General features: G+C 38.9%; 5 protein-coding genes and 1 long non-coding RNA gene across 8 annotated transcripts in view; 4 read left to right on the top strand and 2 right to left on the bottom strand.

Moving 5' to 3' along the window:
- Positions 1 to 8,100, bottom strand: part of LOC140933109 (uncharacterized) — an 8,896-nt gene extending 796 nt beyond the window's left edge. Inside the window, exons 1-2 of the mRNA XM_073382627.1 lie at positions 8,013 to 8,100; positions 3,892 to 4,595 (exon numbers count right to left, since the gene is read on the bottom strand). Of these exons, the coding sequence (XP_073238728.1) occupies positions 3,892 to 4,537 (646 nt within the window). The 5' untranslated portion in view covers positions 4,538 to 4,595; positions 8,013 to 8,100. The remainder of the gene's footprint in view (positions 1 to 3,891; positions 4,596 to 8,012) is intronic.
- A 6,745-nt stretch (positions 8,101 to 14,845) lies between these two features.
- On the top strand, positions 14,846 to 16,759 carry LOC140933112 (uncharacterized). The gene is made up of 2 exons (XR_012165024.1): positions 14,846 to 16,030; positions 16,295 to 16,759. It is a non-coding gene; the product is annotated as an uncharacterized lncRNA (long non-coding RNA).
- A 2,004-nt stretch (positions 16,760 to 18,763) lies between these two features.
- LOC140933108 (uncharacterized) lies at positions 18,764 to 37,189 on the top strand. 3 transcript variants are annotated; one of them, XM_073382626.1, is made up of 2 exons: positions 18,764 to 18,922; positions 35,249 to 37,189. In XM_073382626.1, exons 1-2 carry the CDS (start codon positions 18,883 to 18,885, stop codon positions 36,364 to 36,366), a joined length of 1,158 nt encoding a protein of 385 aa, XP_073238727.1. In that variant the 5' UTR covers positions 18,764 to 18,882; the 3' UTR covers positions 36,367 to 37,189. The 3 variants fall into 3 exon arrangements, with proteins under 3 accessions (XP_073238727.1, XP_073238726.1, XP_073238725.1); XM_073382625.1 differs by lacking the exon at positions 18,764 to 18,922 and adding an exon at positions 34,353 to 34,763; XM_073382624.1 differs by lacking the exon at positions 18,764 to 18,922 and adding an exon at positions 34,360 to 34,799.
- Positions 37,190 to 38,842: 1,653 nt separating this feature from the next.
- LOC140933106 (E3 ubiquitin-protein ligase RNF103-like) lies at positions 38,843 to 43,630 on the top strand. Its single transcript, XM_073382622.1, has one exon. The coding sequence runs from the start codon at positions 39,080 to 39,082 to the stop codon at positions 40,979 to 40,981; it is 1,902 nt and encodes a 633-aa protein (XP_073238723.1). The 5' UTR covers positions 38,843 to 39,079; the 3' UTR covers positions 40,982 to 43,630.
- A 2,741-nt stretch (positions 43,631 to 46,371) lies between these two features.
- LOC140933111 (phosphatidylethanolamine-binding protein 1-like) lies at positions 46,372 to 54,876 on the bottom strand. Its single transcript, XM_073382628.1, has 4 exons — positions 54,637 to 54,876; positions 51,037 to 51,141; positions 48,922 to 48,976; positions 46,372 to 47,574 (listed from the first exon to the last, which is right to left on the bottom strand). The coding sequence occupies exons 1-4, from the start codon at positions 54,859 to 54,861 to the stop codon at positions 47,357 to 47,359; spliced, it is 603 nt and encodes a 200-aa protein (XP_073238729.1). The 5' UTR covers positions 54,862 to 54,876; the 3' UTR covers positions 46,372 to 47,356.
- A 9,189-nt stretch (positions 54,877 to 64,065) lies between these two features.
- LOC140934467 (uncharacterized) lies at positions 64,066 to 64,755 on the top strand. Its single transcript, XM_073384086.1, has one exon. It carries the CDS (start codon positions 64,066 to 64,068, stop codon positions 64,753 to 64,755), a length of 690 nt encoding a protein of 229 aa, XP_073240187.1.
- Positions 64,756 to 72,089: the final 7,334 nt, after the last annotated feature.

Consider the following 72,089-nt stretch of genomic DNA (forward strand, 5'->3'; position numbering starts at 1 on the left):
CATGCACACTTCATTTCAAGGGCAGCAAGAGAATACAATGTGTATTGATATTTTAAAAAAAGGAATTAAGGAATAAAGCTTGATTAAGAATACACGGTTGTAATAAATGCAATGTTTTGGACTGCAGCACCCTTTTTTTTACTTGTCATGTGCTCAAAAGACATGGTTCGAGTTATTGAGGGTAAAATGATATAGAAACGATCTGAAGGAGTCTCGTTTCCAAAAAAACATACCATCACTTAACGTCATTCTCAAGTTGATATATCACTGAATCAATTGCTTGCACCTTCCAAATTTGGTCAATGCCAGTTGGTTAGGAAGAATTAGCCAGGGGATTTGAGCCAGTCAAAAATGGTGAAATATTTTGAATGAATAATAACAACTTTTATTGGATGAGGCAGAGAATGATGTGAAAAATAATGTAAGTTGAGGAAGGTGTTAAGACCCTCTCATGTCCGCACAATTCTTCATAAAAACATGCTGATGCCAATAATTGCCGTAACAGTAAATATCAACGATTTATCACCACGAAATGGACAACACGCAGTTCTGCAAACAATTAATAATAACTATAACAATTTTTTTTTAGATATTTTAGCGGACCTCCACACGCGTGGGTGGAGCCCATAGCTTAGAAAATCTACCCATCCCAGAAAATTTGGTAATCACGTGACCGTACACTGACCGACCACCCGCCGACCGTCTGTCCGCACCACAGGACAACCAATGTTTACAATGTTCACACTTTCTAACTTCTTTGGGAACCCAGGAGAAAACTGATTGCACATCAATGTTGCGATCAATTGACAGCTGTCAAAACAAGGTATCCGCTGACCAGTATCACCTGACCGTATCGCGGGCTCAGGTGTCGACCCATCGAGATCGAGTACTTTTTTGAAGTTACCAGCTGACAAGTTACTAGTTTTCAAATTATCGCATGCTCAAGTTTATTTTTTTAAAATTTATATGAAATATGTGGTGTTTATGTCACGATGGCCCCACACTATTAAGATTTTGATTCCAAACTAACCATGGACGCGAAAATTCAGCCAGTTATTTCAAAATACAGGCGGGGAAGACCTTTTCTTACCCAGGTCACGCGTTGGTCATGCTCTACGCCCAATTTTTATGCTCTGATTGGTCAAAATTTGACAGATGAGTTTATGCGGAAAATTTATGCAGCATGTTGAAACTTGTTTACTTTGACAGCTGAAGCTGACAGAGTTTTGTGTCAACTTGTGATGTTTTTAACTGTCTCTTTCCACTGGATGTACAAAATGAAATACAGCTGCTATCAAGAGTCTTCTGTTATTCATAGATAGTTTGTTTATTGGTTTTTTTGGTTGAGAGATCCGTCGCTTGTCAAAGTCAGAAATCTGATTTTGGATGGCATCGTTTTCGTTTTTCGCCTTGCTTGATGCCTAAAGAGGATTCAAAATCCTCAAGCAATTCTTGCGTTACTTGGTAGCTTTCAGGAGCTGCATCTCGAATGGTAAGCTTGAGTAATGATTGTATTTGATGTTTGTTTTTTTATATATCTAATTTCATGTAGTCGAGCACAGTTTATACAGCAAGTTTATGCACGTTTGTAAGATTTGAGATAATGATCTGACCTAGTATCAGGTTTGATATAAACTTGCAGAACTTTAAAAAGCCTTTAGGTATATTTTCTCACCCCAAATAGAAAGAAAACGTTCCGAAGAATATTTAGTTATAAATTTGCTGTAGAAAGAAAACTTTGAGCGATTTTCTTGCCTCGAGTTCAGCTTTGAGAAAAGCAAACACCGGGAGGCCGGCTTAAAACATAAACTTATTAAGCTTTAAGCTTTAAGACTCAGGAGTTTTAGAAACGCTTTAATACTTGTCTTCGTGAATGAAAATTGTTGTCTCTGTGAATGTTTCACCGAATTATATTTCTTTTCGTGATTGTTAGTAGTCTCTCTTGCGATTTTAATCGCTGTGCTGTTCGTTTTCAGTCGTTCATGAACATCGCTTGCAGGATTTACCTCAAAATTGCGTGCGTATCAAACGTTTTTTAAGATTACACATTGTTATAAAACCCTTAAATAAAAAACTAAACATAATAAATTTTTTATTATGTTGAGGCATAACTCTATTAATGTTCACTGCAAATTTGGCGCTCATTAAAAGTGAGAACTGGCTGGCTGTATGGGTGATTTTGGAAATTTTTTGAACGGTTTCGCTAAAAGCTCACAATAATTGTGATCGTCCTGAATGTTGACTGAGTGCAATTTGTCTTGAAAAATTGTGAAATACTGCATTCTATCCGAGGTCTGTATTATAAACAGTACTGTTTCACCTCAGATGTGATGTATAACAAGTGTAAAAGGTTGGTTTACACACCCCCCGGATTTGTTGGCAAGATTTTGTAAAGTAAACTTGTTGAAAGCAAAAACTTTGGCCTGATTTGTTTTCCAAGAATTTGTTTTCCAGGTCTAATCTACTGTGATCAAGAGCCATTATGGCTCTTGAATGTGATCGAAGATGATTGCTATTTTTTTTGGTGTTTTATATGGCTATCAACTTGATGTAAGATGTTTCACTCTAAAATCACTTAGCCTTTCCCTCAAAAGTCGCATGAATTTGCCTTTAAGTTAACTGATTTGTGGATTACAAGTTTATTGTTTCATTTAAATAATAAATTTATTAATGGGAGCTTCGCTTTTAGCCCTGGCTAAATCTATATATTAGGCTTTTACAAAATTCAAAACACAAGAAATGTTGAGAGTTTTTTAGCTAGTAGTAAAAGAAAACATTTAAGTGTGCATGATGGTGTATACATGTACTGTCCAATTACTTAGACATGACACGTACTGTCCTATTACACTGTCCTATTAGTGCTAAAATCAGGACAGTTGATAGCCAATCAGATTTGAGAATTTTGTTATAGTTATGATTAATGGGGACATACAATGTTGCTCTAACCTACAGTTGTATAAGGAAATGGACAGAATCATGTAGTGTCTTTTTAATTGAAACACCTGAGGCCATGCACAAAGTGTCCAATTTTTAGATTTGTATGATGTAATGAAATGAGGTTTTTGTACATTTTTAGACATCAGTAAACCCCAAGTGACTTACCAGCCCTTAGACTGTGCTACTGTGCTTGCACATTAAGTAAAGAGAGAATTTTGATTGGAAATAAAGAGGTTTGCGGGGCTTTCTTGTCTTTTAAATTGATCAAGTAGCAAAGGTGAGGCCTTCCAAGGGGTTTTGGCGACAAGAAACATCGCCCTAAATTTGCAAAAAATGTAGTGACAATCTTGTTCCAGAACACCGTCAGCCGACAGAGACTTACAGAAAAAAGCGACAATTTGCGACAGCGACAATCCATTTCTAATTTTGACAAAGCGACAACTTTTTAATTTGTTATTTTGACAGCGACATGACTGACCAGCCCAGCGTGATTCTAAATCTTCTGTTGGTGTTACTATTTCCTGTACAAATTAAGATATTAAATCATTAAACAAACAATTTAAAACTATTTAAATATTAATCAAAATTAGAGGATGCAAAAATTAAGTACGTTTAGCGAACACTTGTATTCTAGCAAAAAAGTGACAGTGGCAATTGCATTGTAGCGAAAAAACGACAGCGACATTTGTCTCTAGCCAAATAGGTGACAGGAGGGTTGGAAAATGAGCGACAAGGCGACATCAGAACCCCCCTTGGAAGGCCTCAAAGGTGGCTCTCCAGTTTAAGACTGATAATATCAGAGAAGGAATACAACATTAAAACCAATTGATCATTGAAATATTCAAATTGAAGGGCAAAAATCAAAATCCTAATGATCCTAAAATCTATTGCATTAATCTTTTCAGTTCGAAATTCTAATTGGAAGGAAGGAGGTTAACTTGGGATGACACTTACATTTCAGTCTGTCTCTTTGCACTACCAGCAACTTAGCTTCTGCTTCATTCCTGCCAGCCTCAAATTCCAAATTTCTGATCTGCTGTTCACGGGTCTCAACCCTGTCTTCAAAATATTCTTCACGCTGGGCATACCGCCTGTGTTTGATTTCTAAATTTATGACTCTAATGGTGTCAGAATCTGTCTCTTCACTCAACTTGACGATCTTGGACTCAGCTTCGTTTAATCGCGCCAAAAGCTCACTTAGTTCTGCCTTCATACTGCTATGCCTGACTTTGGCTTCAGCAAGTTTTTCCTCTTTTTCATCAGCACTTTTCTTTGTATCTCTACACTTAATCTCTAGCATGACTAAACCATCACCGACTTCCAATTCCTTTGCTTCAAGGGCCTTTCTTGCCTTCTCACTTTCTTCAGCTTCTTCTTCTTTAGCTATGCGATCTTTGTATTTTTCAGCTGTTTCTTTGTTGAGATTCTCCAACTCCTCTTTCTTGTTTTTTATCTTCTCCTTCAGTGAATCTCTTTCCTCATCTGCCAAGTCTGCCCTTTCCTTTGCAAGTCTAAGGTAGCGTAACAGATTCTTTCGCTTTGTTTCTGCCCGCTCAATATCACAAATGGTTTCTTTAGCCTTTATTTTAAGTACATCCATTTTTAAGGTAAAAACCAAGAAAAATCAACACTTGCAAGTAGTTTATCAGCAAACACACCTGTTTGAAAACAACAGATATTAAATTGGACATGAAATTTACATCAAGAAAAAAGGAGGAACTTCTGGTCATGAAGAAAACTATGCATGCATTTGAAACAAAGAAGGCAAAACTTTCAGAAATAATCACATCAATGCAAACCCCCACCCTGGGCAAATATGGGGCATTGGCCAACAAGCAAAAACCAAACAAGGGGCATACAAATTATGTACCTTGTATTCTGGGGACAGTCTAAACTGGCCAAGCCCCCATCAAATGAGGATAATGCAAGACATACATGTGATGTGGAAAGTGAAAAGAAGAGACATTAATAATTTTGTCTCAATCAGGCAGAAAAACTGTCTGTGAATGCAGGTTAATCAAATGGATTGTAAATGGTTACCAAAAGTGTGTAAATGGACTCCATTTCCGTTAAAATGCCTGTTCAAAAGCATTAAATGATAAGGCAGGGTAAAACAAAACAGGTCGACCTTAATGTTTAAGGGGAAAGCTGGAAAGCAGGAAAGTGGGAACCTGAGCAAAATTTTAAAATGATCTTAAATGGACAGCTCAATGTTTTGACAATAATCAGTAGATGGTTTCAAAAGCCCTGCTAGAAACAACATTTTACAGAGAAATGAACATAAATAATTTTGATCAGCTGTTGTCAAATACTGAAAATTATACATTTCTGATAATTTACATCGGTGTAAATATGTATATACAGGGATCTTTTGAATTGAAATTTAAAGTATCTAGTATAGATTTGTTAATTCAGGAAAAATAATTTACGCCTTTACCCCTAAGCTAATTGACTCTAAATGTACTTTATATACATAAATATACTGCTGTCATGTGAACGTGTGTTTTGACCAGTTGTAGTTTATTTGCTCATTGTATGTTATCTTTTTGTTTATTTGTATAAAACATTTTCTCCTTTGTATCTACTTTATTAAGAACCCTTTACATCTTTCCAATTATTGGCAAGGTATTAGTTTTACTTTTTTTGCCCCCTTTCTCTTTATAATTTTTCTTTTCTCTAAACTTGTTCGTTCTGAGTGCATTTAATATTAATCCCCTTGTTGAGGACCAATGGAATTCTTCAGGGAGAAGTTATAAAAATTGAGGATTTCTTATGTTGTAGAGTAAAATAAATGGAATTCTTCAGGGCAGGGCTCGAAATTGTGACTCACTGGTCGGCAATGAACACTGGCGACTCACGTTTTGCCCGATGACTTAAGAAAACCAAGACACAACTATTGTTTTTAAAACTTTACATTAGGAAATCAATCGGATATGGTAGCTAGTATACAACTCACCCTTCCCTCCCCAGTAAAATAATGTCTGAATATTACAAGATAATCGAAAAAATTGAATGTATTTCGACATGTCGATACTGCGTTGATAATGTTTCAGTGGCTTCTTCCGAAACTGGGATCGCAGGCGCACTTCAACACAATGTGCTTTTCATTTGCCGCGAAAATGGTGGCAGATACAAATCAGTTGAAGGAATTACGCGAGTTTTCACGTGCGGGGAATGAAGATTCAGCCAAAAGGTTAATCCAAACTTTGAATCCTTCATCAGTTGTTGATGTAGGGAAAGTGGGTGGTTAATAAATGGATATAACTATCACTAATAGAAAAAGTACCTGAGTGAATAGTTCTTAACAACGTTTCTTTATACTTTAAGGTAAGGAGATAGCGATTCAATTCCAGCGGTACTTCCATAACTCCCGCAATATTTTAGGTTTTATTTTCCTAAAACGTTCTGTCTAAAATGAAACGAAGACCTAAAAACTGCACTAAGCCTATTTTTGTTTCCTCCCGGTCAAAGACTGGTACGAGCAATGTGGTTCTGTAGAGGCATGGGCCAAGCATGGTGTTGTTTGTCGGCAGCGAAAGGCGTTGAGGAAAGCAAGTTGAAAATAAAGAACGGCATTTCGTAGAAGTAGCAAAGGGCAAATACGCAAGGACCCATGTTTGTCTCAGAACGAACACCACACACTTAAAACGTTTTATGCTTCGCTTCATTTAAAATGACTATGGAGACAACCATCAACTTCGGACCAGAGACATATCACCTGAGAACAACGGTAGCTTCATAACTAAGTGTTACTCGTGTTGTTTCTAATTGTTTTCGCTCTTCAAGTGTGACTTTACTTGCATGCAAAGTAACGTATAAAATCATGTTCTTGTGTAAGTTATATTAAAATAAGTTGGCGACCAAAATTTACGATCTGGCGACCAAAATTTTTCTGTTAGTCGCCAGCTGGCTCCCAAACGACAAAGTTAATTTCGAGCCCTGCAGGGGTGAAACTTTAATTCCAAATCAAATCAAATCAATTTTATTTAAGCTTGATAGCGTGAGGAGTGGTTGCCCAATCTCCAGAGCCAGGGGCTCATGTATTAAACGCTCGAGCACTCCGGATCGAATTGGAATTTAGAAAGAGGGGAAAACTGGAGTACCCGGAGAAAAACCTTTCGGAGCAGAGAAGAGAACCAACAACAAACTCAACCCACATATGACGTCAAGTCCGGGAATCGAACCCGGGCCACATAGGTGGAAGGTGAGTGCTCTCACCACTGCGCCATCCCTGCTCCCTCGGGTCTACCCCTGAAGAATTCCCACAAAATTCTTCAGGGGTAGACCCATATTCTTCAGGGGAAAGACCCATATTTTATAGAAGTCTTTAGGGGTTAATGTAATTTCATTAAATTTTGTCTACAAAGGTAAGAAGAAAGGTAAGTCCTCAACCAGGGATACGGATATTAAAATGCAATAGCCTAATAACTACTACTAGTACTACAAATAAAATGAATGGGCATTCATAACAAATAATTCCAGCACACTCTCTGTCAACCTTCCGTTTGTCTATCACTGAAGAGCATTCAAAGAATAATTTTAAAATGCCAGAAGCTGGCAAGGTAACAAAATACAGCTTAAAACAATTTCTTCGCCGAAGTGAGCCTGACATGTAGTTCTTACAAGTCCCGAAATGAGACTTGTGCAGGAAATCTGTCAGCTTTGCTAAGTCTACTCTAGCCTTGGGCTGCGAACGCCTTCCACAAAGGGCCCTTAACACTAATATCACTCCTAGACCTGCTCGATCGTTGTGTCTGAGCGACATTTTAATGCAAATTAAAGCACACATCAGACCAGCTTGAGAACACTTTTGAGGTTACTTCTGGTCGATCTTACTTTGTTTCTACTAACTCAACCTTAAGTGAGGCACGGTACGATGGAATTTGAAAAGAACCTCTTCAAAACACTGCAGTTTAGACGGTCTTTCATGTCAGACAAAACAATATGGCGTCGCGCGCACACATCAGAGAATACAATTTCTGCCTTGAAGACCGACATTTGGAGATCTTGTTAGTTCAACGATACACAAACAACATCACTTACGAATTCTAGACAATAACGACTAGAAAAATTACCTGGAGTGAAGGAGCAGCGTCCAAATTCAGACCAATACAAACCACACCTCGCTTTTCCCAATTGCCAGGGCGTGCAATAGAATGCTTTGGACAGGATACGTCATGTATGCTTTCACAAAGAGTCACATAACAACAAAAAGGCAGGAGGTAACAAAGATATCTGGGGTATAGTCTCATGCTATTTGTGCTATATAGTGGAAGTAACCAGAGAATCAATACTTGTCTTAATGAGTCCAAGAGCAACGCCGCCGGCAGCTTCTGAACTCTAAAAGGTCCAACCATGTTAGCCTGCGTAGAAAGCGAAAGGGGTAGGGGATAGGGGATAGGGAGGAAGGGAAAAAGGGGAGGGGGATTGCGGAGAGTCGAATGACGGTGTCCAACAAGAAAGCTCTTGTGAAAGGTTTGAACCCAGGAGTCATTTCAAAAGGTTGAGTTTGATCGTTCGGGTGAACGTAGTCCTGAATAGGACTGTTGTTGTTGACAGTGACTGACGTTTCGACAACCTGTGCGGTGGTCATCTTCAGAGTCAAAGTGAGTTGTATCACGTCAGGAGCCCATCATTTGATGGGCTCCTGATCACGTCAGTTGATGGTATTATACTCTGGTTATTGATCTGATTGGTCAATTATGTCGCGATGTTATTGTTCGTCTTTCAGTTAAGCCGTGATGTTATTGACTATGAAGACTCGTAATCAGTGATTGGTGCGTTTCGATCCGTCTATTGTCACAGTTAAACAGTGGTCTATTGTTAGTCAAATTGTCAGTTCTCCAGTTGAAAAAATAAAGCTCTTGCTACTTTGGACACTGTACACAAATGAACTTAATGTCTTTCAGTTAATCATTATTTGTCAGCTACTTTATTTTCCTACCTACGTACACTTATGTAAATATCTTATATAGTGTGAAATAAAGAATTGAATTGAATAGAATAAGATCCAGGGTCAGAGGAAGGCTCCTGGCCCCGGTTGTTCAAACGTTGGATAGCGCTATCCACCGGATAAAGCACTATCCAGCGGATAAGTATTAGGGAAACCAATTGTGCTATCCATTGGATAGATTTTTATCCTGTGGATAGCGCTATCCAATGTTTGAACAACCGCGGCCTGGAAGTTACGTCGGGCCAATCACCCCTCATTGTAAAAAGATATAAAGTCGCGGAAACAACAAATAACCTTGCAGTTAGTTGTACTGGATTTAGTACGATGACCTGCCGTACTCCGGACAATAGGGACCTTAAGATCCGACGTCGTCGACGGCAACGAGAACGTCACAAGAGCAGTAGGTTTAATAACCAAAACAACAATTTTGCACGTGCATCACACTTTTTTGTACATTTCTTTGCCGTCACTAAGCTTCACTACACGACTTCGACGTGAAGGTGTCTAATTTAACGTTGTAAAGAGGAAGTATATAAGCGACGACGAAATTTCCTCTCTATCTGAACTTGGATAAGGATCTTAGGAATTCAACTTTAGGGGGGTTCGCCTACATTTGAAAAAGTTAGGCCCTTTTCAAACGTCGTGCTACTGCCGTGCCGAAGTCAATTTATCGAATTAAATTCGACTTTAGCACGGCAGTAGCGCGACGTTTGAAACCAAGTCGTGCTACTGCCGTGCCGAACTTAATACGTAAATTATAAATACATTAGAATGCATTTAAAAGTTTGCTAGACCGTTTCTTTATTTTTGCGTTGTGTTTTCGGCAACGGCCGGTTTATTCGATTGAATTAAATTCGACGTCTGAAACAAAGTCGTGCTAGTATCGTGCTGCAGTCGAGCCAGCTTAGCACGGCAGTAGCACGACGTCTGAAACAGGCATTTTGAAGTAATCGCGATGGAGATTGAAAGAACGCGAATTCACTTTTTCAGCGACGTTTTCTCTGTCGACGCCGCCCTCGGACCGAAAATCCTGTGCCTCGGTCTTTGTTTGCTCCGAAACCAAAAGGAAGCGCTTGCTACGCAGGCTAATGTGATGGTTGGTTAACCCCAGACGGAATTTGAGATACGTTGCTGGAATTGGGGGTGGTTGTGAATCACACACTATACTGAGAGAGAGAAATGACAATGGTGAAAGGTTCGTAGCGTTTTTTTGGAGCAAACAAACTTGCATCAAAATCACAATGTATGCACAGAAAGATATTTAAAATACCGGCACCTGCACATCTTGACACGGGAAGATTCCACAATCAAATTGAGCACACCGTAGTACATTCAAGGTTCAGAATTTCTGTGAGTAGACACCATTTCAGGGTGGCTGTAATCGCCCGCGGTCACTCATGGCTACCGTGACCATAACGGCTGAGACTCAACCGAGGCTGTGAGATATTAGAAAAAGAAGATGTGTTGAGAAAAAAAAAAAGGTAGCCTAGGAAGGGTTCAAGAAAGTACACAACGAATGCGCCAAAATGATTCTTCCAGTAAGAAAAAAGGAAGACCCATAGCTGAATAAATGCTTAAAGAGCTGAGCAGTGGTAATCGAGAAGATTAAGCTGGTTTAAAACTCTTTTAACTATCGCAGGTTTCATTTCAAAGCTGTGGGACTAACTCTCAGCGATACTCGTATACTCTTGTTACCGGGGCCCAGCCGAAGGCTGGCACCGGTCTTAAAATACAGACTGTTTCTGTCTTTTTTTCAACGTTACATTGTTAGGGATATATCGCTGACTGAGATATATCGCTGGCTCACTAAAATCTTATCCGCCATTTTGAAAAGCACGAGGCATGGAGGACAGTCAAGAGAAAGATTATAGCTTTTTGGGGAACGACACGTTCCCCAACCTTTACGATGCACTAGTTTATGAGCGAAAGTTTAAGAGTGAATATTTGGAGAGACAAATTTACGAGCGATCACTTAAGAGTTAATCACTTATCAATGCTATCTACATTGAGTGATCCTTCCATCGTGAAATTTATCGAGAATCAAAGCGAACACTTATCAAAGCTAACTTTCTATCATCTTAAAAAAACGTGCTACAAGGCGATGTAGACGTGCTCGTGAACCGAGCAGAATTCCACTGCTATTTCTTAGAGGTCTCAACAAGAAGATTAGCATGTTGAAGAAATTTGTCTTCAAAAAGATTTGAACGATTGACATACCGAAGTCTTCAAAGCTCCATCGCTATGTTAATAAGGTGGGCATGATATAAATGTAATAACAAATGCGATCCAAAGATAATTAACTTAAATAAAATGGCTATACCCAAGAAAGCTTATTTGTTGTCTTTCTTTAGCAGACATTATCAGAGGATAATGAAAAAATGTAAAGCACGTCGATATTTATCATTGTTTTCTTGCAATTTTGTGAGTCATATGACCAATTATTTGATTTCAAACTAAGTAAAGATGTTGAGAAGAATGCCAGGACCTACTCAATACAACACTGATCATCATGAAGTAATAATTAGACCTTTTATGCAAAATCACAGCTCAACAATGCAGTTGATCTCTCCTATTTCCTCTGAGAATTTGATGCAGTCAAGATTAGGTGAACTTGGTTTACAATCAATAGATGTTGACAGTGCAGGTGATTGTTTTTTTTAGATCTGTATCACATCAATTACATGGCAATAGCAACCATCATATGCATATACGTACTGGAGGGGTTCAATTTATGAGAGACAACCCAGAGAGATTTATTGGAAGCAATACCGAAAATTCATGGCTAAGATATCTGAATAATATGTGTATTCAAGGTACATGGGCTGATGCACTTATCATTCAAGCAGTTGCAGATGCATTAAATGTTACTATACAAATAGTAGAATCTAATCAAGGCCAGGTTGCACTACTTACTACTGTTTACCCAGTTCAGGAAAGAAATACTTCTTTTACAATTACTATAGGTCATATTGATGAATGCCACTCCTATGTATCAACCACTGCCTTACAATCAAATGCCTCCATTTAAATGTGCAGTGAATTAACAAATGATACTCACTCATCAATAAATAAGCATTTTATTATGTCCATATATGCAGTTTCTTTCTCTGTCATCAAATCATGCACTTACTGGGATTCTTCAACACTACAGGCTCTCCATGAACATGCATGTTTGTTCTATGAGAAGTGTAATGCAGACCGTGTAGGCAAAATTGTGATAATTCTGTAACAAACTTCTTTGCAAACTTTGTCATTACCATTCAACCCAAAACTGTCAGTGATTTTTGCTCTTTCACTCAAACTTAAAAACAAATGAAAAACCTTATACAGATCACACTTATTGACATCACAGTGTAAAAACAGTACTATAACACAGACCGTTATAACAACATCCTCCTTTCTCATGCATTTTGTTGCTTTTCTTCTGCATGAGTTAATTCAGACTAAGTATTAGCCTCCACAGAGGAGGGGGGAGTGGTGCGAGAGGTAAACTATGCAATCCCGTGTCCCACTGGGCCCCGGTTAGTTCCATGTAGTGGTTCTAGTTATTTTAAAAGAAACAAAAAGAAAACTGCTAGTTAAATAAACATAAGGAAATGTAATTAAACGCATTCCTCTTCTGAACTTTCAGAGGTTAAATTCACCCTGGCGGAAACTCGATTTCTTACGGGTGTAGTGTGTTAATGTTTTGATGCCGCCCTCCAAGGTTAGTAAAAGGGTTTTGTATCACGCCTTTTAAGCACCTTAAGGCGGGAAAAAGTCCTGAATGCAACCACGATGGAAGACTACACAATAGTAGAGTTTTTTAAAGGTGCCTCTTGATGAGGCCAAGACTGTTTAAAAGAGGTCGCGACAATAAAAAAAAAGACTCGTTTGGAGTGAAGAAAAGGTATGTAAAAGAGACCACTGGTTTTTGGTAGAGTCTTTGAGTCCTGTCGTGTTCCACATCACTGCAGAGTACTGCGATAAAGGGCCGGTCAGTGAAGCGTTTTCTAAGAATAGGTGATTTAGTCCTTAGCCTTTGTACAGCTCGCAACCCCTTCCCTTAGAAAAAAATCGGGGAGAGAGATTTTGTTCAAGGGTGGGGGGTGTACATAGGGTATTTGGTCGTACTAGGCTGGTCCTGATGCGATTCTGCCCGTATCGATTTACGCCAGTCGTTTACTGAAAATGGTATGTACGAGCAAAACGCATCCGCTGTGGTAGAACCACTGCAGCCAAGCTCACGAGTGAGAATCGTTGTGTTATAAGGGTTCAGGTACGGGACAACGAACAACGGCAGGACTAAAACTCGCTGGGATCGCCCTGAAACGACCAAAAATGCTGAGAAAGCACAATAAATTTAGACAAGGAGACAAGGTAGGAAATTCTGATGTATTTTTTACTACTTTTTGACACCTAAATTCTCCATACAAACCCTTATAATATTTCTGTTACGCAACAACGATTCTCACTCGTGAGCTTGGGGTACCTAACACCTCTGTAATGCTGTCGCGGTTTACGTGGCGGGAAATGCGTACACTCAGTGCTAGAAGGCCTCGAGCCAAGGAAAAGAGAAGAGCTTTATATAAAACTTTCAGCCAAAGAAGAGATGATGGTACTAATACTGAAAAAAAAAAATAACGTCATAAATGTAAGACTCCCTTCGAGCAAACGCCAGCAGATAAGACAGTGAAACCAAAGGGTAGTACAGTTTATTACAAAAGGCAAGGAGCTTCTTCACAGTTCTTCAAGAAGCGCGATACATTGTGCTGTACACCCAACATCTAAAGTACATTCTAGTAGCCTGCGAATACATCCGTCTTTCCTCGCTCTTCGCCGAAACTTCCCTAGCGGCCGAGGAGCGAAGGAAGATGGCTGTATTCGCAGTCTATAGTTATAGAGAAATGGGCACGTTTTCTTCCACGCAACCAGGATTGTGTTTTAAAGTTAGTTGAACGTTTTGTTTGACTGTACGGTTAGTTTCTTTTTTGATTTAAAGTCAGTGAAGGCACGCAACTAAGATGTCTAGGAAGTTGTTGTTTAAACGACACCCCCTCTCATCGGAAAGACTACCCACAGAAAAATCAACGCGTTTAGGAAACAGGCAACTGTCACCGGCTCATAGTTCTGTATTTTTATTCCGCCTATAGGTGGAAACACTTAAAATGATCTAAAATATTGAAGGCAAGGCTGATTGGACAGCGGGTTACAAATTTATTTGCCCCTTAGCTTTCCGATCAGCTTTGTCTTCAATTTTAACTGTTATTTTGTATTGCTGATCCTGATCTACAACAAGAGCTGGCTTTCCCTTTGTCCAAGTGGTCCTTGCAAGAATAGTTCGCTATGGGTGGAAACTGTAAGAAATAGCTACCATGAATATTTGGGGTGGTGTATAGGCCAGGACCTCTTCAGGTTAACGTATTCTTTGTTTTTCTGACAGTGACTACAGGAAAAAACACACCACTTTAGAAGGGAAGCTATGGTTTCCGGTTGTTTTTCTGTTTATCTACCAGAAAGCAATGTAAGTAGACTTTCTCAAAGTCCTTCGCTTCTTGTTTTCGGTTCCGGTAGTAAGCCCCAGCGCGAACGTTGAGCTCCCGTTCTCTCGCTCGCTTTGCCACACCGAAAACATTATAAAATTTCTAGCTCGCGCTTTGCGTTCAAGAAAAAAAAGAGCTCGACTTGTGGGCAAGTCTACAATGCAAGTCGACAACCGCTGATCGGGAAACGAGGAAAAGACACCGGACCCGAGAAAATGACGGAAATCAAGCCTCCAAGCTTATGAATTGAGAGAAAAGCATATATTCGCACTATAGAGAGACCTTGAACAAAGCAAGAAAGAATTGACCGTGTTTTATAGTAAAACGAACACTGAAGAGGAAAGGGAAGAGGAAAGTCACGGGAATTGGAAGTAAATAAAGAGAAAAAATATAAGACGGAACGGGGGGGGGGGGGGGCGTGGGGGGGGGGTTAGTCAAGGATAGTATAGCACCAAAAAATCCTCTTAGGCTTAAACCACTCCTCTAGAAGTCCACAGGTCCAAAACTTAAACGTAATAATCAACATCATACATTTCTTATTCGTTATTCATCGTAACGATATCGTAAAACTGTAGCAAGTTTCAGGCAGATCGACCCGGTAGACAGCTGCCTCGAAGAGTCCTCTCCACTTATATCAGTAATCCGTAAAAAAAACAGCCGTTAAGTTTCTACTACTGTGGTTACCTTCTACTATCATTTTACAGTTCGGTTTGTAAGCGGATAATTGTCAAAACAGAAGTTCCTGGGGTAATTCGCTATAATGAACCAAATTTTAAGTACTGATCTATCTATAGCTCCATCCCTCTTTTCTGGCATTCCATGACATTTGAGCAAATAAGCTCAGTGTACATCGGAGCAGTTGGCAATTAAAGGGGTGCCAAAAATTCCTCACTGTTTGGTCATACTCGGAGAATTGTATGGTATAGTTTACCGAGATCTCTTTCTTGCCGCAAAGTGTACTATACCAGCAGCCTATACTAGGCTTTGAACTACGGCAAGTTTGTACGTGCAGGTCCTGAGATAAGCGGTTATCGAAGATACGAGCGACTGATTCGGAAGTGATTGAGTGTCAACTCCTCCTTTCAAAGACATCAAAACAGGAACGGCTAAGATCTAAATTGAAGTACACACGTTTTCTGCAGGAGTGAAATATAACATTTTCCAACCAAGCTGTTGCTGATCTCAAGTGACACCAATATTTTAGTTGTTTCAATTCAATCAAATATGACCTGGGATTTTGATAGAACTTGGATGCCATAATTTTGAGACTAATTGGCGGAAGTTGGTTGTTATGACATTTTTCTATACACTTTTCACAAAAGCTCTGATTTAATAATTACGGTAGAGTTTAGTCTACTGGATACCTCCATCTACGTAGTACTAAACGCATTTCACTGTTTTCTTGGCATAATCTCAGAAGTATAAGGACCTGTCTGTAAAGAAGACGTGACTGGATTTGTTTTCGCTTTCTTGAGGGGTGGATTATTTTTAAAGCTGACCCCCGGTGAAGTAATCTGTGATCACCTTACGACGAAATAAGCATAAGAGGAAGGTCTTCTTCTGGTTATGTAATGAAAAGGAGTACTTGCTTCATTATGGGCATTTTGGATCAGTTATGGTAAGCTTTAAGAGAATCCTGGAGACATTAACAGAAAGTTAGAGAAATGCGCTAAAAAGACATTTGAAAAAAGAATCCTTTCAAAACAAAAACATAAGCATGCAGAGCCGTTTGGGTGAACATGGGCATTTAACTGAATCACTGCGTAGGATTGCACGTTGTTTTTACTGTGATAACAAAGGATAGCACATGACCGACTAAAAATGACCACTTTTTGCGTGATAATCATCGGTTACTTTAAGGCTATTGTTTCGCCTTTTTCAGCCTTGAAACACGTTCTAGATGAACATTCGCAACACGAAAGAAAATCGAATAATGGCGACGATCATGGACAATCATCTACAAGCTGGCATGTAACAGCATAGCCTGAGCCAATTTCACGGGAATCATCAAACTCCTGATTCACTAATTTGTATGTCTGTGAAAAACCTTGCGAACCCTTGCTGACATGAATAGGGATCTTTGTGTTGGCCTGCATCGTCTTCAGTGACCACCAGTACTTTGTTACTCGTGAAAAGTGATTTTCTTAAGGAAAGCGTGGGAATGTTCTAAGGTTAAATTAAAAATATATCATAAACTTGGGGCAGTCTGACATGACAAGCCCGGCTGCTAATGTTATTGCGAGAGGCAATTTCCTTTTCAGTTACTCCCGTTTGTGTGTGGGATACATGCAGTAGCTGTAATCATGACTGAGGTAAACTAAATAAAGAGAGAGACATTTGTAGAAAATTTGTAGTTTACACCGTCCTCCTCCAGAAAAAATAAACTCATGGTTATTTAGCGACAGATCTTAGGGACGGATCGGATAAATTATTATTGTTCATTTGTGTTTCTTATGATCAACAACTTTCCCGACTAAAACTAGCTAAATATTGATGGTTGGGTGCAATTAACTCTCCAAATTATTGACCAAAACAACGGAAAGCCTGAGTGAAAATAAACCCGTGGACACTTTCACAAGCGTTTTAAATATATCCTCACTCTACCGTAAATACTTCGTGATGTTTTGGGGTAGAGGTTGCCGGGAATAGAAAAAATCTAAAGTCCTAAAGATGCGCCGCAGCTAAGGGAGGAGGTGAGATCTTTGTTTGATACCTCGTTTTGGTAAGGCTCTAAAAGGAAATTTAGCATCGGTTATAAGAAATAACGGGCCTGTCTAACAATCTGGGCAAAAAAACAGAGACGTACAAACGTTAAAGGGCCAACTGCGAAAAAGATTTCAGTTATAGACCCTGTAAACAAAGACTTTTTAGCTTCAAGGACTTTAATCAGGAACAAAAATGGCAGAAACAGCCGAAAACCGTTATGAGTGTTACTGACACGCAAAAGTACATCCCACGTCTTAATTAACTATAGCTTGAACAATAAGCTCTACTTGTTGACTTATAGACACGAGGAAATCTAACTGGCTAACACTCCTTCGCAAGTCAAAACAGCGCACGCCTGAACAATGAGAAGCGTGGGATGTATTATTAGTTTTACTGATCGTGTTTTGTGTAACACCTCTTACAAGTAAAAAAAAAAACCCCACAGTATTCTATTTGAGGCGCCTGTGTAAATGGTAGCTGAAAAGGTGCCTGTCCGTTATGCCGCAGTAGTAAAGCAAAACCAATACACATAAAACAGACTCATTTTTCGTTGACCACGCGATGTTAGCGCGAGACCTGTAGCAGGTGGCGAACGTCGTATGGAGATCATGTTAAATTATCTATGTCAGATCAGTGGGTGATTAGCTAGGGATAAACTACCTTATAAATGATGTACCGTGTTGATCGGTTTAACGGCTCATTCAAACGAAGGGCACAAGGGAGAAAATGAGAACCACCACCCCCAATTTAATCTACACAAAAAAATAATGGAGAGAATAAATTCCACGATCTCAAAGGAATTTTTCAAAAGCGGTTATCTGATGTCGTGGCACTTTGGGAAGTTGAACGACCTTATTTTTTCCGTTAGAAATTTATTTTACGACCCGGAATATGACCTTATAAACTAATCGAAGAAACATGCGAATTCCTTGTTTGTCAGCAGGGATGGAAGCAATATAATTATAGACACAATTCGGAGTGCGGTGGAATTCAGTTGTAATGAAACGAATTTCAAATTCACTGTTTTTATTGAATTATGATGCAAACACGTGAAAAATCCACTGTAGTTAACTCGTGAACTCTGACTCGTTGCTATCTTGATCTTAGGGGCAACTGTTTCCGGAATATTCCGAATTAACTTCCGGTTTCGTCGATCCACCACACCCAGCTGCCCGTTCTACGTTTAATCACGTGACCACCCACGCATCCGTACTCGCCTTCGCGAAGATACAAAAATTTTATATTGAGAAATAAAAGAGTTCGATCGTTAATTTTGCTTAAAGCTACTGCTTTAGTGGTTGCCTTTTTTGACGCCGTTGCCATTTTCTACGAAAGCCACAAAACCTGTTCTAGACGGAATCCAATACATGCAACAAGAGCGTTTTACATCACCATCGCCAAATAAAGTCACTCGTGCAGATTATCGACACTTGTCGACACTGTTCGGGATTGGTTCGTATTTGTTCGGAAATGGTTGTCATGGCTTTGTTGTCGTATAATGTTGCCCTCCCACGCGTGCATCACGCAGGTTCTTCCTATTATCATTACGAATGTTTAACGAGCCGTAACGCCTACGATTATATGCATAATTGTTACAGCACAAAAATCGTGCCCAAAGCTACCGGTGGCTCATTTAGCACTGTATTTGCCAAGCGAGGATACACAGCTCCGCGGTGTCAAAGCACTTTGAAAATTATATACTCCTTATCAAGCGCTGAAGCTTAGAAACTATTAGCAGACCGCCTCAGAGGACTCGATTTGGGAATGTTAACAATGGCTTATCCACGTTTTCCCGCATATGAAGGTAACTATTTTCTAAACATTTTTTAATAAGTCGAAGGTACAGCGCGATAGTGTTATGCCACTGCAGAAGAAAGAGACATATTTCTAGTCAGAAAAAATAAGAACATATAAACTAAAACGCATCTTGAGTGACGTGGAACAAAATTAACTCTATGTGTTAAGATACAATTTACACGGTTTAAACCGGCCCTTCTTCGCTTCAGTGAACATTACACTTTACCTTCGTACATAATACCCCAACAGAATTAGCTCAGTTTGCTGAGCAAATAAAACTTAACAGTAGGCAGGGCATTCCTGTAGCACCAAAGTAGTTATTCACAACAACTTCCTATCCTCTGTAGGCTGTGTCACTTCGGAAACGTTTGCCTTCATAGATCACTTGTATATATAGCTTTAGCTTTGCTGATACCACATTTGCTTTTTTTCGGGGAGGGGGAGGTTGACTTCTCTTTCCAATGCACACAATTCAAGAGTTATAGCACGATAATTTCAAAGAAGTATTTCAACAAGTTGACAATTTATTTGTAAATGGGAAAACGTAGAAAAGACCGGATAGTCGTGCGCTCAACATTTTTTCTCCTTTTCATGAAGACTGTTTTGAAGGTTATGTTCAATTGGAAATAATAATAAAAAAATAGAGTTCGCCCACACATTCCCCTTACATTTAATAAAAGTCGCTAAAATTCTGAAGAAGGTGAAAACCTGGTCATGTAGCTATCTTAATGGTTTTAGAAAAAAGAGCTTTCTTCCGGTATTCATCATGAACATACACGTTTCAGTAAAAAGGATTTTTGCAGCCTGAGTTGTCCGAAGGTTTCGATCATAGTCCATCTTCATGCGTGGGTGTATGCAAGGTTGCTTATGACTTCGACTTGGAGAGGGCGAAAAACATTAACATTTCAACTTATAATCCTCTTCCAAACTTCAGTTTCCACAGCAAAATAAAGGTTTTAAAAGAGTCAAGAACTATTGGAGAAACAAAAATTTGAAAGATGAAAATATTTCTAGGTTGCAAAGAAAACAGAGGCTACCCTTGTCCCGCCTGTTTTACATGTCCAGGGCAAGGGGTGTTATCTCTTTTATTTTTTCGCTGCAATAGTGTTAATCTGTAATTGTACTTTATTTGCGGGTGAAGGTTTAGCATATTCAGCTTACCAATAAAACCGACTTATGACGCTGATAAAGTTAAAATAAATGCAAGTCGACTTGGCGTTTTGCGCCCACGAATTACATTTACAACGCGCGCAGCTGTTTATGAGTCAACGAAACATAGCGGATAAATGGCTTATCAGAGACTGAAAAAATAAATAAATAAAGCACGATAACTAGTTAGATCTTGAGTGAAAATCTCAATAACTGTGAGCGTAAAAAAAATTGTCGGACTTATAACGGAAAAAAACTGACCCCAATTATATTGAAACAACGGGCTAAAAGTTAAAGACCTGTAGGCCTTTGCGTCAATCCGGCTTACTGTCACGTGACAAATTGTTTTGTTAGGTATGGTTACGACACTAGAACCAGACGAAAATATAAAAGGCTGGAATAGAGGGGCTTGTGTCAGAATTTCACAGACTAAAAAAACTCGTGTGGGAGTACCTCTAGCATTCACTTATCTTTTGTTAAGCCACAGGTAACCAAAGCAATAGTATATTATGTTGCAATATATAAGGTGGTATGGGAACGGAGGAGCACAATGCATGAAAGTCATTTAAAATTCAAGTTACGAAGGTTCTTCAATTTAGCTAAGTGGAACTTTTAACAGGTATGGATACCTGTGGCTAAAAAAAAGTACATTCTAATAAAACGAGCTCATCATACAAATCTAAGGGGGTAGTGTTTATACAAAAAGGCAAATTTCAAAAAGCCTTTCGTGTACTTTCTGTTTCAATAATAAATGTCTTTCTCTATATGCTTAGCGCTATTTTTACCGAGTTTAAGGCTGCATGGGCGTGATAAGTAGGTACATGTACCACGCGCAAATATGCGCTTTCAACCAAACATTTCAACAAATACTGCCATTGGGAACTTCTTTTAAGTTCTTCCAACTATTTCAGATTACAAAACCTCCAAACAAGAAGATGAAAGCATAGTATTGCAAAACTATATAGGCTCCGACGTCTTTTTGGGGCAAAAGCTAGTAGACCATCCCGTGGGCTAAAAAACTGGCCCTATGACAAAGAACTATATTAAATTTTGCAGTGGTTCTGATTTGAGTGGGTTGAGGCTCATCAATGTGCACTATTTCACAAGAGGTAGAACACTTCAATGACGGCCGCTAGACGTTATTGAAATAAAGATGACCGCTCAAGGGCAAATAATTCAAAAAACGTTTCGTTGTTCGGCCTTAAGCCAGAACAGTCTAATGACCGCCGGCTACTCGAACGCTTCTTACAGACCCAACACCCTCTTCTTCGCTGTTATGTTAATAAAAAGTCAAGAAGGGTATTCACATTCGGAAAGCTCGTAGTTTAGTAGTTAATAGGCTTGTCAGTCTGAGTATTCTAGTAGAGGGCCACTCACTTCCCTGGAGATTGCAATAATTTTTTCTCGCTCAGACATCTCAACACACCTTAAAACTTACAACAGACTAAGTCAGTCAGTTTCGTTTCACAAGCCGCCAAGGTCTTACTGACTGACAACTTCTTTAGTCCTTTTCCATAAAATCGAGGTAACAAGAATGAGGATAAAAGAGGAAACGATAACTTTCACACGACTTGAAAATCACTTAAAAGAAAAAGTGCTGCTTGACGTTGCTATTGAGCAAAGGATATAGCAACTAGATATAGAAAGAGAATTCATAATGTCACGCGATACATGTGCATTTCCTTTATTATACAAAATGGAAAGTTGTATGACTTTCAGGTACACGTATTTTGAACTCAATTTTCCATTCTCGGCTTCCACTAGCCGCCCTCATGGTTGTACTCTTCAGCACGTTTGGAGTACAGCTAACCTGTTTCCAAAGGTTTCTTTTTTTTTATGCTGCAAGGCATTGTGAATGTCGTCCGATCAAAATATGACAATAAATATAGCATGAATTCGCAGATCATCGCCATTATTATCATTTGTTTGTCTACTGAAAATATATGGTCATGAGCGGCGATCAGTTTAATAGAAAAATAAAATTTAAACTAAGGAATAAAATTGCACCGCGACATATACATAATAACTCGTAGTTTACACGTTTTTATGCAGAAAGGATATCGAGAAAGCACTGATCACGCAGCGTACTAAGGCCAGCGTCAATATGTTTAAGGAAAAAGGGCCGTGCGTACGTTATTTAAAGATCGGATAAAGATGTAGTATCGAATTTAAAAAACAAATGGTTTCTTTGGTTTATCCGTTTTTGTTTGAACGGTTTGTGGGCTGACTGGAGAAAAGAGTGTTGACCGTTGTTCCAAATGATCATACTTCCTTATTTTGCCAAAGGGTCCGGCTAATTTTCAGTAAAAAGCGCATCTTTTATCACACGAAAGTAACTTAAACACGTGCGATTATAAAAAATTCCCCAACATGGCATGATTTAAAATTCATAGCACAGTCCATACTTGAGAGCCTTTTGTTTAAGTTTACGAAGTCTTCCGTGCTTTAAAGCACATGTGGTACTGAGAAAATTTTAATTTTTAACACAAAAACCCATTCAAGAAAGTAAAGGGTTCTTTAGCACAGTAATAAGTTGTCACGAAGGGTATTTTGGCAGGTGAACTCAGATGCCATGAAAACTCTCGTTTTAACCGAGAAAGACGATGCAACAATATGTACTGTTTGAAGGCCGATTAGCGCTAACCCGCGTTTAAATTTAACAGGGACAGGTTTCTTCTTCTTTTATTTTCTTTATTCTTTTTAGAGCGCTCAATCATCAAATTGTAGACAAAAAATTAAACTTGATTTGATATTTAAGCTTTCACATCTGAATTCAAATTTTGCATCCACCTTTGAACATCGATTGATAACTCCGTCCCTGGTGTCTAAAAGGTCCTACACATAATCGTACAGTACGTGATTCTAGATTGTTGACATTAAGACTTAAGCAGGGTAGTAAAAATACATTAGAGTAGCTAAACAAAGAGATCAATCCTGTTCTTTAATAGAAGTAATCATTTTAAGTTTTATTCATCGGGTTAAAACTAAAACTTCACTCCAAATGATACCTTGGCTCAATCTCGTAGATAGTGGACATACCACTCTTGAAAAAAAAATATGAATGAGAGCGGCCATACTTTCGTTAACTGAGTAGCTGACAGAGGCGAATGAAAGGAAAATGTTTTAATCATACTTTTCTCCTTTCCAATTTGAAATAACGAACATCTATTTCACCCTCGGCAATTGCCTTTTCTAATAAAATACATTTTCTACGAGGGAGAAATTGGAATTGTGCCTCTTTAGTTTTTCTGGTCCACATAGAGGCATAAACTTCTTTAAGCAGGGCGACTCAGTAGTTAACGCTCTGTTAATGATCTGTTAATTGAATCGTAACCAGAGAATTGGTCACGCGACTCAAGGCATTCTATTAATGATTGTATCGTTTTAGTTACTACTAACTCGGCTTACTAGAAAGTGAGTTCTAGTAGTTTTTCTTTTTTGGCGGCCGAGGTGTTTGATTCGATTGTTTGAGCTTCAATTGAACTGACGGGAAACGTAGAGTGTCCTTCCACAAAGTTACAACTTGGAGCAACCAGTGATCTACATTGGTCAGGTCTGTAATAACCGTTGTAATTTACGTAAGTCGAGGTTGGTGAATCGTGCTACTCCTTGGTTCATTTACTTAAAAAGCATGAATTATAGCGGCGGAACGAAGACTTCAAATAAGACAAGGTTTTAATCAGCAACAGCATGGTATGAATGTAGACGAGTCCGCTGTGTGCGACTGGGCGTCATGTAGAGAGTTCACGTCATTGCAACTCACATACCTAAGTTAGTGAATAACTTTTCACTGTTTTACAGATCTTGGATTGAATCGCCGAATTAATAGTATGGCGCTTCAAATCAAGTAACAAAACTAACAGCTGTTTCACAACCTTAATTTACTACTCCCACGGCACTGAACCGATCCTTCAATTGCATGATGAAATCCTACAGTGTGACCACCGACCATATCTCATCGACGATACACATACCTCTCTCCCGCCCTAGCGTTTCTATACAAAACACACTGAAAACAAAATGCATTATTTATTTTGTTCTGAGTCAAATAATCAAATACAAAGTATCCAAAAACCGCATGTCAGCCCACTCGCTGAGCAGGTAGGAGGCCACGTCTAGCCTTCGTTTACTGGTAGTGTTTCAGGAATATTGTTCTACCGCGGGCATGATAAGGTGTTTCAATATTTTTTACATTCTGCGACAAAAGCTGTAAAATACATGTAGGGTGGCCAGCAAACTGAGTTTTAGAGACCGATTCACAGCACACTCTCTGCGGGACAGTATTTTGGTATCGCTGCTTCGGAGACGATGTTTATACCCTTGCAAGCTCCAGTATACCCGGAACTGAATATTATGATTATTTTGTATAATTACACGTTTTCTGCACTTTTAGTCTAACAAAAGAAAATTTACTGTTAAAGTACACATTACCTCTGAGTAGACTATGTATCAAGGAGAAATGTCATAACCAGTGTTAGTTAACGATCAGAAGTTGTATTTAGGAACACTGCCCTGGTATCAGTCGCACACGGTGGATAAGGCTGATATCCTTCTTGAGATATTTTGGTCAGAGTAAATTGTAGGGGACATATGTTAAATCTGAAGCTCTTTGCATTTTTGTTAATTTAACTTGAAGACTTGTTTAGAGCGAATTAACTGACAATTTACAGAAGACACCACTGGATAATCTGATGCATGAAATGATGTCAATTAAGCAACATTCGTAATTTCGCTTCGTTGTTCTTTGCTGTTACTCATTTCCCCATGTTTCATTTGCCTTTTCTGTGACTGAAAAATAAAAACACTTCTTAGGGAAAGTTTCTTTTAATTATAAAACAAGACAATGTAGTACAGAAGGAGTTCTAAAAGGAATGATCCCATTGTACGCTTTTCAGGATTTGATTCCTTCCTTGGCAGTTTGTCCGCAGAGTAAAAGAGGAACCGGTAAGGCCTAAAACAAATTTAATGATACCAGAGTGTCCAATTAATGAGTCAGTTCTCAGCAGTCGGGCTCCGCTTCCATGCTCCTCTTTTGAAATCATTTACTTCTATTACTGACGGCATTGCATCACTGTATTCAAGATTTGATCTAGTCAGGATGAACTTTTCAGTCTGAATAGTGAAGAACTCGTGGTGGTCTGAGACTGAAAAAATAACTAGTTATTTTATTCTGGCCATTTATTGCATCCAAGAATTACAGGGTTACTTAGTTTGGAGCTAAGCAATTCGAAAAGTATTCCTTCAGGTTTTCACAGCTAACACCGATGTAACAGCCAATAGTTTTTATGCAGTGCAGTTGAGTGCACAAGTTCCGTTAAGAAGAGGAAGCCAACCCACGATCAAAGCAAGCTTAGGTCACTCTTCTCACGGGCAAGGGGAGACATTCACATTCGCTTTGAAAGCTTATCTCTGTGTCTCTGTCTAACAACGTTTATGCTCGGGCTTCCCGATTATCCTTATCAGTTTATGGAGAACTAAAGTTCGAAGCCGATTGAGCCTGTTTACTGTGTTTACTCTGTCTTCTTTGTCGAAACGTTTTACCACAGCCTCTCCATCAGCTACGTATTCATGACCGAGAAGGAAATTTTCATTTTAATATCTACGTAGGCAATAACTAAATTTTACAAAGGCTGACTTGTCGCAAGGAAATTCTCAACGTGTCAAATGCAGTAGTCGTATACTTTAACCACAAAACGTGGTAATGGAAGAGTGTAACACGAACACTAACTCCCTTCTTGCGGTCCTTCTTGAATTGCCGGCCGAGTATCGACGAGTAAATGAAAGGTACTCTCTTGAGACAGTATTATGTCAGTTCCACCAATAAATTTCTGTGCTAATCGATTGAAAGTTAAGGTGGCTTGATTACTTGTAAATCGGTCCCTTTTTGTCTGGTAGTTGTTTTATTCACCAAACAATTAGTAATAGTTCCGTTTAACTGACACGAAAACTCAGCCATAAGAGGACAACCAATTTCTTTTTTAGGAGCTGAGTATGTCGAAATGAGTCAGACATCCTGTTTGTAAATTCACGATATGGACTGATTCATCACCTGCAATCACCAAAAAAGTTTCAAACCTACATTAAAGGCACATTTTAATGGTAAAGGGGCGGCATGCATTACGTCGAACACACGTGTATCACTGATCATCGTGGACGCAATGCAGTATTCTTGACGGCTCTTTTGGTTAATCTCTATGGTGGGGTTTAATAGTTCATCGGTTAAAACTTGCAGCATATACACAAGTTAAATGCTGTACATCTATGAGCCTACTAAACGACAACTTTTGATGTGTCCACGTTTATTTGCAAGCATGGAATCAACACGAGAACTCAATACAAGAGGGTAGCGACGGTTCCACTTGAAACGCAACTAGTTTTGACCTTCTTTAAATTAGGATACAAATTTTGTTTTTTAGTCCTTGTTTGTACAGAAGCTTTCGTGGTTAAATAGTTTTTGTACTGAGTGGGTAAGAAAGGTGCGCATTTGCTGCTTGCATTGGTTAATATCTACTGAATAGTTTATAATTGTAAACTGGAAGTGGCAGAAACAAGATACCCAATCATAATGACAAACTATACTAATAAATGGCTAGACTGATTGCTTTTCATTGTATGAAACTAGAAAATTATAAGAATGAAGTTAAACAGCTCATACCTGACAAATAAGTATTATTCTAGGATTTCATAGTAGAAGCTTAAGAATACGCTTATACGGGTCAGTGGTCAAACCGTTCAAATGACGCACGATCATATTTAGCGCGACTGTGAGATTTTACAGCATTAAAGGTGTGGCAAACAGCAATCTCAAGGTCACTTCATGCGTTTCTCTCAGTTTCAGAACAAACTGATTACCAGGTAGTTTAGCTCTGATTCATCCGATATTGTAGACTCAACAATGACCGAATGGACTAGTGCGATCCACGCTCCTACCAACATCAGACTTAATGTACAGATTGATCGACATAACATAGAAAAATTGGAAGCCCAATTTGTCCCCACATGGAAGCACACTGCTGAATTCACTCCTCAACCAACTGTGTCTTGTCAGCCTTCAATGCAGGATTGTTGCATGGATTCTTTATAGCTCTCCTTAGTTGAGTCTGGGAATGAAAACGGTCAGCTTTGAGTCTGCTCGGACGAAATCCTTAGCTAAGGCCTTTCAAATGAACCTCTTGGACAACACTTTTGTAAGGTATTAGTATTTCGGTAGATGATGATTAAAAATTCGGGATTAGTTGTTTTCCGAATAAACAGCTAGGCACTCTGGGGAGTAAAGGACAGTTGCAGTACTGTGTGCTGCACGCACGCATGAGCGCAAACGATCAATATCATGACTAACAAGCGAACAAAATTTTATAGGCAGCCATTGGTGTTTGACGAGTGTGAAGATCAGCCGGATTAAGCTTGAGCAAGAGAGCTCTTGGCTTGAGTTAAGGCCTTAAAATTAGTCTTAGCAGTGGCGGACGAGCTATTGTTTCTCTATTCAATGACTAATACTAAATTCTCTCTCGAATGAATCTCAGGGGCATCCAACGTCTATTTTCGGAAAATATCTGTTCGGAAAACGATTTGAGATCTAGAATTTTTTGAACATTTGTTGTAAAATTTCTTGCTTGCCTGCCTCTCCTGGGATTTTCGAACATCTAAAAAATGGTATAATTGCCCATTTTTAACGGATTTTTATCCCACAAAGGTCACCTAGAATTTTCGGTAGCCTCTTTTCTGGCTGAAAGGTTCGAAAAGGTAAGTTTTAATCCCCATAATTTTCGGATCACTAGACTTTCAGCTAGGAAATGGGAACCGATGAAAAAGTTTTAGGGGATAAAAATATGCCTATATCTACCGTTTAAAACACTAAAGTACGTTCAACAATGCTATTTTTAAGTGGTTTTGAGCTATATTCTCGTTGGGTGCCCCTGATTTCTAGGTGGCTTCTCCTCATTTGTGCCATTAGAAATCTATAAAGAAAAGTATTAAGAATACGCATTTTAATGCTAAAGCTCAAAGAAGTGATGTAGAAAGGATTCTCTAAATGATGTGCTCTAGTTATATAGCTTATTTCTTTTCCATCCCGGTTAGCTCACCCAAAGTTCATTTATAAGTTATAAACGAGTGTTCATACTGAACCGCTTCGTAAGAAGGCCGCCAGCAACTTGGACTTCATAAATACATGTAGTACTTGTCACAAAGTGGGACACGTGTGAAACAATATTTCAACTGATGTTTAAATGAAGCATAACTTGCCAACACGCCAGTCAACCCTTTGTTTTCAGACATGACAAGTGCCTATGAAAGGCTAAAGTTTAAAGCTGAATTATGAACAGTGCAACGCTCATTCCACGTGAACTGAACTCTGGTTTCAACTACATTCAAGCTGTACAAATTCCCAGATATTGTTAGCGCCTTTGCCCTGCGAAAATACGTTACCCTTTAAAATTCAACTGATTAACACGCGCGTGTAGGCTTTAATGAATGACATTCGCTGACAGGTAGAAGCCTCAAAACGTCTGTGCAAAGGGTAATTTTCAATCAATCCTGAGAAACAGGGAGGAAGTAAGAGTAATGCGCAAGAAGCTAGAATCTGTAGAATAGGCTGTACACTAGTTGTTGAGCACCAAAAGACAGCAAAATTTTCTTCAATTCGCAATTTGCACATTTTCATATTTGTCACTTGCTGATAACGGAGTAAAGAATCGTTTTCTTTTGCTGTTAATGTCTTACCGACATAGTGTCTCTTCCTGTTCTTAATGGAATCGTGTCACCAAAAACAAAAAAACAAAATCAAAAACACACCCACGGTTATGCGCTATGTCACGCGACGTGTTCAAACGCCCATACAGACCAATATACAGATGGATATACGCCACCGTTTTAATGAACCCAGGATAGTTAAATGAGTTCTTTTTCAGCGTAAAATGAGTTGTTCAATTATCTTGAAAGCAAATGTAAATTCGTAACCTTCTTTTGCCTGGGGGCAAGAATGGATCAAGACGAGGAAATAAATACTTTCCTTTTGTTTACCAGAATAGTTAAGTTTGTTAAAGACGTTGCTAAGTTTCAACGGGAAACTTGGCAACGAAACGAAGAATCAATATATGATGACTATTTAGTTAGGAACAAGCAATGAATTCTAAGTAATTAAAAACAAGTCGGACTGCTTCGGAGGATCTCAGCACAAAACAGAGAAAAATTATAGCAATGAAAGAAAATAATAATACAGTCGAACCCCGTTTCACGGACACCCGCTTAATACGGACACCTCATCATTACGGACAGGTTGCTTTGTTCCTGGGGAAAGAAAACCCTTACAATTCCTCTCAATTCAATCAGCTTAATACGCACACCCCATCAATACGGAATGCTTTCTATAGCCCCCTCGGTGTCCGACGGGGTTTGACTGTAACTGAAAAACAAACAAGCAACAACAACAACAAAAAAGACACTAACAACGTCCTAGCTGAGAAGTGGTCATTGGCTTTCTTTAATTTGTGTCCTACAGATGAGGTTTGTTCATAAACTCAAAAATCTGAGACCTTTTAAAACAAGTATATCTAACTTGATCGTAACAGATAAAGCGCTGAAAAATTAAGGGGACACATTGGCTTATGGCGAAAAACAACAGTAACCTATCTACCACGCTTCGGTCGGATGGTAGATGAGATGAGATGTCAGATGGTAGATCAAAGTAAAAAAGGGAAACGATGATGTGCGTTAATCTAGCTTTAATTGCCGGAACTACTGGTTTTCCCAGGCGAAAGCACATTGTGATTTTGATTTAACAATCACAAACCACAACTCCTTAAATGATTCGCTTAAGGAAGCGGGCTACTGCTTACTAGCAGGGAGCTAGCACGGTTTATGGACATCTCATCGGTTGTCAATTTACCATATGTACACTAATAACCCGAACCTTCAAGTCCACGCCTTGTCAAAGAAGAAAGAAAAAAGGGTCAGTTTTATAGTACAAAAGTCATAGACACTCACAGGGCACAATCCTCTGATTGTGTAACGCTTCTTGACTCAATTATACAACACCAGGGCTGAAGCAAATCAACTCAATTTGCATATCAGTTCAACAATGTAAATACTGTATGAAATCTAACTCATCATATAACACGTATGCTACTTTCCTAGAGAGTTTGTGGCTACCTTTTAGCGAGATAACATGAACAAAGGCACTACATTACAGATTTTTGTACTCGACGTGCAAAATTGCTCAACTGTTGATCAATATTGATTCATGCAAACTTCATCAAGTAAAAAATTTGCCCTACCTCAACGTACACCTTAGCAAGTTCCCGGGCTTTCGCAATATTATTGAGTAAATATTGAGCAAGCGAACAAATCTCATTGCCTGACTTATTACGAAATCATCATCACGTCATAAACGCATCAGCTTGTCATTACATAAAATAAGCACTTCAAAACGTCCTGTAAACACCAAACAGAGTCGAAGTCTAAAGCCATTCCTGAACTATAAGACTTTGAACTCCTTAGCAGATCTGTGACCTTTTGTTGAAAAAGTCCACACGAATAGCAAATCTCAGTCGTTTCGTAGTTTACGCTGTCGAATCAATAATAATACGCACTTGACACCTAAGTGCCTGTGCGTGACTTTCAAAATCGACATGACATAAAAGGTAAGGTGTGTCTTCCTCCACCACTCCAGACAAAAACGTCGGCTGAAAGGACCCTTGTGCGCAGTGAAACGTGCAAATTCGACAGCGTCGCGTCATAGTCACGTCGCGAGCATTTGTGTTACTTTCACGTATCCAAGGCCATCTAAGGTTAGCTCTGGCAGTTTCACGAACATTCCAAACACGCTTGAGAGGTTTTTTATGCGTTGTTGCCAGCGTACGTGTATACTCGGAATTCGTTTATCACCAGTATTTTGACACACTTGAAGATTGAATCAGTTTGTTTGATTTGTAATACAAATGGAATTTACAGATTTAGAACGTGGAATTTCATCATTACAGGGTCCTAAGTTTTTTCTTTTTCGTATGTTTTTACTTGTAATACATGTCTGCACACACCGAGAGACTAGCCTAATAGATGACAGCAGTTAGTTCTCAATTTTTTTCGGAGGGGGCCCTTTTTTAACTCATAAACACCAACAAATTCTTACAAAAGCGTACCCATCAGGTCCAATACCAGCACTGATCTGACCAAAAACGGTTTTTTTTTCAACAGAATATGAAAAAGGCCAACCAATCAACCAACAAAATAATTCACTGGTAACCACAGAAAAAGGTCCTGAGAAAATGTTTAATTATTGATTGGCAAACAGAAAATCCCATGCTTTTGAAATACTAATTCTCCTCCTGACTCCTGGATTACTGCAAAAAGTAATGTATGTAACCTGTTGTAAGATGAACTGTGTGGAGAATATGTGCGTTAACAGTGAAATTCTTTCGGGAAACATAGGAATACGCGAACACAAAACGCGAGCAACCTGCTCATGCTGAGTGTAAAGAGTTCTCTGTCCTTTTTTCCTCTGATAGATTGTTAACCCTAACTCACTGTAGCTCAGAAGTAGCAGCTTCTCAAACAACAACTGGATCGACCATAATAAAAATTGTCTTATATGATAAACCGTCAGAAATCCTTCCTTAAATGATATGAACAGTCGAGAGGCTGGTCTCCTACCTGAAAAGGATTCTGGGGGTTTTGCAAGAAAGCAGTGAACATCACCTTGAAACAATGATGATTGGCCATTTTGCCACACGCCCTGTCACGAGTTAAAACTTTGAAATAAGTACCACAGTGAAGCCAAGAACAATTGCAAGAGTGCAAGATGCCTTTTTGTGTGTCTGTGGTCTCTGCAGCTCGATTAAAAATGACACGGCTTTAGACCAAGGCTATGAAATTTCAGCGATATACTGTTTTGACTGTCAAACAAAGAACATAATTTATCCCAAAACAGCTTCTAACAGCCAAGAAATTTACTCTTCATCTTTCTTTAGTATAATGTGATCATTCAGCCCAAAGATTTGCGCTTCAATGTGACTAACGAGGGCCGGCTACGGTATCCCTGAAACTACTGAAAGGGTCATCCCTTGATCCTAAATGTTAACTAGGGAGCTCCCTTTATTATTAATTCAGGGAGAGAAAAACGTTTAACGTATTTTTTCGGTTATAAGGCGCACTCGGTTATTGGACAGCAAAACAGATTTAGAGCTATCAAGCGAACTTTCGTTGAAAAAATGCTGCGCCTTATAAGCGAAAAATACAGGTACATTTAATCTTTAGCAGTCAATAGTTAGTGGTAACTATTAGCTATATTTGCCTCGTGAAACATGGAGTTTTTCCATAAGAACAGACCGGCTAAGTAACTACTTTCGGTTTTGAGTGTTTTCTCCGTTTCTTTTGTGCAAGGACATAACCTGAAAAACCTAATGCAAGTGCGCTTATAATGTACGTGTAGTTCAAAACAGAGAGAATTTGACTACATCATTAGAAAAATGAATATTATTTTTCTTGGTACGCCGATAAACGATTAAACTCTCTTTCTTCTTTTGCGCGTAGACCTTAAAAGAAGCTTATGCTCATCTTGAGTAACGTGTTGTAATAAAATAGCCTTGATCAGAACGGACAGTTAAATCAACGTTTACGAAATTTATTTTAGCTCAGTTTATTTACATTTCATGGTGCGATTTTTGAGCAACAGATTTAATAAAGGAATATTCCGTACGATTTTCTGATGGAGAATTGTAACGGGAAAATGTACGACTTCATTTTTGGCTAAAACAATGTTTTATGGCTGACTGCCCCCATTTAAGCCATCGTTCACTAAGTACGGCAAATCTCCAAAATTGACATCACCTGAGATGAATTCAAAACACCGTCAATATCAATCCTTGCAGCAGGCTATTTGCAATGCAAATACAATATTTTTCTATTGAAAAAGAAATCATCATGATGACACTATGAAAATTCATCTGTCCTAAATTGTAAAACGTAATTTTCTTTTGCAATTTGAAAATATCCGTATGTTAAAGTCACAAACCAGCAAAGAACAACATTAAAGTCGCATTTTTAAGTCAAGTATCATTTTTCTCTGAGTTGGTTTTTTAACTTGCAAAACCCTTATGAATAAGCAATGAGTATAAAGTTAATCGTATCCGCTTTTTTCACCTGTTACTCCGAGACGGCAATTCTCACCAGGCATTTTGACGTCAAGCAAGTCTATTTTTATCAAGGCAAGCCAAGAAAATCTTTTGCACCTGTCGCTATCATTCAGCCATAGGCAAATCCCTCTCTTTTTGTCATGGACACCCACGATTTCGCTAATTGGTGTCCCTTTTTAGCTCCCGGTTTATTTTTAACACGAAATATTTTGGAGACTTCCCAATTTAGATTTTAGAAAAAAGCAGAGAAAATAACGAAACAGAACAAAGTTAAGAAAAAAGAAAGAAAGAAAGTAACGAACCGTTTGAGCATCCTGAATAACAAAAAGCAACCATAAGTAACGACCATGGTTTATAATAGTTCGAAATGTTTTTTTGTTAGATGGAGGTTGTTTCCAATTTGCTACGAATATTCCTTCAACGATACCAAATTTAAGTACCGTTTATAATTTCTTTTTTCACCTACTGAAGGCAGGCTGTTCTATGTTTAATTGAAAAGAAAATCTTCCCATCTAAGTGGTTTATTTTATGCTCTGCTTTGATTATGAAATTATAAATTTTTAAACGAAAACCTTCTTAGGAAAAAAATTATCAGTCACGTTTTCGGAACACCACTCTCAAGGCAGGGTAAAAAATCGTGGAAAAGTTGTGCAATCTAGTGTAAGCAGGGCAGAACAACCTCTAACCTCTTGGAATTTGCATGAAGATGTTAGATTGTTGACAATTTGTCACGGTCGACTCGCTGTAACCCCAGCATGAATGGACGTCATAAAATAAACAATAATTGAACAATTGTACAATATTACCAGGTTGACAACGAATGACGCGTATGTAAATTATATATCACGTTTCCGTAACGCCACAAAATCAAACTCTCTTTATTTTTTGACTTTTTAGCCCCAAATTTCGCTTATTTCGTTTCGTTGAAACAGTTATCAAAGAAAAGAGTCAAGCTTTTCGATCGCCAAACAAAATAAGATGTGCGAAACATCACATTCGATCAAAACCACTTTGACGATACCGGTTATTGATAAACAATACCCATTTACGCAATACCTATCTGCGTCAACGTTGACGCACACTACCTAAAATTAGCACAGAGTTGATTGGCTCCCACGGATTGTTCGAAAGTTCTGGTGACGTGCAAAATAGCTCCGAGAACAATGAATGTTAGATTTAAGGAGTCGCCCACTCGGTTCGCACACAGAATCGTCAAAGCTCTACGAAGCGAAGGAGTAACTCCCGACGGGAAAACAACGACCACCGAACTCTAAGCCGAGTCGCAGTTATTGCTGGCCAATAACTCGACCAAGACCTATACTGTTGATCAGTTTAACGACACAAACAACAACCTCAAGAAAAATTATTTCACCGTTCGTTCCTAAAGTTCATAATTTAAGATGATGATTACCATGACTGAAGCATTGGATAGCCTTGCCCAAGTTGCTACGGACCAGCTTTTTGGTTTCGACACTGCTAGTCTTCTGACACCCCAGTTAGCTCGCCAAGTCCCTCAGTTGAGCGCCGAGGAGTTTTCGTTTGTTCAGGACGAACCGACGAACATTTTTGGTGAGCCGGTTGATTTCCACGACACTACTGTTCCAGGTACTTAGTAGCTAACGAACCTCGTCGGATAGCGTTCGATCGATGCAGTTTGTTTTCATCGGAAACGTATCCACCTACGCTATCGCTGGGTTCAAAACAAACTGTGTTAGATCGTGGGCAAAACGTGAAAAAGATTTATACATCATTCGATCAGGTTAATTTTATTCGAATCAATTTACACAATCTCGATAACGCATTATTTGACTTCGAAAATTTTTCGTTTCAATTTCTCTTTATTACCCTTTCGGCATCTAGCTTTGACGTAAGTTTTTTAACTCGGAGGTTAATCATAATGCTCTCAAAGTCAGTCAATTCTTAATTTTAACGTTTTCTTTGCCGTGCTTTCCTTTCCGCTACAACGAATTGTTGATCCCGTTCAATATTTTAATTTTTTTTCGTTTTGATTGCATAATTCACTAACACTGATTTCTTCCTTCTTGTTTTCTCAGGAGATCTTGACCTGGACTACACTGTACCTGACGTAAAGCAGGAAGGAGCTAACAACTCCACGAAAGCCTGCCAGCAGCGTTTGGCTCACTTTAAAGTCCCAAGTCTACATGATGTGATTTCGGGACCCACAGGATCAACTCCTCCACCGAGCGCGCAAGGGTCTCCTTACAGTTCACCTGCACACAATCTTTGGATTCCTGATCGTACAGTCCTGACTCCCTTAATAAGCCAGGCTGGTACAACTCCTTGGAGCTCATTCTTCCAAGACGTTAAACTTCCCATGTCGCACGAATCCAGTTCTGGGCCAAACAAAGTACATACTCCCACTCCACACGATCTTCAACAAGAACAGGTCCCAGTGACAACGAGTAACAACCTCACTGGGCTTCCTAAACTACCAACACAGGGTAACCTGTATCAGCGACCCATGCAGCAGCAAGTAAGCTCTTCATCACCAATGTTTATGCAAGCTACAGCCACACTGAACATGAAATGGCCTATTCTTGGTGCACCTTCTCCTTTTCCCAATGCCTTAGCCACTGACCACACTGCAGCAATGATGGACAAGCTACTTCTTCATACCACAACTCCATCTGACTTCTTGACCACACCCTGCAAGCCTGCTCAGAGGCCCGGTCGCCCTTCAAAAGCTGGTGCTAGTTTACTAAAGGCAAAGCGCAACAACCCAACAGATGGACGGTCACGAACGCCACCCAGTGAGCGCCCTTATGCATGTCCAGTTGAAACTTGTCCAAGGAGGTTCTCAAGGTCAGATGAACTGACACGCCACATGCGAACCCACACTGGGCAAAAGCCATTCCAGTGTCGTATCTGCATGAGGAATTTTTCCCGCTCAGACCACTTAACAACTCATATTCGCACACACACTGGTGAAAAGCCATTTGCCTGTGACACTTGTGGAAGACGGTTTGCAAGGTCTGATGAACGACGGCGTCACATGAAGATCCATTTACGGGAACAAGCCAAAAAGGAGGAGGAGGCTAGAAAAGCCATGGCTTCTCAGTCCAATGGAACTGTTTCACCAATTCACAGTCGGTCTCCTCAATCAACACCGTCACCAATTCAGGTCCCTGTGACCTCAGTGAACTCTTTTTAAAGTGTTTTCTACAAACAGTGCAGGCACTGTTAAGTTTGACAGACACTATTATGTTGAACTCTTGCTTATATTTAAGGTGAACTATAGAACTGGGCTGGTCCCATGTAAATATTTTCACAACCAGATTTTTTTCCAGGTACTGCAAGTACTCTTTGCCTTACACGGACATATTTTTAATATATAGAAGTATTATTGTTGGAATACAGCTGGTCTCTGTATTTGTTAATTCCAACATATTTTTACCAAAAACAGCTTTCTGTTTGGACAAAATGAATAATGACATTCAATGTTTTGAAAGGCAGTATATGTTAAAACATGTCGCATGTAAATCTAGTTGTATTTAAGTTTAGAATAATAAGAATTAGGCTGGTCCTAATGTACATATTTTTATGTGCAGACGTTTCAAGGCACTTGGAGTGCTATATTGGTACTCAAAGGGACCTATTTTTCATACATTGATAAAAATACAGTGGATCTCTGTATTCAATTAGTCATATTTTGTGTAAAGGCATGTTTCATAAAATTATTCTCCTTGATACAAAGGGTATAAATATTTACTATGATAGATATTTTTTTTCATAAGTAGAAATCAGTTTACAAAAATTCATAGCTTTTTTTATTGGCATGTATTCATATTTGGGTAAAACCCATAACATAGAAACATTTATAGAGTTTACACCTGTTTATCAAGGAGAATGATTTTTTTCTCAAATGTCAAAGAATATTATAAACAAAGTTAAAGTCAAGCTGGTCATTGACAATATAAACTCAGTGCTGGTCACTAAAGATTATAAAAAATAAACTTGAAGAATTTGAAACACAATTACTGTTGTCTGTCCTCATTGTAACATAGAAACTGAACAACATTAGGTGACTCACTTTATCCAGACAAAGGCCAAGAAAGCAATATGATTCTCGTTGTGTAGTCTTGTTGCCACCCTAGTGCAAGAGGTCTTTTCCTTCTTTCTGGATTCCTTGAATGATAATGCTTTCCTACACATCAAGTGGAGGATGAAAATCAATAGAAACTATGAGAAACAATGCAAGATATTACCACTGTACACTAGGATGTTTTTTCTCCACATTGTTTTCTTTTGCTCATAACTGCTGGCTTTTTTATAACATGGTCTCATTGTTTAAGTTCTATACCTGTTGCCCATCTTAACACTCACAAATGCATTATGCATCCAGATGACTTCCTTTCCTAGTGCGTTGTTCAAGATGCATTACGAAGGATAGTTCATCCGGACGCATAATACATCATGTGCCTGTCATGAGACTCAAGACCAGAAAAAGTACAACTTGTTTGCTAAAGTTCTTCCAGCCAGAGGGTCTTGAGCATAATAATGGACAACGATATGAAATAGTTTGGGGTGGCTGATACTTGATAAGTAGATCTTCTCTTTTTATCCTAAATGTGGCTGTTAACTTCCCACTCCTGTGTACACTAAAAGAGAGCAATTTCCAAACCCTGAATATTGACCTAAGTTGCACTCAATTTAGCCTTGTAGTTCTTTGAACAGCCGAGCCTTGAGATTTGTTTCTCTCCTATGAGTTTAAAGACATATATGAAAGAAGAATAGCACTAGGGGGGGGGGGGGGGGGGTACTCCCTTATATAAGCCATATAGGTACCACTCCTGTGTACACTAAAAGAGAACAATTTCCAAACCCTGAATATTGACCTAAGTTGCACTCAATTTAGCCTTGTAGTTCTTTGAACAGCTGGGCCTTGAGATTTGTTTCTCTCCTACGAGTTTAAAGACATATATGAAAGAAGAATAGCACTGGGGGGGGGGGGGGTACTCCCTTATATAAGCCATATAGGTATGTGCCATCCCAAAGGGTATGATTTTTTGCACCATTTTGGTCTGAAAAGAGTTGGGCCCATTTTGGCCTAGAATAGTTTATGGTGTTCAAGGTTGCTATGGGAGAGTATGAACGTAATTGTCGTTTCAGTACCATTTGAATAAGAAAAAACAGTAAAATGCAAATCGAACTTGGTTTTGAAGAAGTCCTTTTGTTGGCATTCTAATCTAAGTAATGATGTCATAAGTTCTTAGAGGCTAGGTCTGAAAATGGTTTTGAAAAATGACATTTTTTTGGTCTGAAATAGGATCAGGATTTGAAAAACCGGGTGGCACACGCGCACTAAGAATTCCCCCGGAATACCCCCCCCCCCCGGATCACCACTTGATTGAACAAATTAAGAATATATCAAATAAAGAAAACTTGTAGTTGTAGTTTCATATTTAAAAAAAGGCTGGAGGTAACTGTATACATTACAAAAAGATATCAAATAAATTTTCATCATTGAGCCTTAATAGGGGTGTTGTCGAGGTACGGCACTGGAGGGTAATGAAAGACCGCCTAGCTCATTCACAAAACTGGCACCTTTTTTTTAAGCTCATGTTTTGTTCTTTAAAAGAAGTTTAAGGTAGAAAAAGGAGAATATGTTAAAAAGCCAACCTTTTCAATTTGCAGTTCCATGTTGTGCAATTATGCGGGCGTTATGGCGAAAATACTTCAAACATTGAATATGAACAAGAACTTTGAAAACAAAGATGGAGGGCCAAGATTTGGCCGAGGCAGCACTGCGACTCGTTTTCGAAACAGCCAATCAGAGTCAAGAATGAGCTGCAAATTTGCCGCCAAACTGACGCGCCAACACCTGATTCGAGACATGTATGTCATTGTGATGTTTGGAGGTCGCCATGTTGGCAAGATTGTTTGTACTGCTTTTGAGTTACTTTTTTCTACTCTTTCTTGTTGCTCGAATATTTGAGATTTCATCCACGTGGCTCAAGGCAGGATGTTTGGCCAGCCAGCTTTTGAATCCGTTTGCGCTGAGCGTGAGAAAATTAAAGTCGATCTTGGAGCAGCGGGGCGTGAGTTACTCCGGGTTGGTGGAGAAGAAGGAACTTGTCGAGCTTGTAGAAGCGTGTGGAGCAGTAACCGAAGCTGAAAGCTGCTCTGTCGTCGCTGAAAGATCTGCAGATGACCAGGAAAGTGATGATTTAAAATTCACCGGTGCATCTCACTTCTTTGAAGAAGTAGAAGACACCAAAGCAGGGACATGGTTGGTTGATGTCATTCCCAAGGGCCAATCTTCGCTGCTTCGGAGCAAGCAATGGTTTTTGCTCAAAAGAAAGATTGCTCGATTTGGCATTCGAATGGGAACGTTCTTATGTGAAAATGATCCAAGACTGTGTGTAAAATATGGCTGGGATAAGCCATCCTTAGTTATTTCAATGCCCCAAAGCAACCAGCCCAAAGGTAACGTCATTTTAAAAACATATGACTCCAAACCTTCGGTGGATCATATTTTTCAGTGGATCAACAGAGAGCTTTCATCCAAGGTAGTTATTCTGAATAGTGTGGAGGAATTTGTGGACACATTTGAAGCGAACATGAAACAAGAACCTGCCTATGTTGTGTTGTTTTCCACGTTATCTGAACCTCCTATGTATCTTGGTTCGCTGTCCGTTCAATTCACTGGAAGGGTTCGTTTTGGACACGTTCGAATTTCCGATTGGAAAGCACAAAAAGGCATCTTAAAAAACTACAATGGCGATAATTTTCCGAGCCTTATGGTATTCACGCCAGAGGTTAATTTGACATACGGACATGGAAAAGGAGAATGGATAGAATATCGTCGTCTACAACTATTTTTGAAAACGATTCACCCAGAGGTCAATGATGTGTTCGTGACAGTTCTTATTATTGTAAACGTGAGCTGCTTTATTGAATTGTTCCTAATGAACGGTGGTATACTGAAAAGAATCATACACTTTATGTGGTTACTGACGTTCTATAATACAAGTCTTATAATGCTTTGTTTGCCAGTGGTTACCCTGTTCCAATTTCCTTGGCTTAGTCCAGTCCTTGAATTCGTCTTAAAGTATTGCAGATACGTAATGACATCAGATGCTGCTGCAGTAATGAGGCTGTACACAATGTTTGGTTTGCAGCACAAAAAACTCATATTTGGAGGTTACATTGTTTATTGCTCAATAATACGCTGGATTCGGATCAAGTTCAAGCACCACTTTGGCCTTGAGGATGAAAATAACAATACCATGTCCATAAGAGAATGGTTTGCACAAGACCTACATTACTTGACGAATGTTGTCCAGAGTTTCCCGTCCTTAAGACAACCTCAAGTTGAGTACAGCACCTCTGGCCTTGAAGATGGTTTTGAACTACTTATACGACGGCTTGCAGTGCCTGAACTATGGCTACGTCCAATAATCCCCACTGATTTCATTAATAACTTACCAGTGTGGAAATTCTGTTGTTCCCAGAGTTGTGATAGCAAGCGTGGGTATTGTAAAAAGCAATGCAGAAAGCACAGATGTTGTCAAAAATCATCTCAACCGGTTGGGATGTTTGTAGATCATGATTGTGCCATATGTCTGGAGGATTTTAGGAGTGGTTGTCTGTTGCTTGGTTTACCCTGTGGTCATTGTTACCATCAGCAGTGTATTGAAGCATGGCTGTGTGGAGGAAATAGTGCTGGTCGGTTCTGCTGTCCTGTTTGCCGTTGGCCGGCTTACAAGCAAAAGCCATTTGCTCTGGAAGGAAATCTTGAGGGTGGTCAAATGCAAGTCAGTTGAATCCCTGTTCATTAAACAAATGAATTACCTTATTTATTTGGCTGTAAGCTGAGACTCTAAACTTTAAAGTCGTAGAATCAGCATAACCAAGAATGAAAGGTAAATCCAAAGCACCCGGCTATAAGGCGAGACCCACTGTTACAAGACTCTTAGCTACTGTAAAACCTAACAATTGCGAAAAAAAATGTGTTGACCTTCTCTAGGAAAACGTACAATAGGCCATTTCCGAGTTCCCCTGGGCCTCTATATGAAAACGAGGTTAAGTTCTCAGCCTTTCATATGGAAATGATTTTCATTCTCATGCAAATAAAACTCATTTTCACAAGAAAGGTTGTGCACTTTGCCTCATTTTGAAAGTGAGGGTTTTTGGAACTCGAAAGTGGCCTATTGTTGTTTGGGTTTTTCACTGCTATCAATCTTTCCTCATGTCTTTATCGCATTATGCTTGAAATGATCATATAAATCGTCTTTCAACTAAAACAAACCACATCAGTTTGCGTTGCATTTGCCTGTGCTTAGTAACCAGGCAAATGCTTTCAAGCACAAGTTTGACCAAACGTGGCAGATTGCTCACAAATTCCTTGACATGTTTCATTTGTTTTACACCTTCCCTCATTGTAAAAGGCTTACCAATGTGAGATTTTAATTGTGAGACCTGTTTTTGCCAGATATTTTGACTTATTTGGGACTGAATTTCCGTGCTTAGCTAATTTAACATTCAGATTTGTAGTTACGCAATCAATTCAATCTTTTTCCAGTGCTATTTGCTTGGCTTATAAGTGAATACATCCCTCTTTAGTAGAGTTTTAATGCACGGAAAAAGATGTTTTGTCAAAAACTCTTGGCTATAAGCTGAGACCCCCTCTTGGCCTCAAGTTGCACTGAACTTTAGCTTTAATTTGTGTATGAAAATCGCTCGGCTTATAGTGGAATAAATATGGTAACCTAACTTTTAAAAGATTTGTAAGAATTGACAGACTGGACAGTGTAGCACAGGTCAAGTGGATAGGTTCTTTGTTAAGTTAAGGTTAGTTGGGGCTGTAAGTGTGTCTGTGTCTGGTAAATGCTTTTTAATGCTGCATGTATTATTGTGGACTTTAAGCATTATGATAGCATCATCAAGAAAAATGTTGCTTGACAAAGTAATTTCTTTTGGTTTTTGTTGACTATGAAATTGTACTAATTTGTTCAGTTTTGCAGAACTGACTTTGGAGGGAAGAATGGAATATAAAATGAACAATGTATAATTTTTATATGATTACCATTACACTTTTAAATTACACAAACAACATTGAGTGATATTTGAACTTGGACAGAGGGACAGAGAACCTTTTAACCTCTACCCTCCCTGATGTGAAACAACTTTGTAAAAGCCCACATCAATCTTCAGTAAAAATAGCCTAGTCTGCTGGTGCTGTGATAGGTTTTCTTAAAGAGTACTCAGAACTTGGACTCAGAACTACTAGGCACACGTAGAGGAGTTGAAAGTTACATGTAAGTTGTTTTTTAGTTTCAGTGGACAAGGGAATGGGTAAATAACGTAAACTTGTCAAGTTTTCAGGTCAAAAATGTTTTCAAATTTGTGCTTGTGTGATAAGCACACAAAAAGCAAAACATTGTGACGTCATAACTATGGTTACATACTCTCATGTAAACATGCCTCTCAGCCAATCAGAGCCCTAACTAAATTTTGCCTAAAAAAGCTAAACCCTGAAGGATTCTGGTTGTAGTAGTAAAATGATGTCATGGTGCAAATGACCTATCATGTGAGCTACCAGCCTTAACAAATGACCAATAAGTAGAAAATAAACGGAAGTGTGAAAAAAGTCTAAAATAGCAGTTAATAATGGTACATTGTATTACTGATGTAAGGGAATACCATTAAGTTTTCAACTACTTATGAGTTGCTCTCTATAGTTGGTCTCATCAATTTATTTCTTGTATGGCCTGTTACACCTTTTTCTCTCTCTGTGATAAAAGTTAGACAAATTTGGCTTGTTTTAAACACTTTGTATTATTCTTTTCCATAGCGGACAGATCAACTGAATTCAAGTATTTTTACCTTTGCTCACCTTTAAAGACAAAATTATAAAAGCATAGCATATTTTGTTGATTTTTTGTATTTTCCGGAATAGTATTTGCGACTACCTCAAAATGTTACTGTTACTGAATCCTTAAAACAAGATTGGTTTTCCTGTGTCCATTTGAAATTAAGAAGGTAAAAACTGAAAAGACACTAACTTTGTTGACTTTGTTATGTACACTTTCTTGCGACCAAAAAATTGTAGGGCGAGACATGACGTGGATGGGGTATGTTGTCTGATACCTGCCTTCCTATTTGCCACCACGTGACCCAAAATAACCAGCAAAAATTATGCAAAAATTTATTGGTGGGTTATAATGGGGTGTAATCCTTTTAATTTAAGTTTATAACGTGTAAGCACTTTTCACAAGTGCCATCAAATCAGTGCCAATGAGATTCTTCAGGCCATTCACCTAAGAGCGACTAAGAGCCAATTACTTACACTGTTTTAATACATTTATTGAATATTCTTCTTGTTTACTCATAATACTAGTTCCAGAGGGATCAATTTGCTTTCAGTTTCTTAGTAAACTTAATGTTGAAATAAAACTGTTCCTCATTTTCAATCTTGCCTCCTTGGTTCTATTCTGTAAAATAATATAAACAAGGGAAAGTTGCTGTAAAAAATATAGTAACAATGGAAACAAAGGATTGTGATAACTATGGAAGTTACATTTCTTGCTAAATTTTTAAGGTGCAAATTCTGCAAAAATTCAAAGAAATTTGGGAAAAACTGAGAAATATAGTTTTGCCACCTAATTTTTTATGCCTTGGGTGCTATTTGACAAAAAAGGCCTGTAAACCAAGGAAAAAAAGTGACTGTATTTCCTCAAATAATAACCAGGGGCGTAAAAAGAGGGGGCGATTATTCGAGGGAGGCGATTGTTTCAAGTTTTGTTCACCTCAAGTTGTGCCCTAAATATGTTGTTTTATTTTAATAATCAGGTCAAATAAACTGACCTTGGGCTTTTTAAGTGTTCCAAATTTGGTTCCTTGATTAATTTTCGGAGCTTGAATCATCACTGATCAGTTTTGCTGAATCTTGTTGCACTTCAACTTGACTGGGTGGGATAAAAGGAAGAGAAGATGGCAAGAAGGGTGGTGAGGGGCGATTATTTTAACCATTTCCATCAAAGGGGGGCGATTATTCGAGGGCGGTGATTAATCGAGGGACGGTTATTAATCAAGGAAATATGGTATTGAAGCTTCCTGACACCAGGAACATACACAAAATGCTAAAAATTCCTGAAAAAAGGAGGCAAAGACTGAAACTACAACAGCACGGTTTACATACACTTGAGAGAAGGCCAAAACTATACAAGTGCTTTCAGGTATGGCCTAGCCACAAGCCTAGGTGGGGAAGGGGGTACTCAAAAAATTAATGTTCATATGGGGAGGCTCCATCCTGAGGTCTGAACTCCTTACCCTTTTATATACCATTTTTCACGAAAAAAGTACCCCTTTCGTATACCCTCTATTAACAAATGGTACCCCTTTCACATACCTTGTTTAGTATTTTGCATCCCTTTTAACTGCTTTAAATGCAGTGTCTTTTAAATAGGAATCAATCACAAAAATAGAACGTTTTCTCGACTTTTTAAAGCCTTAAGAGTAATCTGTTAGCCCTTTTGGGTCCTTTTACAGACTGACCTAATTGACAGATTTCCCTATACCCTATCACATACTTCAACCAGTGAAATCCGGTCCCTACCCTTTCATATACCGAAAGCCTGAAAAAGGTTCCCCTTCGGGCAGAGCCTCCCCCTATAGGCCATCATACGGAGTACCGGGCCACAAAGAGGTAAAAATAACAGCCCTTCCAAGGCCAAGCTGTTAGTGCATGCAGGATTTGTATAGGTAAGATGTAAAGTGACGTAATGTTTTGTGTCTTCACCTCTCCTTACGATTTTCAACTGAAATACAAAAGCTTGAATACCCAAGTAAAAAGTAATTACTTGGTTTTTGCCGGGGGCGGGGGGGGGGGGGGGAGGGGAGAGGTTGAGTGGTAAAACCATCCAACTGTGGATCTGGCAGTCTTGGCTGAAGCCTCGTTGTTATGTTGTTTTAAGCGTCTTTGCTCCACCTTGCTTTTCTTCACCCATACCCCAGTTGATCAAACGTTGTACCGCTATCTGCTGGATAAATGTCACTTTGATCAAGCATATGAGTATTTGGAAACTAATATCCATCTTTGAACAACTACAAGGCGACAGGTAGTCTCAGAAATGACTGTCAAAGGGACGGCATACTCCACCTTGGATTGTCTCACAGGCCAGCCATATTCATTTACAATAAAATGGATTCTAATAACATATTGTTGTGGTGTTACTCCCTTCATCCAATGCACCAGCATCCCATCCAAGGGAAAGTAGCAATACTTTTAGCCGCTTAATGTGACTGAAACAAGGTTCCAGTTGTGTGAGTCCCACTGGCTTACGTCCACCTTCAACTCACCCTTGACAAAGATGACCCGGCATTGATTTTTCCCTATGGCAATAGATTGTGCCACCCCATTCTGTTTTCATCACCTCAAGTCCTGTATTTTGTCCTAAACAAGAAGTATCTAATAACACATGTCAGGAGTTTATGGTCCTATTGTAAGGAAAATAAAGATTACCACGGTATGCACATGATCTTAATTATGTATTCATGGCCAACAAATTAGGAGTTCAAATAGTAATTAATTTTGTCAGAGGGAATTTCTACTTGATAAATTCCACCCAAGAAAATTTTGGAATTTTCATTACGTAAACGGCCCAGTTAAAATTAGTTGGTAGCTGGCAATTTTACCACTTCCTGTGGAATATATTTCCACCTGCTCAACACTTAGGGTAATTTAAAAATATTAATGATGTTGAATATAAACAATGCACGTTTAGGCCAGCTTTGTCACTACTTGACAGGGATGGAGGGAAATCCTCTTCCTTTTTCTCTAAAGTGCCTAACAGCTTTCCTCTTGATTTGCCTCAAAACATGTTTTAGGCTATGACAACATTAGGAAACATTTAAATAAATTTTAAAACTTAAATGCATTTAATAATGATTAAAAAACAGGGGGACTAGTCATCTACTTCTAGGTATAATGGCACTTTTTAGATGTGTACAATTTTCAGTGCTGAGGCACTTTTGTACTCCATTCCAAAATAGATCTAGAATATCCAGAAGGTATAAACAAGTCAACAACTGTGTATTGTAAATGGAGACTTGTGATTAGATTCTGCTGACAAAAGGTAACTTTTTTTATTTTCCACATATAAAGTATTAGAATAGAATTTTATCTGTAATGGCTCAATTATTACTCTGGTAGTTACATACAATACAATAATTTATTCAACTTTATTGATTAACAATATTATTATTTTATTTTATAAAGATAGTTCAACTTGTAGTAGTGTACACTTGACCTTATGTGATAACGATAATGTGTACCTGTATGATAACTGACATTCAAATATAAATAATGATAGAATATGTACTACTTCTTTTAACCTGTGACTTAAACAAATACCCTATTTGTTTCTTTAACTGGCCCACAAGTTTTTAAGTTTTTTTTTTGTCATAATTTTGCCTGTTTTGGTCTTTTTTCTATTTCCTTGTTATAGTTAATAATAATGTTTTCGTAAAGACACCTCCACACTATGGACACCTGACTATAATGGAAAATTCAGCTGGCTCTAAAGTTTCTGGTTGTCTTTACCTCAGTCCATAATTTTACAGGCTGTAAACAGGCCTTGTGGTTGGGATCAGGCAAAGGCGTAAGGGAAAGTTTATTCTTCCCATCTTTCCTTACATGTACCTGTGTGCTCTACCCCAGGGATGTAGCTAAGGAAAAGCTAATCAGACTTTTTATTAGTCAACCTGGCTTTTTAACTCAACTACACCTTCAAATATATCCCATTTACCTGTTTTCCAGAGCAATTTGAGCCAGTGGTAAGGTCTTTTACAGCTGGTAAAATTAGCTGGCAGCTAGCTTGCTCTTAGTGATGTCCCTGCTACCCCTCGTTAGAGAATGTGTCTACAAGGACAGCTCCGTAAGGTAGACTCTTAGGCTTAATTACCAGCTGCTCATAGGTCCAATTTTCCTCTTAAAGAAGGGAGGAGAATAGGATGGGCTCATTTCCCAAAAATTGTTGCAGCTAGCCTTATCATAGAGCCTAGGAGACAATGCGGCCTTTCCTATTAGTGTCCATGCTACTTGGTGTGACTGCATTGTGTTCAACTTTTTTTCTCATAACACTCATTTGGCTCACTACAAGTAATTTGATGTTATTGGTATTTTGTGGTTTCGGTACTCAACTGTGAGTTTTGAGCATGTTCATAGCCACGGTTTTTAAGTTTAATTTGTCCCTGAAGTCATCAATGTCAAAACGACAGCGCTCTTGAAAATCTTCCTTTAATTCCTCTAGCTCATTTGGTTGAAGCTCAGATTCTTGTTCAAATACATATACGAAGTATCTGTGAACGTTGGTCTTTCCTGGCTTGGGTTTAGGGGGAGAAGGTGGGTTGTAATCTACAAGATAAATAAAATTGGTCATATTAATTTCAGTACTTGTCAAAGTATTTGATAGTACAGTCATATGGCTTTTGGGTAAGTTCATATGAGCATCTGATTTAATCTAGGTGCATTAAAATACAGTTGAACCTCCATGTGTGACTGCCTCCCATAAGCAACCATTTTTCCGAAACACCAAACTTTTTCAAGTCAAAGCCCTTTAATATTATTTGAACCTCTTGTAAATGACTACTGCTCATAAGTGACTGAAGCCATCTTTTGGCCTGATGGTTTCAAAGTTACCTATTGTTTTTAACCTTTTGTAAATGACCACTATACGCATGGTGTGCTTTCTTTGTTTGCTATATTATATACCAAGACACTCGTAGTATTATGAAGAACTTCCAAGGACAACACAGACTTCAGTGATTTTGTTACAAATAGTTATGGTGAGTTCTGGGACTCATCTTGTGAAAAATCATGAGTCCCGGTCCAGAACCAGTGAGTCCCAGTTAAAAAAAAAACGAGTCAGAAACTGAAAGTGCTTGCATGGACCTTAACATGTATGTAACCAGACAGTTAATTTAAAGACAGACTCCAAAACTCTGTATTACAGTATACTGAAATATTAAAATATAGTCTGTCTATTTTAAAGCACAACAAAATCATGCAAGAATTGTGAAAACACAAGTAAAATTCTGAAAATTTCACGTGTAAGATGTTATTTTGTGAAATTTGACATTTGTTTTCTTATTTTTTTTTTTGGTGTTATTACAGATAACTAATTACATCTACTGCCCCGGCTTGAAAACTGTAAAAAAGGATATTTATTTATTTAGGACATTTACCAGCTTTTCTGGACACAGGCCTGCCCAGAGGGAATGTGCACAAATGGGACTCAGGTCCCATGCATGCCATCCCTACCCAATCCCACAACCTGTAAAGGTTGGCCACACCACTGGGGTCTACAACTCTACTCTTTTCGAGTAGTGATGTGGGTTCTTTTATGTCCCACAAGAACAAATCAGTGAAAGTGCTGTGAGACGGGACCTACGGTTTTTCGTCCTTATCCAAGAAGACTAGAAAGTCTAACCATTTGCAGATGTCATAACAAAGGCAGCCCTTTTCTTTAAAGACCCTGAGTGTCGGTCCATGCGGGGTTTGAACCCGCAATCTTCCGCTCAGCAGATCAGCCTTCTCCCAATTGAGCTAAAAGAATGTAATATTGTTTAAAATATTCTGGAACAAGGTTTTTGTCCACTGAAAATTAAAATTACTCAATTTCCTGATGGATTCTGTCTTAGTGCTTAAAAACAATCTTAAATCATCACTGTGCAAAATAATTTTGGTGGAACATTGACCAACCTGTAATAGTGTCCACAGAAGAATATGTGTTAACACCTTTGGCCAGGTCCTCACCCTGTATTAAAATCACACCAACCATATCAAATAAAAAAAATGCCCTACATTTTTTTTTTCAAAAAAGAAAGGAAAACACTAACAAGGTTTTCCACTGTAGTCTCACAGGAACCTACAAACGCAGATGTAAGTTTCTATTTTTGGCTTTTACACCTCCCTTTTGGAAAAAGGAAATATATTGGCAAACCGCAAGTGGGGCTTTGTAACTGACAAAGATTGGTTTAAGTTCTTGGAGGGAGCATAAATTAAACTTCATCAAGAATAAAGTTAATTAAATTTTGACACTAACATTTCAACTTTCTAGGCAAATGCTTGATAGTATGCAGCTGCAGGGAATTGAAAATCTTGGAATATTTTCTACGAAAGTAACCAAGGGTCATCCTCATAGAGAGTTATTCCCTAGCCCCCCTCTCTAAGTAACAGCCCTTATACTTAACCTTGCTTGTTTTTTTTAACTACTACAATCTAATTTTTAAACAACAATGTTCAAAATTTATTGACAAATGTTTTATTGAAGATGCTGTTAAAGAAGAGTACAGGATGCTTGAAATAACCAAAAGGGGGCTAGAAGAAGGGCTTTTAGGAATTATAATTAGCAATGATCTTAAATGGAACGCTCACGTTGAATATGTAATTGCCAAGGCAGCTAAGAGATTGTACGCTCTTAGGTTGTTGAAGCGCGCAGGAGTCATGCCAGAAGACATGCTCAAGGTATACACATATAATATCAGATCGGTCTTAGACAGGGCTTCTGATATTTTGCGCAGTCGCGGAGCCGCGAAATTCCGGTTACTTGCCGTAAACTTGCAAATTTATCTTAGAACTTCGTCACTGAAACGTGCGAACAACATCCCGAAACTACCAGGCGTAGATTATGTTGTGAAAAACTGGGCACTAGTCATGATATTAAAGGCTCTACCATTGCTTCATTTCTGGAGCGTATTGTTGTTGAAAGTGCAAATGATGACCTCTGTTAGAAAAACGTTAAAAAACGCTGGTCTGATCAGCGCAAAACCGATTGATTTCTAGCGAAATTTGCCTTGAAAAGAACCACAAAATCGGCGGTTTTTTACCGATTGCTTTTTGGTGAAGTTTGCCCCGAAAACTCCCACGAAATCGGCCGATTTTCCCGCGAATTTGTCCCTAAAAATCCCGCGAAATTTGAGTTTTTCTTCCGCGAATTATCAGAAGCCCAGCTTAGTGTATGCTGCGCAAGTATGGCAAGATATTCCTGCATACCTTTCTGATGCTATTGTATCTATACAAAAAAGAGCCTTAAGAATAATATTTCTAAACTTTAGTTATCAACAAGCTCTAGACTAAGCAAATTTGACATCGTTAACAGATTGCAGGATATTAATATGTAAGAAGTTGATGGTGGATATCAAGAATGAGAGCCACCCCATATCTTTCTTAGCTCTGCATTAGTTAAGACAAGATCTATCCCATATCAGTTAAGATCAGGAAATACTAAAACCACTACAACAATGAAAAGGACAAAGAGAGCAAATGACTTGTTTACTTTTTTAAGTTTTCTTGATTCCAATTGTTATTGTAATATTTATTACTGTAAATAGACTTAATTATTAGTATCCTATTGTAAATTGCACTGTTTAGTCAGTTTTTAACTGCCAGAAGTGTTAATAAACTATTACTACTATTATTATAAGATCGGGCAGCTGTAATTTGGAGATCAATAAATAATAGAGCCGGTTTACATTTGAGGGTACGGGTACAATAGTTGTAAATATGTTTTAAACAGTCTCCCTCAGGGGAAATCACATTCAAGCTATCGGAGAGAATGGTGATGCCATTATCACATCTAGGAAATCATGGTTGATTGACTCATAACTGGTTGAGGGTAAAGGGTTTATTATTCAAAACAACAAAGGAAACATTTTTGCCTACCTGTACCCGTAGGTCACTAATATACGTTGAAGAATATTACTCAGAACCAATTAGTACACAATAATAAATACAAAGAGATGGTACTTAGACAATATCTTGACTAATACAAAAATTATTCACAAAGAAAGGAAAATTTGTAGTAATATCTCTTACATCAATGTTGACAACAATCCAATGAAGCCAGCTCTGACAGCCTGGGTTGTCTGCATAAGGTGCATCAGGATCCACCATTGCAACAAGGTATTTTTTGCCCCTTACCTTTAAAGAATAAACCTAGAATGTAAGTTTGCCAGGACTTTTGGAGGAGGCAATCCTACCTTCCCTAACTTGGTAACATACTTCAGTAGTTTCAAATAAAACAACATGGCTAGAAAAAAAGTACACAAATGTGAACTACAGTGAAACCTCTGTTAAGCAGACACCTCTATTAAGTGGACATGGACACTAAAATAACTTGTATTTGGCTAATTTCTAAAGTTAAAAACCTCTATTAAGAGGACACCAGCCTTGTATTACGTCCTTAAAATATGTACTGTAGTTGATAAATCGATACATTTAGCTGTCAATAAACTGTAGATTAGACCAATATCCTGCTGTATAATTGTCATCAGCGATCAAAGTTCACCTATAAGTCTTGCCCAAAGTACAGCACAGCTTCCTTAGCTTCCTTAACAACATGGTATTTTATCACAGTACAGAGTAACCACTGAATGTTAACTGTTAACAAACATTGCACAATTCTTACAAACCTCTATTAAGGGGACACCCTCTATTAAGCAGACACTTGGGACAGTCCTGAAGGTGTCCGCTTAATAGAGGTTTCACTGTATTAACATTGTTATGCTTCCTTTTTCTTATAATATTTTCATGTCAAAAAAAGTAAAGGGTTGGGAGAAAAACTCATGCCTTTTGCGGAATGGCAAAACACAATCTCAAAGAATTTAACATGAAAAGATTTTGTTCAATCCATAATTCTGGGGAAAAAAGCCAGCATTATAACAATTTACAGGCTTTTTTCTTGGAAACAAAAATATATCTTCCCACTTCTGTCAGATTGTGCTCTTCCATTGTAAAAAGAGCTAACCTGTGATCAGGCAGTCCTTCTTCCCTTTTGTTTGGGAGACAAGTGGAAGGGGACTGCCCGATACATTCACTTTACACATCGTCTGCCTGTAATCCAGAATCTGGACTTTTGTCTGACTGGTTGAAAAACAAAAGATACTTTGGATGGTTACAGGCAACATATCGGACTTCTGGTGCAATTAGATACGGTTTGATCTTCATCTCTCAGGACTGTCATTAAGGGCGGTGGTCGGGAATTTCCCCCGGCTACTATGAGCATGACCCCTGGTTATTTTCTTAGGAAATAAAAGAAAGATGAGACCAAAAGAACTACCTGGCTGTTCAGTTCCCCAACTACTAACATATATAAACCTGTAGTCATTTCTCTTCAAAACTCCCATCAACATAATTATACTTTAAAACTAGCATAATTACTTATTCTCTGAAATTTTGTGACTTTTGTAAACACCATACTGCTTCTATTTGATTGTAATGCGTGTTTGCCTACGCCCCACCTGGAAACCAGCTATTCGGACTTCACTAACATGAGATATTCAATGTAAAAACCTTTATTTATGATGCGTCAGTCAGTCATCTGATGCAGATGTTAAAGCAATGATATCCTTCTAACAAAATACTAATATATGTTCTAAGCTAGAACTTGTGCCACACCAGATATGAAAAACCACTAAAAAACCACCACTGAAGTGGCCAAAAAATGTGTGGGAATGTATTCCCCTGCAAATGCAGTGGCATGTAAAACCCCAGGGAAAGGGATCAAGGAAAATACATTACAATGTTACATAGACTACTCCAAAATTATACTAATGGAAAAGGGTGTGGGTCTAAATACCTCAATTCATAAACTATATACCGAAATAAGAAACATTATTCCAAAACATACAGATCTGAAGATGTAACAAAATAAAATATAGAAAAAGAAAACTTGCAAAACAAAACAAAAATTATCAGAAGGACTGAGCTGATGTAGAATGGCACAAGTTGCCTCCTAAAACCATAAATAGCCTAATATTATACCAGGAACAACAGCATGCCTCCATACCGTGCCATCAGAATATTAATTTCTGACTGATTCATTTCCACGTCTCCAAATGGTAAGAAATTACATTTTTTAGTGTGTGGTTAGCATTGCAAAATAAATGTGTTGATTGATTGATTGATTGATACCAGGCAACTTGAAATCTTAGTGACAGCCCTGATCTCTTCATGTCAAAAGCCACAAGCCTTTGTTGCAAACCGCTTGAATTTCCTTGAAAATCTGACACGACAAGGCAAATGATGACAGATGCCTTAATATTAGTGAGCAGCAGACAACTCATGAAGTAAATGTATCAGCTGTTCTTCCCCCCCCCCCTCCAAAAAAAAGTACCTGGGGTCAATTTAATTACAAGTGTAGCCATTGTTTTAGGGTCCAAAAACAATAGCTACAATTGTAAATTACACTTGTGAAAGTTTTATTAAATTGACCCCAGATTGCACATTACAAAAGAGCCTGCATGCTAGGAGGGCTAGATATACTGAAAAAGTGAGAAGACCAAAAAAAGACAAACCATCCATTTATTTCCTTGGCCTTTCTTTTTTATATCCAGTTTTATCACCCACATTATCATGTTTCTTTCCCATGCAATTGTGGCTGGCTATCTCTCCAGGAAAGGGCTAAATTCTCAACACATCCAGATAGTGAAGATTTGATGATATGGATGTTTATCAAATGTATGATAAAGTTTTATCCACAGCCTCGTTTCCATCCTGGGTGTAAAATGTCCATTAAAATGCTTAGGTTCGGGTTGCAATAGTGGCAACATCTTTTTTCTTGTCCTTTTATCTCCCCCAAGGCTATTGGCTTGTCTTCTTCACAATCTGCCCACAAAACTTGATATTTTAATATATGCTCTTGGACCCAGTTGGATAAATCACTATCCAGAGGATAACACCATTGGTTTTTGCAACACTTACAATATATGTAGCCACCGGATAGTGATTTATCTGGTGGATAGCACTGACCAATGTTTGAACAACCTGAGCCAGGACCATAACTTTTCTGGCGTTTCATTTCTTTGGTTTAAAAGTAGTAGGTCAGCTTCACAAGTTAATAAGAACTAACATTGCTATTCTTTAACCAAAGAAAGCACTGGAGACTTCAAAGTCCTCACTGCTGTATTAACCAAAAACATTTCTCAATGATAATCTTGAAAGAAGCATACTATATTTACGTGTGTTGTGTCATTGATCAGATTAATATGAGGCTATCCAAAATAAAGTTTTAGCTTGAAGGGAAACTGCCTATCTTAGTCATTTATCAGTAGAGCAGTGACCTGTACTTGTGACTTGTAACCTGTGTATTGTACCTGCCAATCAGGTATACCGTGAACATAACCTTAAAACCCTTACCATTGCTATCCATTTCCAATCGCGTATCGTAAAATAGCTATTTCGTTTTTAAACCAGTACAGGTTGTTCTCTGCAAATATTCTTCTTACATTAAGTAGTTAGGTTGGTAGTATTTTCAATTTTATTCTTTGTAAATATTCTCCTTATATTAAGTAGTTACGTTAGTTTGGTGGTATTTTAATGAGTGTTCCCTATTTGTAGGTCTTATCAGGCTAGCTAGAAAACCAGGCACTTAAATAAAGTTCATCATCATCATCATATATAAAATGTAATACTTACTGCATCTGTGAAAGTTACTGACGGCGGCTGCTTCTCGTTCACATCCTTCAACGGTACATCTGCACCACAATTTGACTGGGAGAGGAAATATTTTCCACCAAATTTAACATTCACGTTCTCGTAGTCACCGTAAGCACATTTTTCTTCAATCAGAGAAGAACTCTTGTCATAATCCAAGCCGTGAATTGATGAAAGACACAAGACAAAGAGAAGTGTAAACAGCATTTGACTACGGCCACGTATTGAACCGACCGCCATCTTGGGATCAATGTCACGTGACATAACGAGGCAGTAGGTTTGTAACGTAAGTTCGTAGCCCCGATAAGGGTAGCTCGGGAAAAATTTTGGCGGTCGAGCCAATTTTCTCGATCCGAACTCGCACAAGTGAACCTGCTCTAGGGTCTTTGACGCTTCCAAATGTGTATTGCTTTGTTTAAAAACAAAGTTAAAAAAAGAGCCATTACGACTCTTGATACAATGACACAATCTCGTCTCCAGGGCTTCTCTTTGAAAAAATAGGATGAGATCAGAGCCCATGCACCCCTTCCATTTGCCGTAGAGCAGAAATCTAAGGAGTCATAAAAAATGCAGCCTCAAAAGATGTCGCGTAAATGTTTCCATAAAAGCGAATGTCTGTCTTAACATCTTGCATTTAAGGGGGGGGGGGGGGGAATTCGCCTAGCTTTTGGTACAGTGGAACCCGGTTAATAAGGACACCACGGTCCGTATTATCCGGGTGTCGGTATTAAGCGGGCTCTCAGAGAAAACGTTAGGAACAGACAGTTTTACGAGAAAACGTTGTTTAATTTCTTATCTGTAACAGTAACAAGTTCATCCTAAAGAAACCTCACGATCATTTATCATAGTCTCAGAGTAAAATCTTTTAAGTATTGTATTGTTATTGAAACAGGCACGACAATGGATTGATTTGAAAAAGTCTGTGACTTTAATTTGTACCACAGGTAGCCCAAGCTCGAAATATGAGCATCAGCTAGCATCGGCATTGTTGCGTAACATTCAAAATATAAGGATTTGTATAGGAAAAAAACCTATCGTTTCTGTAACCTACGAAAATGAAAGGATTTCAATAAAAAACAGCTTAATGTGTGTTACGTCTCTCCTGTGTGGTCCACGGGCCGATTTATGGCCGTTTTATGGGTTTTTATGTAAACCTTTATATAGAGCCGGGGGGGGGGGGGCACTTGAGTATTTTTTGGGTGGGTATGTGCCGCCCGGGACTCCAAATTGACACCCCGTTCTAGAAAAAAATTCCCCTAAAATTGATACCCCGTTCTAGAAATGGGCCAATTTTTTATACTACGTTCTAAGGTGCAACAAGAGTACAACGGTTTGCTTGTTAACGCATTGAACCGTATTTTTAAAAGCAATCTGTCCTTGAACAATTTCAAATGGCTGCTTACAAAAGTACAGCTTTCGTGCGTTCGAAATATTATACCCCGTTCTAGAAAACGCCTCTGAAATGAATACCCCGTTCTAAATCAGGAGCTTCAAAATCACGACCCCTTTGGGCGGCACATACCCGTATAGGTAATGTATGGGAGTACCCCCCCCGGGATATAGAGAGAAAACAGTTTATATAAATAGGGCAATATTTCGGCTAACAAAATTAGCTTTCCTCAGGGCCAGAGCTATACCGAGAGAAAAGATATTTTCTCTCGGTATAGCTCTGGCCCTCACGAAGACTAATTTTGTTAGCCGAAATATTAGCCTATAATAAATCAGCCGTTTGCAGTAGTGCCAGCCCTGCATTCTGTTTTGTTTTATTTTACACTTTAAGTTACGTCTAGCTACGGCATCTCTTTAATTAGAGATCCGGCTAGAGGGACCAGTCAGTTGTATTTACGCTTTACGTGGACCTCTGCATTCAAACAGGTTTTTTTCTTTATACAAAATTAGCCTCCCACGAATCATTCTTAGGGGTTTGAGAAGGACTGCCTGACGAGCCAAAAGAACGTCTGCGTCGGATAATGCTTAATAAAGTTTTATTCTTCTCTTTTTTTTTTTTTTTTTTAACTGAGGAGTACTAATTCATTACAAAATAGAAGGACCTCATCCTAACAGAGATCTAATCAGCTTTGAAATATGATATGAAGGGTCTGTTGAGATCCTGGTCCTTTGTCCCCGGGACAGTACACTGCAGGTTTTGGGCGGGTATATTCTGCTTCTAATTTGTGATACGATCTTTTATGCGCGTTCGAAGCATAGATAGCAAAAATTAATCTTTTTAGCTAACCGATCAGCCTTGTTGGAAAAATTCGCGAGGAGGAGGCTCGATACACAGGCTAGTTTAGACTGTCTAGCCTGTACCAGGCGCTCAGGCGCTTATGGCCTGAGAAAAGAGCCCACATTTCCCGACGCCACCATGTACCACTGGTTTCGTCGTAATTTCGCGGGGAAACAAGTGATGGGTTCGCGAAGTGATCCAAAGATGATCTCTGCGACAAAATAGGAGTAGCAGCACATTCGTAATCTTTCGCAGTTCTCTCGGTCGGCTGTTTTCTCATGCTAGATAGGGAGTGGCGAGAACTAAAGAAAGCGATCGGAAACATTTTTTCGCTCCCTTTTCATTTTACACTTGGGGTTACTCCCTGGTCCTCCCTACTACATGTACATGAACTCCAAGCCTGTGCACAGCCACCCCCCTCCCCTCAGAAAAAACCGGGGAAGGGGCGTCTGTAATTGTTTTTTTTTTCCGAAGTGCCTGGATCTGAATAACTACATGTGTGTACAGTAGTTTTCTACGAGATCTACAGTAACAGCCAATGAAATCATTTTCCACACATTCCGGGAAAAATCACGTTGTTTTCCGTACACGATTAGTAACGGTCAATCATAGATGCCCCTTGTCCCATTTTTTTTCTAAGTAGAGGGGGCGGCTTTACACAGACTGAACCCTTGGAACAGGTACGTGCCGCCCCGCCCCAAAAAGGTGTGGTTTTTACACTGTTTTAGTCTGAAAGACTGATTTTGGTATGGAATCGGGTATGGTTTTCGAAGGAACGACGGGAGTAAATAATAAATTGACTTTTAAACTGCAAAGGACTGCAAACGAATTTGCCGCAGAACGCGAAAATATAGACTGCCGAAAGTTAACTTTGCAAGAAATCAACAGGACACCAATAGAAACTAAAACAGAGCGGGGTTGTAGCCGTAGACAGCTGTTTCGCCATTTTTTGTGGCTTGTCAGTACCGCAAACTACGGGAGTGTATGAATGCATTTGTCATTACAACTCCAAACGAAAAAGAAAGAAAGAGTGATATGCGAATTCGAAATGGATTTTAATAAGAAACGTTTGTGTTGGTGTTCGAATATGACTAATGATGACATAATTTCTGCCTCTGCCAGGTCTAAAAGCGGGTGTGGAAAATGACATTTTTTCAGTCTGAAATATTGTCAAAATTTGGAGACCCGTGCTGCACACCCCCACTAAGGATCCCCAGGAGTAAGCCCCCCCCTCCCGGGAACAGGCTATTCGCAGGTCTTTGCTTTTATGAACATATTGTGCGTTTTAATAAAGAAAAAATTGAATACATTGCAGATTGAGTGTGCATTCTTGGGGAAGGGGGAAGGGCATGATCACTGTCAACAACGACAACAACATAAGCTTTATGCACCTATCAATGTAAACCCCGTGGGGGGGGGGGGGCAAGGGGTGGGGATTTGACAAATTTTAAAATTTTTTGATCAAATTCCCCAGGGTGGGAAACGAAAGGTCAATCAAAAGTGTCAAAAAAGCCCCCACCCCAGGGGAAAAATCTAAACAAACAATACTATAATACTATATAAAACGAATGAAAGAACATTTCAAAAGTACGTTCTTACTACTTTTATTTAAGGTTAACGTAAGCTCTGTAAATTACTCGCTGTAATTAAGTATTTTCTCTCTCCACTAGCATCTCTTATTTTGAACAACATAATCACTCCAGGAAGATTGACCGTGCTATTATATTAATGAAACGTAAAATGCTTTATAACATCGGCTCAACATGTCGGAATAGGTCGGATCAGTGACCTGCAAAAAATCCTCTGACTTTCATGGTAGAATTCTATTTCAATCGAGGTTTACAATCAGATGGGAACTTGAAGATAAAAACTTTCTCAAAATAGACATTATCTGTTTAGATGACAGTGTAAAGTATCGGATTATGGCGATTAAAAGAAATGAAAACTTCATAACTTTCTCCAACAGCATGACTTTCAGAAAGCCTCGAGGGACGGACTTGGTTATCGATTCTGAATTGATACCAGGCTTCTATCGGTCAAAGTCAAATGTCCCGACCCCGGGGTCGCTGCACACGATCAAAAGCCCGACAGGGGGATCGTCTCAGGCATCAAATCCCCTCCCCTTGCCCGCACTTCCCCCCCCCCCCCCCCACGGGATTTACATTGATAAGTGCATTATTTGCATGGCTATAATTATGTCAAGAGTCTTCAGGCCAAATAATATGTCCCAAGAGGTTTGAAACATGAGACTGGGTTCTACTGATAGTGTCACGTGCCTGAGAAACAGTGTTGCGCCACTTTCTGTACTAGTTGGATGAAGATCGCTGCACGCTGATTGAAGGTAAGAAAAGTTTTTGGTACGTTATGGTTATTTTTAAGAATCGTTTAGGCGCTGACATATATTACTGGCCACAGAAAAGGGAAAGGTAGTTTTTATGTTACATTGTAAAAAGTACAGTGTACCATGTTTCCTGTGTGTAACATGTTTCCCGCGTCGCTTCCCGGCGTGTGCTGACTATTTGCCGTTCACGGTTGTGATTGCAACGATTTCGTGTACGGTAATATATAACCCTCTACAGGATTTCCAGCGTAATGGTGATGACACGGACACGCTATTTTAACTTGTGAGCCAAGAGAAATTTTCACTATCACGGCCAGGTACGGTAGCACCGTGTCACTCACTCTCCACACCTGATTAAAATCTTCTTTTGTCTCGCTTGCAAACAATAAACCGTGCTAAGTCGAACAAAGCCGAGTCAGCCCCTATTATATTGCACACTAGCGTGCGAAACATCATGTTTGAGTCGTGTCAAAGCTTGGTGATAAATTTCATCAATTATCCTCGAATAAATTAGTCGCTAGTTGTGTCTTTTAACTATGTTAAATAATTATCGTACCAACAATTTTGTAAATATGACCTCTTACGCGGAACTCTTCGCTCTCCTAACTCTCATTTTGTCCGCATTTAAGACAACGCGCGTACACAAGCGATCGTGAATGTTTTCTTTTCGGTTCCAGATGTAGCGTACTATGAGATTTTCGTAATCAGACAAAAAAAGTCAAACCTGAAGAAATCCTTTTCGAAAGAAACCTATCGAACACTTTTGTGCTCCGCATGTATACAAGTCATTATAAATGTATTGTTTTTTGTTACCGACTTGTTCAACATAAAAAGGATACAGAAAATCTAAGAAGCCCGTAAAAGCAGCAACGCGCACTTCTCAGGGGCACCCAACGACAATTTTCGGAAAATATCTGTTCGGAAGACGATTTGAGATCTAGAATTTTCGGAACATTTGTTGTAAAATTTTTTGCTTGCCTGCCTCTCCTAGGATTTTCGAAATCTAAAAACTACTATCATTGCCCATTTTTAACGTATTTTTACCCTGAAAAAGTCACCTAGAATTTTCGGGAGCCTTTTTTCTGGCTAAAACTTTCGAAAAAGTAAGTTTTGATGAATTTTCGGATCACTAGACTTTCAGCTACGAAATCCGAACAGATAAAAAATTTTTAGAGGATAAAAATATGCCTATATCTACCGTTTAAATACTAAAATACGTTTAACAATGCTATCTTTAAGTGGTTTTGAACTATATTCTCGTTGGGTGCCCCTGACTTCTCATTCAAATGTTGAGACTGGAAAGTGTTGTGTTACCACAGGTAGCCCAAGCTCGAAATATGAGCATCGGCGAGCATCGGCATTGTTGCGTAACATTCAAAATATAAGGATTTGTATGGGAAAAAAAAACCTATCGTTTCCGTAACCTACGAAAATGAAAGGATTTCAATAAAAAACAGCTTACCTTACTTAAAATGTGTGTTACGTCTCTCCTGTGTGGTCCAGACGTTTTTCTCTCTAAGAGAGAAAACCGTAAAACCGTAAAAACCCATAAAACGGCCATAAATCGGCCCGTGGACCACACAGGAGAGACGTAACACACATTTTAAGTGAGGTAAACTGTTTTTTATTGAAATCCTTTCATTTTTGTAGGTTAAAGAAACGATAGGTTTTTTCCCCATACAACTCCTTATATTTTGAATGTTACGCAACAATGCCAATGCTCGCCGATCCTCATATTTCGAGCTTGGGCTACCTGTGGTGTTACTGTCGCTCACGTTTGCTTTATGCTCATTTGTCAAATTTGGTAAGATTGTAATCTGAGAGTTGCAACTAGAAATAAAACCATACACGGACTTACCGCGTTGAAACGCCTCTCGAAGGGATAAATTCTTACATTAAGTGCCTTAGTCAAAAACATCATGAAGTTATAATGCGAACATTTTATGCGGAGAAGGAATTAAAGAAAAAATCTGTTTCAATGTTGTTTTGGCTTTCAATGTTAGTTCACAAGACAACTGACAAGACGAATTGTATCAACCAGTAAGTTATATTATGCACCTATCAGTGGTTTGTCCCGGATGGGGGCGGGGGGGGGGGGGGTCAACCCACGGGAAATTTGCCATTTCCGGTTTTCAAATGTCAATTTCCCCACCCTTGGGTCTCCATTTTGAGTCAAATTCCCATCCCAGGGGCGAACTAATAGTCACTCACGACAGTCTTTAGTGCAGCACTGAGCGTCTTCATAGAGGATACGAACAAACTTTGTGCATTTCCCCAAGTGTAGAAGACATACTCTAGCTGGATATTTAGTGTCACGCATGCTATACTCCCGAAAGAAGGGTCATCATTATCAAGTAGGGTAATGTCTAGGGGCTGGTGTTTTGTACCTGTGGTTGAGAATTTCATTTAATTGGACATTTTGAGTATACTAGCAAATCTGATACAGAATTGCAGGACTCTTTCTTGTCTTTACATATGATTTTTTGATCTTTCGTTTTATCAAAAACCTGTGACAGGGCAGCACCTGGTGAAAATATGTAAGTAGAAAGCATATTTTCAAAATGACTTAGTGCAAGTATTGCTTATCAATGCTGAGGGACAAAATACTTTTTGTCATAAAACTTCAAAAACTTAAAAAGCAAGTTTCGTTCTGCCATCCTTTACAAAGAAATGAACACATCAAAATGTGGGAAACTCATCCAAATGACTACTGGGTATTTTCTAAGATGCTGTACCTCTTATCACTCATTCCCAGGTCCCCCACTTTTCAAGATGGCGGCTGAGCCAAATTTCCCACCCTGGGAAGGTTCAGGATGTCAAATTCCCTACTTGCGTGCACTTCACTGAGTGTAATTCCCGTGGGTTGCCGCCCCCCTCCTCTCTCCTGATACAAACCATTGATAGGTGCATTATTTTGTTTGTTGTTGGTGACCTCAACAATTATATTGCTGATCACCATTTACAGACGAAACATCAAAAATCGACTGGGACCCTGTGATATGTATTACGTATTCTTCAGACTACTATCAACTACTCACGTTAGAAAGCTGGTTTACCAACTTAGGAAAAACGCCACTGAATCGTAGTCAACAGTTACCGGCACCTTACAAACGTCTTATTTACGAAATTAAGCAAAACTTACTACGAGAGAATGACTTGACAACTGACAATTTAACTAACAATAGAGGACTGTTTAACTGTGACAATAGACGGATCGAAACGCACCAATTACATTACGATTCTTCATAGTTAATAACGTCACGGCTTTACTGACAGACGACCGATACCATCACGACGTAATTGACCAATGACTATCGCACAGGTTGTCGAAACGTCAGTCACTGTCGTTTTCCCGGACGATCCAACTCAACCAACTTTTGTAATGACTCCTCGGTTCAAACCTTTCACAGTTTTACTGCTTATTTCGTTACCCTCAGATAACGTGAATGTTTAGATTGAAGAGCGATGGTATCATAATACCTCCTTTGGTAATTGTTCAACGGCTTAGTTGTAGGTTAACAGTGCCACATTTTGGGCAGTCAAAACCATTATTTTGTTTCTCCACCCAATCTTCACCAGTTGCCAAGATAGTTTTTTAGTAATTGCTACTAAATGAGCAAGTTTTAAGATGTTTGTCATTAGGAGAGTGAAGCAACCGTCTCGTCCGGCTAAGCTTTGACCTTATAAGTTTCATAATAATATTATATAGTATTAGCCAAGCCATAAAAGAGACGCTTCCGCTTATATTCTTTAAATTCACTTTTAACAATAAACTTTAACTGAGGCCATTGCAAAAAACATCCTAAAATCTCTACTTTCTTATAAGAGGGAAAGGTAGGGTGATATCAGAAAAAAATTATAGAATGAGAAAGAACTTGTATTGTATATCGAGCGAACAGCCTTAAAAAATGGCCAAAATATCAAATTCGATCACAGTAGCAGGATTGGAAAGGAGTGCATCATTAAACCCCCACCACACCCCTTTGAGAAGCTGCTGATCAGCCGCCACTAAACTCACGTAATTATTCGTTGACGGCCAATTTAATTGTTTGTTTGTTTATGTTTTTTCTTTCTCTCTGTCTAGAGGAAAGAACTCAATGCAAAATTGGTCCATTTGTGTTCACCAGATATATGTTTGCACATATATTCCTCACAAAAAAGGGCCAAAACGAAGCTAAGCTTTATGATTTTGTCTCACATAAAATGTGTTTTTTCTTATTAAAGAAAGAACGTCAAATTCCGGTCCTCTAGGGTGTGCGTCATGCATTTTTGAACTTACATTTGGGTGTGGGTCAGTCGGTTTGAGCGAAAGGAAGAGGTGGGCCTTTTTTTTCATTTTCTACATTTCCAATGGCTCTGCCCCACCCCCTATACTTTTCGACCAGTTCCTGACAAGGTTTCAATGATCCTTCTAATTAAAAGATGTTATAACGAAACAGCTCTCAGGTGAATTGGATCGGTTTCAAAAGCGCTTTTTTTCTTTAGGTGACAAATGGGAATTAACATTGCCCAGTTTTTGCAGTATTTGTAATCATAAAACGTTCAACCCAAAATATTTTGATAACGCTCTAACGGTAGCGAAGATATTCTGGTCATCGTACATTTTTATATATATAAAAAATGTATTTGTTTTCGACCTTGGACCAGCTAACCGTTAGCCAAGCTATTGGGACCAGAGGCTGTTTGTGTGTACATGTATGTTTTAATTTGATTTCATTTCATTTGTAACTTCTATGAAGATCAATAAGCTTTAGTAAACTTCTAAACTTCTACTTCAAAAAACTTCTATCCTGTAGTTATCCAACGTTTAAACAACCGGGGCCAGATTTTTGGACTCGGTACCATGCGTCATAAATGTAAAAGGTGTGGCAAGTGTTTTACAGGCACAGAACACCTAAGGAGACATGAAAGAGTCCACACTCGGGAAAAGCCTTATGAATGTAAACTGTGTGGCAAGTGTTATAGTCAAGCAGGAGCGCTAAGGAGACATGAAAGAGTCCACAATGGGGAAAAGCCGTATGAATGTCAACGGTGTGGCAAGTGTTTTAGTCATGCAGGAACCCTAAGGACACATGAAAGAGTCCACAATGGGGAAAAGCCTTATGAATGTAAACGGTGTGCTAAGTGTTTTAGTGCTTCAGGAACCCTAAGGAGACATGAAAGAGTCCACACTGGGGAAAAACCTTATGAATGTAAACTGTGTGGCAAGTGTTATAGTCAAGCAGGAGCGCTAAGGAGACATGAAAGAGTCCACAATGGGGAAAAGCCTTATGAATGTCAACGGTGTGGCAAGTGTTTTACTCACGCAGGAAACCTAAGGACACATGAAAGAGTCCACACTGGGGAAAAGCCTTATGAGTGTAAACGGTGTGCTAAGTGTTTTAGTACTTCAGGAACCCTAAGGAGACATGAAAGAGTCCACACTGGGGAAAAGCCTTATGAATGTAAACTGTGTGGCAAGTGTTATAGTCAAGCAGAAGCGCTAAGGAGACATGAAAGAGTTCACAATGTGGAAAGGCCTTATGAATGTTAACGGTGTGACAAGTGTTTTAGTCATGCAGGAAACCTAAGCACACATGAAAGAGTCCACACTGGGGAAAAGCCTTATGAATAAAAACGGTGTGGCAAGTGTTTTAGTAGTTCAGGAACCCTAAGGAGACATGAAAGAGTCTACATTGGGGAAAAGCCGTATGAATGTAAACAGTGTGGCCAGTGTTTTAGTCGTGCAGGAACCCTAAGGCGACATGAAAGGGTCCACACTTGCGGCTATGGTAGTGAAGACGTGGGATCAGTTATAACTGCGAAACGCATTTGCTGGATTTGTGGAGAGGAGGTGGATAGTGAGGCTCTTCTCATTCAACACTATGATTATCATATGACACAATAGGGCCATTTATACGAGGAAGAATAAGACGCGAACTTTTCGTATAAACGGCACATTTCGTCTAAAATAAGAAGCGGCTTAGCTAAGACGCGTCTTATTAGATAAGACATGCTCGTATAAATGGTACAGTTCGCGTCTTATGTAAGACGCGTCTTATTTTTCCTCGTATAAATGGCCCTATTAAGGTTAAGAATACTGAAAGAAAAAGGACGTTCCGGTTTTATAGAGACCTGTTTACAAGGTCAAAGTTTGTTGCAATTTTTATTCCATTGTTGTTGAAAATCATTCTAGTTCTCAAGCGGCGTTTCCACAGCTCTTTTATCAAACCTACCTGAAATTTGTCGCGTTTTTTCGACGAATATCCTTTTTTGGATAACCAGAAGCCTATCATATATCTCTTGTCGATTGATTGTGTGCATCATATATGCTTAATTGTAACGCTTGTATAACTTTTAGAAAGTTGTAAAATCTCCAAGAAATCGCTCAGCTATGTTCAAAATTGTGTCCAGAGTAGCAGCAAAACTTTCACGAAAAAAGAGCTTGTATAAATGGCCTCGTAGGTTTCTTTTACATGTAGTTTCGTTTCTAAGCAATTTTATGGTTTGGTTAAAGGTTATGTTGACGTTTTGTTTGTAGTGATCAGAGGGTTGTATTTTCAAGTTTCTACTCGATTGTGATCTGGACGATTCTCACAAAAGACAACTAGGTACTGTCGTTTCAGTTTTTTAGAAGATGTTGAACGGGTTGTAGGTTGTCATCTAGTGCTAATGTAACTTACATATGTAACTAAATATTGTTTCTCGACAAGAAAGTATTTTGTCGCCATCGGAAACCACTTGTATCCGTTCAGAAAGTTTTGCAAATTCTGGTGCCTGAATCGTTCTTTGAACTTTACTTCACAAACAGAATCTGCTTTTGTGTAGACTGAGAAGCATCATGTAAATTCTACACGCTCTTTTTTATCTCGCCCAGGGGCAACAAATAAATAGCCTGAGGGCTTTTTGGTGTAGAAAAAGGCAAATGACAGGGTGAAAAGCAAAAGACTGGAAATGAGAAAAGGGCGCCTCCTCATTCCCCATTCAATCCCCGCTTGGTTTTCCTCATTCTTTTTGCTCTCCCTTTAGCCGCCATTTCCCCCCATATGATATGGATCTCGTTAATATACTTATAATTTACTCGAGCAAAAAAATAACATCGAGCAAAGCTAAACGGCGACAGCATAAAGATCGATTGCAATCAAGGGAGTTTTATGAATTGATAACAGAAAACAGCGAAAATCGATAAATAGAGAATACTTTATGGAAAGTGCTGGCGTACGGTATTTACACACGAGTTGTTTTTGTATCAGATACAAAAACAACGATACAAAAACAACGAGTGGGTAAATACCGTCTATATACTGTTGTTCTGTTTTTCCCCTTCCGCTGTTGTTTCACCGGCACGCCACGGTTTTCTTTATCGACAGTGAAACAAACGAAACAATTCCACTCCATTTCTGAAATGTTTTTCACTTTTTTAACGAGAAAAAACTCTTGAGAAAAACTTTTCTCCTCGAATGTGTGCGAAGCGGCGCTCAGCAAGCTGCAAGAAAAGGCGGGAATTTTGGCGCGAAACTCACACACCTCTGTGGCTTCTGATTGGACGTATCATTTTTTTCATATGTGAAAAAACATCGTTCCCGATTCTGATTGGACGTATCATTTTTTTCACGTGTGAAAACCATAGTTCACTCCTCTGATTGGCTAGAGCTCATTTGCATATCAAAATTTGCAACACATACACATACTTTTTGGTGAGTATTTCTCAGTATGTATATAATAAACTAATTATCGATATTTTTTTTATTTTAACGATATATAACAGAATCCCGCCATTGTTAGTTTTTGGCGTAAGTTAGATACTACATAGTGAGTACAGCAGAGAAAACATATCCTCGAGTAACAACTGATCAACAAACATGAAAATGAGAATTAAAAACCCTTTATTTTGTACATTATACCACTACATAAGAAATTTCTGCAATTTGATTGGCTTAGAGCAGTGGTATTTCAGCTTAATTTAAAATACCTACATGTGAAAATTACAAACCTTTTGTGGGTAGTACTATAAACAAATAATAGCATGATTTGTACTTGATATTTGGCATAAATACCACTCGTGATGTTTCAAAATTGTCTCAAATTTCACTCGCCTAATGGCTCGTGAAATTACGTCTAACAATTTTGAAATATCACTCGTGGTATTTATGCCAAATATCACTACAAATCATGCTATTACCTATACTAATAACATAAACGGTTGCGTTTAATTACATGCGGATCCCCGAGCAAGCATTACTAGAAATACAACCTTAGATAAAGATCTCCACGCATGAATTTCAGATTTCCCCTTGATAGATTCTCACCATTTTCTGTCATCAATCAATAAAAATCACCTAACGATTTTTATCGATTTCGATTTGTATCTATTAACTACTCCGGGATGCAACTACACCCGGAACCGTACTCCGACGATATTTTAAGAAGGTGGCAGATCTAAGTCGTGAAAAACGGAGCGCCTGCAAACCTGGCCAAATATCAGCCATCATAAAATGATTTTAAACCCGGTTTGGAGAAAAAGAAAAGATTTAAATAAATGATATTTTTCAAAAGTGATAATTGTTTGATCTTTCGACCCTCAACTGCAACTCAATTGTCAACAAATGTACTCTCCGGTTTGCATGAATTCAGTTTTCAATTTTTGATGAATAGATGTATCTTCCGATATAAATCGGTGAAATCGGTAAAAATCAAGATAAATGGATGAACGGAACAAGTGTTTCATCGATTTCTATTGATTTATCGATACAATCGATATCAGTCAAATCGGATTTACCCTTTTAATCGATATATCGATCCTGATTTTTATCGATTTATTACTCCGGGCTAACTGGCAACAAAAAACAACTTTCCTCGGGCAACACACTCTTTTGCCGTTGTTTTGCACGACCACAACGTGAATCTTTCTAGTTAGCCATTTTATGGAAAAAAAAAATGTCGTATGTGCTTACCAAAGATTTTGTTGTTTGTGTTATGGCTCAGTCAATTCCAAGCGTGCCCATCCCCCCGGGCAAACGAAGACAAGTGAAGCGCCCAACACAAATCGCCCTTAGCCGCTGGTAAAAATTACTGCAAAAAAGATTACATCCCGCCATCTGATCAATATCAATAACAGAACCATACTACCTTTCTTATGTTCGAAGACCTTTGATCTGAAGTAAATGATAAACAAACAACCGATGAACTGAACATGATTTTCTTTAATTCTCATCACGATAGCACCGTTTCATCACCGTAATAATTGTCGCATTGATCGTACAATACACAAAAAGTTTATATTAACTTTCAAATATCTCGCCTTTCTGCCTCAACCATTCACTCATTCCGGCACAAAGAAACTGTCTTTTTATTCAAACTCTTTCAACGATACATTGATTGTTTTCCCCCCATGTCCGAACTGATCACGATGGCGGGAAGCAATTTTTTAAAGTGAAATATTGAAAAAGGAACGACGTTAACCGCTTCTAGAAGAATGCCCCACCCCCTGGCAGAGGTTTTCTGACAAATTCCCACCGCCGGGACCGATAAGATGACAAATGCCCGACCAATCCCCGGGGGGGGGGGGGGGAAAGGGCACGCTTGATTGACTGAGCCATTACTACTCGGTTTTTCCACTGACGATTACTTTTACCTTGCTGGCGTCTCCTTGGTGACTGCTAGCATTCTCTTATTTCCTCACCGCCGATATAAAATTTTCATGTTGTTTTTCTTGCGAAATTGGTCTCCTTTGTTTTTTATCTCTCGCTTTAGCTCTTTCTCTGTTATCAGCGTTAGCGTAGACAAAAATTTAGCCGAAAAGCGATTCGACTTTGTTGTTTATTTCATTCTAAAAGTCAGGGTGGCGCGCATTTTCGCGCTAAAAACCTCGAGTTACAATTGGGTCGCCATACCTGTTGATTGAGTTATTTTACAGTGAGTGAGGAATTTCTGCTTTCTGCGTTCTGGTCCCGTGTTTTTTAAACAATGGAATAATCTTATTTTCCGAAAAACCTTTGCCTACGAAAAGGAAGATTGGCAAGGATATTCAAGAGATAGGAAGAGGGAGATGTGCTTGGTGAATGCGATGATTTCATGAGGTCTGATGGAGCGACTTGTGGCTATTGCGACTGTTTTTTCATTCTAAAAATGATGATAACTCCTCCTCTGACTCTGTTTCGAGACATCAGGAAGACAGCACATCGGACGCGGGAACAAGTTGAAGGGCAAGTCCAGAGAAGTAGAAAGATGAAGACCTAGGGTGGTTCCCGAACCCAAAGGGCGAATATTCTGAATTCTCCAAGAGTATTCTACCAAAATTCTACTTGTCATTTTGGACCACTTGTCCCTACAAGGAACGCTTTCGCCGCTGTTTTGTGACTGAAAGAAAGCGCCAGTCCCGGAAGTTTGCGATGCTCTGAAAGCAATAAATCACCAGTTGGCTTTTGTGTGTCTTCCGATAATCCAGCAACTACAAGAGAGCTTTATATGGAGTAAAGGCGAATGCCGTGTCAAGAGCGAAATGGCCAACCGTATAAATTTTGTGAGAATCGTGAGACTAATAGCACTCCACTCGAGGACCATATTCCGACTTTATCAAGCTACTTAATTTCCATTATCTCTCTTGGTGTAAAACGTCCACCGATGACCGTGGACCAGGCGACTTCCAGCCTCGAACACAGATTAAGCGATTGTTTAAAGGAAGTATATTAGTTAGTGGAGACAGTGAGGCCATTAGAGAATGTTCAGATAAGTACATTGTTCCCGAAAAGCTTGTGGCCGAGTATGTTGAACACCTTGCTTAGATAAAAATGCGCTAAGAGAAGAAGAAAGAGGAGAATGAAAGGCAACGAATGGAACGGCTGAACCGGGAGTAGAATGACATTGACTAGGTTGGACTGTACGACTCCGACAAGCCGTTGTCCTCTAGGGTGAACCGGCTATCATTGTACCTTTCCCATCACAAGATCCCCTACAAAGAGAAGAAAGCTGAAAAAGTTGCAATAATCAAAGCGCACATTGGCAGCTTGCCGTACAATTCTATGGATCGTAAACAATTTCGAAAGGCCCCGTTAAGAAATGTGCAACAACAATTAGTGACCTCATCTCTTTCCGAGGTCAAAACTGATTCGCAAAGCGATTGTCGGTTCGAGTTTAAGTAGCTTAAATGACGAGTCCTCACCGGACTCTGATTTTACACCAGATCCCTGTCAGGAAACACTACCTCCGCCAAAATATGGACGACAGCGGGTTGAGACAGACGATTGTGTTAGTTGAGAGAAGATAACTTTTTAATTTAATATTTCGAAACTTGTAAATCATTTGGATTGATCTTGGCTAGTAGCTTTGCTTGTACATGCAAGTTATAGCATTCCAAAGGCTTTGTATGTTAGTTAACATAAATAAGAGAGTCGACTTTAACAGAAGCAACATGAAGTACTCTATTCCTTCCGATAAAAGTGTGACCCTACCTTCCCTAACTGAAACTTGCTTTTCCCAGGGAAAAGCAAATTACCATTGGCTGAACAGCGATTATCCTGTCATCATCATGTCAACGACTCGTTACGCTCGCGTCATGTGTGTAGAAGTGTTTGTCAACGTTGGACACGGAATGATTGCCCAGAATTATCGACGTATTAAACAGGACCTGCATATCGTACAGTAATCTGATGGGCCGATTTGTTTCGGCTTCGGACCTCTTTTACACGGCTTTTTCGGACTTGAAATAGACATGCTTGAACAAAAGTGCTATCCGCGACTCCGAGTGCTATTGTTTGTTTGATCCTTTACGAAAATGTTGTAAAATAATTCTTAGGTTACTTACACAAGCAATCTATATTTGTAATATCATATCATTGGTTCAATTTAATTGGTACTTCAAACGCGGCGGTGACAGTTATAAGGCGTTGACATGAGGGAGGGACTTAATAAACCTCTTTTCTCCCAAAGATGTCTACAGACGTCCTTTATTTTTCTTTCTCGCGCTCCGCACTCTTTGTCGCGATTCGCGCTCGCTCTCACGCGCTCACCGATCATCAAAAAGAAAAATAAAGGAACGTCTGTGTACAGGCTAGCATTCGCTGGCTAGGTATCGTTAGTGCTAATAGAACTGTCCGTAGCAGAGAGGTGTGACTGTCATCGCGTTCTTCAAACAAAATTTCAAAGAAACTAAAATTCAGTCACGAAGCTTTGTTATTCAGGTTTTTGGGAACTTTATCAAATATTCTCCCTTTGGCTTGTTTGCAGGATTTTTCTTCCTTCATGTCTCCCTTTATAGTACAATGTAAATGGTTTTATTATATGGAGGAGAGTGTTTTACTGGGAACTAAACCACTCGTAGATTCCATACGCCACTTCATCCGGGACCCGAGTGGCGTATTTTCCGTATGTCACCTTTGTGAGTGTCGTATCGTTCAATGACGTCACGATTCCCGCCTTTTGCTTTTGTTGAATTGGTTTCTCCATATAATAAAAAGAACATTACACGTTGGCGAGAAGATATGAATTTTATGTTCTCGTGGCAAGAACAATATCTCACTCGTTCGCTTCGCTCACTCGTGAGATATTGTTCTTGCCACTCGAACATAAAATTCATATCTTCTCGCCACCGTGTAATATCCTCTATCTATGTATGAGACTCGATTACAATTTGTTATTAGTTCACAACCGAAAATCATGAAGAGCCATAAGGGGACAGGTCTAATTATGGCTCTTGCGAAAACTTAAACAGTCTTTTCATCATAGCCTTTACCAGGATAGTAAAATATACCGAGTCTGTGAAAAGGCACCCTATTTAAGGGGAAAAATAAAAAATTCCTAGCAACACAAACCCTCATTAAATCGCTTTCCTTATCGATCTTCTAAAGGATTGCTCAGTTTTACCAGATAATCAGTGTTTGTCGTGCACCT

Source organism: Porites lutea, chromosome 4, assembly GCF_958299795.1.
Source record: "Porites lutea chromosome 4, jaPorLute2.1, whole genome shotgun sequence".
Lineage (NCBI taxonomy): Eukaryota > Metazoa > Cnidaria > Anthozoa > Scleractinia > Poritidae > Porites > Porites lutea.

Excerpts from the sequence above, each read along its gene's own strand:
- LOC140933106 (XM_073382622.1), top strand. The coding sequence starts at position 39,080 with ATGTTGGCAAGATTGTTTGTACTGCTTTTGAGTTACTTTTTTCTACTC.
- LOC140933108 (XM_073382624.1), top strand. The coding sequence starts at position 34,595 with ATGATGATTACCATGACTGAAGCATTGGATAGCCTTGCCCAAGTTGCT. Across the intron at positions 34,800-35,248 it reads CCACGACACTACTGTTCCAG|GAGATCTTGACCTGGACTAC; the intron begins GTACTTAGTAGC and ends TTGTTTTCTCAG.
- LOC140934467 (XM_073384086.1), top strand. The coding sequence starts at position 64,066 with ATGCGTCATAAATGTAAAAGGTGTGGCAAGTGTTTTACAGGCACAGAA.
- LOC140933111 (XM_073382628.1), bottom strand. The coding sequence starts at position 54,861 with ATGCTGTTTACACTTCTCTTTGTCTTGTGTCTTTCATCAATTCACGGC. Across the intron at positions 51,142-54,636 it reads CAGTAACTTTCACAGATGCA|GTAAGGGGCAAAAAATACCT; the intron begins GTAAGTATTACA and ends TATTCTTTAAAG. Across the intron at positions 48,977-51,036 it reads GGATTGTTGTCAACATTGAT|GGTGAGGACCTGGCCAAAGG; the intron begins GTAAGAGATATT and ends ATTTTAATACAG.